Here is a 72,089-nt window from a genome sequence, read left to right on the forward strand (position 1 = left end):
CAAACTCTCCATATCTTTCAGAAGTTTGACATTGTCTGATCTAGATTTATCACATTTTGAGCACACTGGTTCAGAACTTGAAGTTTCATTTTTCTCGGATTCTTCATTCTTTGTAATTGACTCTGTCTCTGTCTTGAATGTACCTGCAGAAAAATTTTTAATAAAATCAAGAGGATTCAAATTTTTATCTATATGATAACCTCTCTTAATATCATATTTCATAACATTTTTTGCTGCAAGACATATATTGACTCTTCTGCTTATTTCAAGAATCACATCCAAACTTATTTTATCTAGATTCTTTTCTATTTCGTTTATCAAATTTTTCTTTTTCTTATTAATTTCATAATTGTGTATTTTAAGCTCTTTGATGAATTCTCTTGGATAAAAGTTTGAAAATCTAGAATCCTTTTTTAGTTTAATCAAAAATTCATCCCAATCTGAAGGTAACGCGTCTGCAAATTTTGATATCTTTTCGGCATTTGACAACCTTATATCGTACCTTTTTAAACTGTTAAGTAATTTATCATACCGGTCTTCCAACTCATTCACCGTCTCATGTTTCTTACACAAAAAACATTCAAGTCTTTTAACCCAAACATTCTCTTTCTCATCTTCTTTCCTATTATCCCAATTCACATCAAACCAATCATTTAATCTTTCAAGTTTATCGTTTTCCTTTTCATCAAACATTTTAACCACAATTTCTTTGTTAAATGACATGGTTCAAAAATTGTTTTTAGTTCAAAGCTCTACAAAATTTCAACTTTAACAAAGCCCGTTTGTATCACACAACCTGGACCACTTCGCACGACGTGGATCACTTCGTGCGAACTGGTATGATGTCAAACCGTGCTAACTAGAATTCAAACCTCTCAAACAACCTGATTAAACCAAACGACCTAAACAGATTTCACACTTCGTGCGAACTGGTTTGACACGACCTGGTAGCTTATTACTCACTTCGCATGACCTGATGTGTCAAACCATGCGAACTGATGAACCTCAACTGACCCGAATGATCTTAACCCTCCTCGTACGGCTTGAAGATCTTATAACTCACCTCGCATGATCTGGACCCACTTTCAAACGACCTGGACCCAAATCTCAAACGATCTGGAGCAAAGTTTCAACTCGTGCGTCTTGGAATTTGAACAATCTAATACAACAAATTCAAAACGACCTGGTCGACAAATTCTGTTCATATAATTCTCCTATTGGTCCTCAATTTGAATCACATGCAAACATTTAAGGCTTTCACTTTCATTTAAACAATGGCCGACAACTGTTGATTTTAAGCAAAATCTGATTGGACCACACAATAAGTGGACTGTCAAATCCAATTAAAGAATTATGTGATACAAATACTTGACAGATTACTTGTAATATGGGCGGCCGTCACATGCAATCTTGATAAAACAAATGTATTGGGCTATTCAATTAAGAGTTTAAGAGATCATGTAACAATGAAACTTGATTGGGCCGTTAATATGAGTTCACATGGGCTGACACTGCAAATCACATGTATCCATTAAATGACTTGGCCGACTTGATCACGTGGACTGACACAGGTTTATTAATGAAACAAAGAACAGTTGACAAACGACCTGATAAGTTTCACACGACCTGATGATGTGTTAACCAGTCCGTACGACCAGAACAACTCAATCCGTGCGAGCTGGGTTACTTTCGTGCGAACTGGACTCAATCCATGCGAACTGAGACAAATTCAAACGACCTGGACTTCAGTTCGTGCGAACTGGAGTCAATTTCACACGATCTGGGCCATATCCGAACGAACTGATGTGTTTTTGTCAAATTTTATCAGGTTTTAGGTCGATTTTAGTTCTGATTCTTTCAAGGATTTATTATATGTGAAAATCAGCCCATTTTAACCGTAAAATCTCAGTTAATTTGATGAAAAGTGTAGAAAGATGAGTAGAAGTGAGAAGAAAACAGATTTTATCCTTGAAAACAAGCTGGAATGGTAAGAACTCTTCCTCCTGAGCTCTGATGCCACTTGTAGGATCATTGTTCGACCTAAACGAGTCGATCAGAAGAGTTCTAATCGAAACCAAAGGCGGAATTCAATGATTCGGACTTGATTACAGCTTGTCTAACACATAGATTCACTTTAATTGTCTTGTATATTGAATTGAAAGCTTTACAGACCACTTGACACTTCGGCAGCACCTCTGCTCCGGAATCAGCAACGTTACAAATGAAGACATGAGCTCTCATATTTATAGGCAGGCCAGTCCCCATGAACCAGACATCACCAGTTCATGAGAAGTGGCCACTTCGTATGAACTGGCTCTGCCAGTTCATGAGAACTGGTCCAACAACCCTAAAATCCTATTTTCTTGACTACCGAGCTCTGGTTTATCATATCTAGACACCAGACTCGATACAAGACGAAGTCGACAGATATATGCACCAACACCTATAGATCGAGTTCGTTGGAACTCATGTCGTGGCCCGGGGGTTTACTTGGGAACGGGCCCCAGATGATGTGCACGTATCCCCAGTCGTTTAAGAAACAAACTCCCAGCTATTACTTTAGAGCAACGTTATTTGAATTTTCGGGACGAAAATTTTTTCAACAAGGGGATGATGTGACACCCAGTCTTCGCATGGTGAATTACAAACCCCGTTAACATAGACATTCACTTGGACATTGCGTCAAATATTTCACAAACACTCACAAAGCCGTATTGTTGAACGAATAAATATTTAAATTATATGAAATACTATGCTATGAGAAATAAGTAAGCTCTGTGAATTTTTCATGTTATGTGGATTTATATGCAACGTGACTTTCCGTGCTATGTACCTTGTGTGCCATGTGACTTCATTGTTCGTTTTGTGGACTTTCGTGAAACTAAGTGTACTTACGTGTAACAATAAGGTCATTAACGAATCTATAAATAAGAACGTATTGTATGTCTTCGCTTAAATTTCAAGGACGAAATTCCTGTAACATGGGGAGAATGTGACAACCCGTACTCTCAGGCTCAATCATCGAGAGAAGGGTATTTCAGTATTATTATTTTTATTATTATCTATTTATTTATTAAATAATAATCCGTGGCGAGAGAATATATTTAAATTAACACACACACACATATATATATTAAACGACATATTTATTTGATAAATAAAACGAGCAGCAGGCTTAACTAAACACATAAGATTACGGGACCGTGCTCTTGGGCCTGGCCCAACCCAACTCTCTAAATCAAAACCCTAGCCTATTTAAACCCCTTATAAACCTCACCCCACTTTTTAAAACAAAACCCTAAATAATCTCATCATCAGCCGCACAATTCACTCCTTTCCCTTTCCCCTGTCCGACCAGAACACCGGCGACCGGAGAATTGGATATCTGGCGCCCTTCCATTTTGTCTGACAACCACATTGATTCCCTCCCTCCTCCTTCTCCATGTATCGCACACCACGACCCCTTCCTCCTACCTTTTCCCTCTTGTTCTTCCTGTCTCACACTCTATCTCTCTGGTGAGCTAGTAGCAGACGGTTGTCTGCTGATGAATGATGAGCGATGATAAGAATAATGTCGATGCTGTGGACGATGACCGACAAGAAGGGGATGTTCGTTGGTGTCTATTAGTGCTAGAATCGGAGAAGATAGTGGCAGTGATGGTGGCTGTAAACGATGACGGCAACTGAGGAAGTGGTGGTGCTACGTTTTTCCGATGATTATCCGGTAAACACCTCCCCGTCTATTTTCTTTAACTCCCTGTATTAATGTTGAGTTTGTGTCGACGATGAAGATGATGGGTTGTGTTTCTAACGACAGTGGTATGGCGACGAATAAAAGCGACAGTGGTGGTTCGGTTCGAATAGTGGCGGCAAATTGAAGTTGAGTTATGGCAGTAAAGATTGTGGTGGTAGTGGCTGAACGGCGGCCGCGGATGTCGGTAGTCTTCGTGACAGCAGCTGATGATGGTATCGAGACTAAGATGAAAATGGACACGATTGACCAAAGTGTTTTAATAAGTAAATTACCAACCGAGCAAACCAAGGTGAGTTCACACACACTAAAAGCATGCGTCCCGGGGGGGGGGGGGGATGAACTACTATCCTTGAAGAGGATACTTATAAACTACTATTCCCGGGGGGAATACGACTAAATACTTTTAAACTACTATTCCCGGGGGGAATACGAGTGATACTTTGAAACTACCATTCCCGGGGGGAATGCGTTTGGATATTGTTTATAAATCACAAATAGCAAACTAAACGAAACTGTATCATGGAAAGTCCCCACTTACAATACCGATTAATCGCCGGGAGCGAACGGGATATTAGTTGATAGCGCTATTAGGTTTGACAAACCTCACACCGTGACCGGGGGGATCGGGCGTGAACTAGTAGGCCTTGCAACTTGGTCAATGATGATAGACATTGACAAACGAGGCACAACAACTTGACAGTCACCAGTTTCGGTATCTACAGTTTAGTGAGCTTACAAATGGGGTAGCTACCCATAACGTGATTATAAATGTTTTATCTAAACAACTTACGTTTTCGAAATTAAAATCAGATAACTCGTAAACTCGCCAACTTTATGTTGACACCCTACTGCATGCTTTGCAGGTTGCTTGTTACAGCTTGGACAGACATTGCAAACGGATAGAGTGTGTAAGTCGTACATTTTGTATATTTATCTAAATTGTGGTTTCTAATTGTCAAAAGTTTTAAGTTACATTTCCGCGGCATATTATATATTTGAAAATTTTAAATTAAGTCGCTAATTGTATTATTATTTGAAATAACCTACATTTTTCGCAAACGGTTCAAAATAATTAGTGGCTGGATCATGGGCAGTCGCACGCCTCGCGGTAATACTCCGCACGTGGAATTTGAGGGTGTGACATGTATAGCCGAAGAGTGAAGGAGAAGGGCCCAAAGGTCCACTAGATGGGCCTAGGACCTGACTGACAAGGCGTAGCCTTTTGTAGGTGTGTCAGGAGCGCAGGTCACGGGAGCCACTATCCGAGATAATAGAAATAGGCACTCCATGTTGTGCCACTATCTCCCTAAGATACAATTCTGCTAACTTCTATGTATATCTTTTTTCGTGAATCGATAGGAAGTGAGTGGACTTTTTAAGTGATCTACTATTACCCGAATCATATCATTTCCCCTAGATGTCATTGGCAACTTGGTAAAGATATGCATAGATATTTGTTCCCATTTCCAAACAGGGATTTCCGGTTGTTATAATAAACCAGATGACTTTTGGTACTCTGCCTTAACCATTGCACATGCTAGACACTTTCCAACGTAGGTCCCGATATCACCCATAAGGTTATGTCACACCCCAACCGATGGCGGAAACATCGGGATGAGACGAACAAATCGCTCAAAGCATCATAACACTAAATGTGACAATATAATTAAATCAAAATTCATAAATACGAAAATGTCATAAGAGATTCGGACATAATCAAAACATTGTATCAAACATCACCAAATATTGTTTATTTCTAAGATAAGTTTCTAAGTTCATCCTAACTTGATTTCTTGATCACTTCGACTATCAACCTGCAACATGTATTAAAACAACATCAACAAAAATGTTGGCGAGTATACAAGTTTGATACGTAGCATAAATAGAATAAAAGTTTAAATACTCATATCCAACATGAATAACATGATACAGGTTACTAACATGCTAAGCTAATGTAAACTATATGTCAAACCCAAGTTTCCAACACAAAGTGCCTTTCCTACATCGTCGCAATGAAGAGGAGGTTAACATGATAAACTTAACAATACCCCACGTCTCAAGGGCGGTGCATAAATCCTATAGCGCTATAATTGTCAAGGTAGGCTAACAAAGTTAATGAGCATATAGATATAACATACACATAACATATAGACTAACAAGCATCACATGTTTTCATGATTAAACGTGGATAGAGTGTGATTATAAACTTGTTTCAAGTGTTGTATGTTTTTGTATATTGTACATGTTGCACCCAAAGTGTTTGAAATGAAAATGGGATCGAGTATACTCACAGTGCGTGTTTTACAGTAAACACGATCTGATATGGATTGAAGGGAGCGCCGGATCAGCCTGCGTAAGGGAACAGAAGTGTAAGTCCTCAAAAGTGCTGAAACGGTCGAAATCGGAGTGTCGGTGGGAAAACAAAAGGCTTAGTACGAAGGCATGCCTTCGTACGAAGGTGGGTCTTCGCATAGGTGTGGCTTCTGTTGTTCCAAAATCAAGTGTCTTCGCGTCTGTCTTCGGGAAAATCGAGTATGCATCTCTCCATCCTTAAGCTACTGATTAAACGTAGAGTCAGAAAGGTCTTTATTTAAGTTACGGGTGAGAGTTAGGCTAGTATGTGCGAAGTCAGTGCCTTCGTACGAAGCTTGGCTTCACACACAACAGTCCAGCTCGCATTCGTGGTTGTTCTTGGCGTTCGGAGCTGTGTTTTCGCCTGAAACGGATGTATTTTCGAGTCCAATTCGAGACGGTTTTGACACTACCTCGTTCCACTAATCACTGAACGAAATAAATGCTGTTTTAGGTCCGTTTTAGTGTGAAAATCAAGTTTAAGAGAGTTTTTACTTAGATCTAACACTTGGTGAGTATGAGATCCTCAGATCTACAACTTGGGAAGCCGAAGCTAGGCCCAATATACTCTGTTAAGTGTAGATCCGTGATAAAATAAGAAGATTTGATGAAAAAGATGAAGATTTGCCATGAAAAGGACTGAATTTTAGGTGAAAAAGATGAGGTTTTAGTAAAAATATGAAGTTTAGTCGAAAACAAAAGAGTTTTGATGAAATCGAAGTGAATCTTGTGGAAAATCGTAGTGGAAAACGTTGTGAAATGTTGTAAAAATGATAAATCTTACTTGAAAACAATCGGACAACAATTCGGCAACGTTTCCGATCAAAAGGCAGCAAGTTGAATGAAATGGAGAAAGGCTTGGGTATTTATAGAGATGGTGGGTTCGCACCAGAGGTTTCGTTCGAAGCTGGTTTTCCTGTGTGAAGGCCCTGCCTTTGTACGAAGCTAGTGGCTTCGTACGAAGCCGGGTGTCTTCGTACGAGGGGACCAGTTCAGCCTCAAAGGTTTTCGTTTCGCGTGTAGAATGCTCGTTAGGTGTGTTTCGCTGTGTTAGTTAGTTTGAGTACTTTAAGTATTTTAGCGAGATAATAAGTATCGGATCGCGTTGCATTTTAGAGTGATGAATCGAATTGCGAGAGTAAGTGTTTGAGCGTATAACAACACACATAACATGATTAAACAAGTACACACACAATAGCACAATAATATAAGTAAATCCGTGTTTCAATTTTAAGTTAGTTTCTCGTGCATTAAGTATCGAGGCATAACAAAGAGTCAAGAATCTAGGATAAATATGTCGTTCTCATTTAAAAAGTTTCCTTTTGTATAATAGTTTGCACATAGATTAACACAATAATGATTAAAATAGTCTCATTTTCATTATGATCAGTGGTCTTGAGTTACAATGGAATCGAAAGTAGGATACAACGAGAGTACAAGAGTCAGCAGATAGGAAGTACGAGAAGACTTGCTGAAAATAAGAAAGTATCAAAACACACGGGGCGTTACAGGTTAGGCCACCAATAAAATTCCTTTAAGTTGTGGTACATTTTATCCGCTCTTGGATGGATCGAGTACTTTGACTTATGTGCTTCGTCTAGTACAAGATCTCGCAACCCACCAAATAATGGAACCCAAATGCGACCCATAAAATATAACGTTCCATCTTCCATTCGGCTCCTTTTGTTGTTCCATACCACGTAATGATTCCGCTTAAATAAATCCTGGTTTAAGGGCTTCTTTTTGTGCATCGTGAATCCGAGTTGTGAGGTTTGTTTGAACTGTTCGTTCCAACGCACATACACGTAACGTCTTAACTAGTTATTTCTGACTCAAGGCATCCACAACGGCGTTCGCCTAGCATGAATGGTACTTGATTTCACAATCATAGTAGTTCAACAATTCTACCCAACGTCGTTGGTGCATATTTAAGTCCTTTTGATTAAAAATATGTTGAAAAATTTTATGATCCGTGAATATGGTACATCGTGTACCATATAGATAGTGTTGCCAAATCTTTAGAGCGAATACCACTGCACTGCGCTCAAATCGTGGGTGGTATAATTTTTTCGTGAACCTTAAGTTGGCGAGATGCGTACGCGATGACTTTCTCCCGTTGCATCAAAACGCAACCTAATCCTTAATATGATGCATCGCAATAACTACAATGTCGTCTGTACCAACAAGGGGTGATACATAGCTTATCCTTAAGCAGTTGGAAAGCCGCTTCTTGTTTGTCTCCCTAGTCGAACTTTTTATCCTTTTGAGTGAGTGAGGTTAGGGGTTGAGCTATCTTAGAGAAGTTCTCAATGAATCATCTATAATAACCCGCTAAGCCTAAAAATTGTCGCACTTCGGTCGGGATCTTTGGCGCTTCCCAATTCTTGATTGCCTCGATCTTAGATAGGCCGACATGAACGTTTTTCTCGTTCACACGTAACCGAAAATTGAACTACATGAATCCAAAATTCGCACTTTGAAAATTTCGCATGTAATTTCTCCTTTTTCAACAATTCAAGATTGGTTGTTAAATGTCGCTCGTGCTCCTTTTTAGTTTGCAAGTATATTAATATATTGTCAATACATACGATCACGAACTTTTCAAAATATGGCTTGCGCACGCGATTCATCAAGTCCAAAAATATCGTCGGTGCATTTGTTAAGCCGAAAGGCATAAAAAGAAACTCGTAACATCCATAACAAGTTCAGAATGTCGTCTTTGGAATGCTTTCTTCTTGGATCCGTAGTTGATGATAACCTGACAATTTTGACCCTCTATTTTTTTCTACTTTATAACTTCACACATCATCTTCTCCAACATTTCAATTCTTTTGTTTAAATTACTTTTTCGACTTCATACCGCAACGTGCAAGACATTATACTCTTATTTATCTATGCCTAACCATGTTAATGTCACGAATGTAATGTGTGTGACAAGTAAAAAACGAGTCACGCCATGCGCAGGCATCACACGTTAATGTCATCATCGTAACACGTGTAATGAAGTCGAAGCATGGACAATGTCGCCGCAACCCGCGACACAAGTCAAAAATCTAGTATGGAATGAAGTTGTATCATACAAATGTAAACTTGTTTGTTAACTAGTTTAAGAAACTTTGAGGTATTTTTTAAGGCTTGTTGGATTTTATCATTTGTAACTATTAAATATCACTTTGATATCCATCACTTCCAATTTAACATTTGTGTGTTGTGTTACTCAGCATGTAAACATTTCTTAGTGTTTGACTTGTGTTATTGGTGATATTGGAGTAACACTTTGTGAATTACTAGAAACAAAAGGGGAGCCAAAAACCACTCAACCATTGTGACACAACACACAAAGAATTGAGTTGAGAGTGTTGGAGTCAAAGTGATAGTTAAGAGAGGTAGCAGTCAATAGCCAATAGTTAAGAGTGGTAAAATCCAACAATCCATTTCTTAATGGGCAAATAAAATACTCTCCCTAAAAAACCTCTTAACTGTTTTGTTTTGAGGTTCTATTTTTTTCAACAAATTGCCACTTCTATAAAATCTAAGGCCTTTAATAATAGCATTCACATTGAAGCCTCGATGCTCATGTATATAGTTTAATAAAAACACTTTTTTCTTGGAAATATGTTTAGTTTTTAAAAAGCTCTCACTACTACAAAACAGAGCTTTAGACGGGGTGATATGGGTTTTAAGACGGTGTTTTCAACACCGTCTTAAACTACACTTGTTTAAAATCATGTCTTATTAGACGGTGTTCAATTTGAACACCGGCTTAAAATCATATCTTATTAGACGGTGTTCAATTTGAACACCGGCTTAAACTTGGTGAACCCAATCTTTTAATATCTGGAAAAAAAAAACATTTACAATGGAATACCTGTTTTCCAGAAATACATTTGCTGGAAAAAAAACATTTAAAAGGTTTTCCAGAAATACATCAAAACCAATGGAACATTTTCAAATCAAACCAAAACAATACACATTCAAATCAAAAATTAGACATCCAATTCGGAGATAAACCCGTCAAATTAGAATCATTTGTGAATGCATAACAAACTACGTTAAATTGTATAAATAAACTACATAAGCTAATCTAAGGAAATACCTAACTCGCTAAAAAACTTCGGCATCAACGTCATCAACAAAACATCTATTTCATTATCCGTAGCCTCTCTCGTGTCGTGCCACATCTAAAATAAAAGTAGATAGAAAGAGTTATTACAAATATTATAGACTAAATCTAAAGGCAAAGAGAAAAATCGGTAACAACATCAGCAATAAAGCTATGTATATATTTACATGTTATATACATCTAAACCTTCTAAGTTTTTAAAAAAAATAAACAGTTAAGTAATAAATTGATAAACAAGTATATTTGACTTACTTCATCGGGAAATTGGTTTTGATACAAATTGACAAAGTCAAACATATGTTGGAGAACCATGTAGCCGCATTCCCATCCACCCTTTTGTTGCTTACACTGTAATAAATTAACAAATTATTATTTAAAAGTAAAGAAAATCAAACAACTCAGACGTAGCAAACACACATACATCAACCATTGTGTAGTTGAACTCGGATCCTAAGGCGGTAGGAATTATGCTTGAAAGATGATAGTTAGAAGCATTCTTTTCGCCTTTTTATCTTTGTTGAATCCAAAATATATACATGTCCTATGTGTTGGGCAATGATGATAAAAGACCAATGGTCACTACAAAATTAGCGTTATAGAATAGTTAGGTGAATCATAGTAATAAAATAAAAGTAAGTTAACTAAAAAAAACTTACTCGGCCAAATGCGGTGCAAGAATGAAATGTATACATATCCTAACTCCCCAAGTATACATATCCCCTTAACTCCCCAAGTATGCATAAAACCTCAAACTCGTAGGAGTAGGGGAAATACCAACCGATCTTTTCTTAAATGACGTTTCGTTAAAATGTATACATATCCTAAATGAGATAGAATATTCAAAAAGCAGTCCCAAAACGGGCCAATCCAAAATTTATCTCTATTAGATAAATTTTAGACGGATAATTCTAAAGGGTTATCTAAATCTATATGTATACACCTGTATGTAAATGTAAATATAAATAACATCTATATGTTAATAAAAAGATATAAAATTTTATATTTCACTAAAAACATATTACAACAAGGTTAAAACTTAAACATACTTTATTACTATATATAAACTAATTTTTATACACAATGTACTAGTGATTTATAAAAACAAAGCAAGAAAAAATAAAATTTAAATTTTTTTAACAAGAAAACATATAATTCAACAGCATTCTCTACAGGAATACCTGTGGATAGATAATATAAAATAATTAAGAACTATTACTTCTTTGGAGAGTATAACTAAGAGTATGACATTAGCCTCTTCACTATTTGGTTTTGACAAGAATTGTGGGTCAAACCGTTAATTACAACTTTAAAATTGTTTCGTCAGTTATTCCAGTGTTAGTGTTAATGGTTTGATTTTAGCGGTTTAAAATTGTTTTTTTTTTCTTTTGTATGAGAGATAGTTGATACGTGCAAAATGCAACAAATAAATTATATCAATTGTGGCATAAAACTAACCCTTTTTTAGTACTAATGTTGGAAAAAGTGTGCTTTTGTCTTCCTTTTGTATTTTCAGGATTAAATGAGCTCAAATTAACAAAAGAAGCAAAAAGACAGCAAAATCTAACATAAATACAAGAAAAGGGACAAAAGTGGATTGCCCGACCCCTCGACAGCATCTTCCCAAGCAAAACAAAGAAGACAGAAGACTGAACATGCCCCGTGCTCAGCGAGCACGGGGCCGTGCCCAGGAAGCAGCAGAAAAGACAAACTAATAGAAGCTTCTATTGCCCACCATGGGGCCGTGCTCAGCGGACACGGGGGCGTGGTCAGAGTACTGCAGGCGCATTTATTGTAATTGCGAATTACAATTAATGAAGAGAGAGTGTGTCAGACGGACAGGGGGCCGTGCCTAGCGGGCACGGGGCCGTGCCCAGCGGGCACGGGGCCGTGCCCAGGCTTCTGTTCAGCCTATAAATAGGTGTGCTTGGAGCCATTTCAACTCATCCCTTTGCACACCACCTCTCTCACACTTCACCCACCACCCACCACCATCACAACACCATCATCCACCATCATCCACCACCATCATCCATTGTCCATCATAGAGAGTGTGAGTCGTCTCGGGATCCAAGATTGATCGTAAGAGTTCTTGACAATCAAAGGCCATGTTTGCCTAAGTCTCTTACATCACTTGGTGAAGACAAGTGTCTAGTGTAATACTTTTTATTTTTAATCTTTTGCACTTTTTATTTGGTTTTGTATTAATGACTTTAATAACTAGTTTCTTATGTTGAAGGTGATTCTTCCGTATCGTTTGTCCGTGGTGTCTTGACATTATTTTACTGTCTATATAAAATAAAAGATTTTCACCATTCATATCTCCACGGTCTATATGGAGGTATGTTGGCTACCTGGTCGGGGGTTAAGGGAACGGTTTGGTAAGAGTCTTGCCCTTGTTCAGCGTTTAGAGGTCCTGCAAGGGACCTGGGTCAAATTTAGTAGGGTCTCCTTCAATACCCAAAGGTATTGGATGGCGGGGATCCAAACTCTTTGACCCCCTCATAAGTTAAACTACTATTAATACTATAACCCGGCTACTTAGGACTGTATCCCTGCTGACTCAGACTACTTAGTCGAGGGTAACGTCACCTTCAAAAGAGGGGCCTACCATAATTTGCATTAATAACTTAATTAATTATCTTTCAATAATCCGACCCTTTAGGATTGTATCATTGCTGACTCAAACTACTGGGTTGAGGGTAACGTCACCTTCAAAAGAGGGGCCTACTACAATAACTAAGATAATCTCTTAAACAAGTGCAAAAGTGCGAAAATAATCAAAGGTTACACTATACACGAGTCGGATCCAAGTGATTCATCTTGTCTATCTGTTTTATTTTTATTTTTATTTTTCAGCATTTAGTTAGTTTTATTTTCTTAGTTTTAAAATCTTTTCTAACATTTTGATTTGATTAGACGTTGAGGATAAACCGGTACTAAAAGCTCTTGTGTCCTTGGACGACCTCGGTATCTTACCAACACTATACTACGTCCACGATGGGTGCACTTGCCCATATGTGTGTGTAGTGTTAGTAAATATCGTGTTTTATAGATTTAAAACTTGGCTAAAAAGTGTAAAAAGGGCTTAAAATATATACCTAAAACATATACACACTAACACGCATCATGTTTTTGGCGCCGTTGCCGGGGACACAAGGATTTTAAGAAAGTTAGGAATCAACGGCCTAATCATTTTCTTTTTATTTTTTTTAGGATTCTTCTAGTTTTTCAGCTTCTGCAGAGCTCAGCACGGGCCGTGCCCGCTGAACACGCCCCCGTGCCCAAGATTCAGTTACTTACTGAAAACAGAACCGTTAGATCCAGGCGGTTGGTAATTTCTGACACAAACATGAGTGATGGTAATACTTTTTACTTTCGGCACTCTTATGGTACGTGGTGTCGATTATGTGGCGGCAACCATAAAGAATTAGAATGTTATTTTCTAAATTATAAGCCCCACTATTTAGACCCATCGTCTCCCTATAACCTTAAGAGGGGCAAAAGTAAAAATAATCACTATCTCTCCCTCGAATGCGCCCAACCGGATATTCTAGGAGAAATGCTCCTTGACGAGTTAATTCAATTAGAAAATCTAATTCTTAATTGGTTAAAAGAGCTTAGGAAGGATTTCATTGATTCATCCCAAGACGATAACCAAGAAGAAGTGTTGGGATCGCATGAAAATAACCTCGTTGTTTCCAATCTTACCTTCATATCTAGCAAAGACGTGGACGATAGTCGTCCCTGTGCCGATTGTGCCGTGAAGGACTCTCCATCGACTTCGTTTGGTGCATACATAGACCTGAGCGATTCGACATATACCTTCTTTAACGAGAGCCCAGAAAAGGGTTGGACTTGTCCACCTAAAATAAACATAGGAATTACCCTCACCGACAACCTCTTGCGTTCTCGTCTTAGTCTAGAGCAATTAAGGTATCTTAGACACTTTGGGGTTGTTCCAACCAGTAAGGAACCACCCGATGTAAATAAGTTCCTTAGAAAATGGAGAAACTCCATAAGACAGCTTCCAGACACGGGGGCGTGTCCAGGTCAGCACGCCCCCGTGTCCACCTAAAAGATTCCCTTCTAATTTTGTCAGAATACGAACAAAATGTGTCAGGATTTTAACTGCACACGGGGCCGTGTCCAACCAACACGGGGCCGTGTCCAACGCGCTGTCGTTTTCTTTAAATGCAGCCTGATTCCTGCTCATTTTTTACCACTTCAAAAGACAGAGATTCCTGGGATCTTCACTTATACTATCCTAGGTAAGTTCTAAAAGAAGGTTCCCAAGAACCATCTTGTCTTTTCCACTTTTATTCATTGCCTTTGTGACACCTGTGTCACCGCGACCATCAAACAAATACCAAGCCGATGAAATATTGTATTTCATACTTGGGATCTTGTATAAATATGTGTATCTTTTGCACATATCAATTCTTGTTCAATTTCAAACCTTATATCGCTTTCTGGAGAATTATACGCAAACTGGTGCGTAAACATACTCAGTTTAAATGCGACAAATACTCCGGAACACCATCATATACTTAACATACCTTAAATAACTTTACATAACTTAGAAATAAGTTTTGAAGGCTTTGGTATGGCAAAAACAAGTTAATTCGCTTACAGGGACTAAACTTGACAAACTGCGAAAGTATGCCAATTTGAACTGTAACGAACATTCCGGAACATGTCCATAAGTTAAACATACCATAAATATCCTTTACATAGCTTAGAAATAGGCTTTGAGGGGTTTGGTATGCTAAAATAAACTTTTGGATCATTCAGGGACTAAAAGTGTCAAAAAGTGCACAAGTTTGCACTTTCGCGCATAACTTACGTTCTGAATACATCCGGACATCCAAAAATTTATGTAAGCATCCTCATATTATGCCTTAGTGTTAGGCATGAGAAAAATCCATTCGTCGCGCCATTTGGATCGTTTTTCGCGCTTATGCGCATTCCGTCGTAATTAACCGAACATCGCGATCGTACGGCCAAACGAACCAACATCCGACATATTTTTGAGCATGTTTCATGTCCACAATGTTTAGGCATCATTTTAGGGCCTTATAGTTGGCTTTACGGGCCTTAGAAGTGTCGGAAATGGCTTAAACATGCAACATGGACCAAAACTGCCATTTCTGAAAGTATGTGCAGATCAGACATGCCCAGGCGGCCCGCCTGAGTTTTGTCTAATCCTGATGCCTGCCGCATGGCCCCTACAGTTGCAGAAACTTTGTTTTCTTGCAAAACTTGGCCTTTCAAACACTCCAAAGGGCAATGCCCTTTCACAATCTCAGGAGTTAAGGGTCATTTTGAGCCACCACAACATCTTGACAAGTGTACGCATGAGATCGTGGCACGATATTCAAGAAACGATCCTAACGGGTTTGCTTTTCCTATAAATACCCCCCCCATTTGGTGTAAAACCCACAAAACTGATCAAAGAGCTCTAAGTTGATGCTATTGCTTCATACCTGAGCTCCTGGATCAAGTTTAGCTTTCGGGGACCCTTCGTAAGTGTTCTTTCATTCTTTTGTTCACTTTTCGAGTCCGAAAGTCAACATTTTGTTTGACTTTCTGCGTTGACCAGCCTATGGTCAACACGAAGTTCAATGGAACTTCATAACGTGAGCGTGATCACGATGGTTATAGTCCGTAGTGACTATACCTACTGATTACCACGTTATCTAGGCTCAGTGACGAGTCGTAGTTTCGGCCAAAATGCGCATTCTTGCGTATTTTGTAACCAAACTACTCGTGAGCATCAAAGCCGTTTGTTTTGATGCCAAACCTGTTTTCTAAACTTAGTTAAGCATGTTTTAACATGCTTAGCTCGTCACTTTTAGTTTAGTGCTTATATAGGGTCGTAAGGTAAGCGATCTAAACCATCGTTTATACTTTCGAACCCGACCCATTTGGTCGATCATTAGGATCCAACTAAACACATTAGGTGACCGTAGCTGTAACCTTCCGAGGTTATACCTTGTGGTCACGATGTTAGGCGTTCCAAACGTGTTCTACGCGAACGACGCGTTAAGGTAGCATAAGCTACCTAAACGGGTCGTAATGGGCCGTAAGCACTTAGGTTAGGTTTCATTTTAGTATGTAGGCTTTGTTAAACCATATTACACGAGTCTTCATACTCGTTTGGTTTACGAACCCGCATACTATCCGATCCTTCCGATTTTGGTCCGGTATATTAATATAGCTACCAATTAGGTGTCGTTTGATATTCCGTGATCTCTAGCATTTTTCGTTGTGATACAAGGACGTCAAAGCAATCTCAGGTGAGTACATTGAACCCCTCTTTTACTGTTTTCCAAACTGTTTTGGGTTGAAACGCATGTGCCTACTTGTTACTTTCATGCTTTCCGGTTTTCACATCATATACTTGCTATGTTCGATAGTACATATATAGTACATTGCTTTACATTACATGCTATGTATGCCCATTGTGTGCGTACTTAGTACATTGCTTTACATTACATGCTATGTATGCCCATTGTGTGCGTACTTAGTACATTGCTTTACATTACATGTTATGTATGTCCATTGTGTGCGTACTTAGTACATTGCTTTACATTACATGCTATGTATGCCCATTGTGTGCGTACTTAGTACATTGCTTTACATTACATGCTATGTATGCCCATTGTGTGCGTACTTAGTACATTGCTTTACATTGCATTTTTGTTGCATATGCTCATCCAGCATATGAACACATTATACTACATTTCGAACCGTTGTAACCATTTGACTATGTGAACCGTCTTAACCCTTTGATTATATGAACCGTTTGTAACCATTGAACCGTGTGAACCAGTTGTATCTGTTGACATGATTTACATTTGACAATAGATATTTGACTATACATAAACATTTCTACCGTTGTTAAATATTTCATCTTGATGGTTTGGTTTGAGCAAGTGATCTAAGTAACGAGGCATGTGTAATATGATACAAGCATGGTGGATACGCCGCTGGTACTTCCTATATATAAGTGTTTGTATGGTATTGCATATCGTAGCGTTACTTGAATCATTTCAATTTGAGACATATAACATTTTATACAAATAACACACTTTTCACGAGACATTGATTTACAAACGACTTATCTTATACAAACTCATTTTACATGGTTATCCGTTTAACCATACAGTGTTCTCTTATTTATACATATCATCTGATCTTATCGTTTTTCAAATGATTTACAAGACAAAGCAAATTACAAGGTTCATGACTAAACATTTTCTCAAACATAAGTCATGAATTCCGTTTTCACAAAACCAATGTATCTCACAGGCATTTTTATGCTGACGTACCTATTTTCACATGTGTTTTCAGGAGATGATGCATAGGACTTATCAAGACATACTTAGGCGGATCTGTGCCTTAGTGACTTAAAACGAGACAAGAACTAGTTAAATTATGTTATGTACTCTTTGGTTCTTGTATAAAACAATGTAAACTTTCATGTTTGATTAATAAAACGAAGCTTCAATTGCCATGGATTTGAAACAATTGATTCTGTTACAACACTCCCCGACGTTTCCGCCACGTTTTGTATGTTCTACGTGGTCGGGGTGTGACAGAAAAGTTTGTATCAGAGCCAATGGTTATAGGGAATTAGGTTATTAGTAATGCTTTGACCTAGTCTATAACCTTCCTAGGACCCTAACGCGAGTTTACTTGCGTTTAGTCATAAAACAATACCGTCACCTATCCTTAGGCGACGACCACAACAAGAACATGAATTTCAAAACCGCTTTGAAAACAAATCATCTGTTCTAGGATGATTGATTACTAGGTTTTGGACCCTCTGTTATAAGGTTTTGAACCCCTTTGAATTTTTAAAACTCTCGTCAAAGTTTTGGGCCCGAAATAGTGTGAACACGTGCAAACTGGAAGAGTGAATGCCTGTACCCTGGGTTTTCTGTCTAAGGCTAGAGTGTTCGTACAAATCCACATAATCGGACCAGTCGCTCTTACCTGGGAACTCTTGGGGTGAGTGTCCACTTATAGGCGAGCATGTCTTCGCGATACACTATGAGGATCTATTTGCTTTGACTCAGCCTTGGTGTTGTTTGTTTGCTTCGTGGTTCAAACAAATGACCATCACCCATGATTTTTGGTTGGTAATTGCAACATCCTATTCTTACCCCATGCCATTTCATTTGTTTTCTCTCTTGTTTCCCCTTTTTAGAATGCCTCCACAACACGAAAATCCGGTATCTATTGAAGACCTGGCAGCTATCATTACACAGCAAATAACTGCTGCAATCCCGAACATCGTTGCCCAATGTAACCAAGCCCTCAACAACAATAATGCCCCCTGCAGCTTCAAGACGTTCAACTCGGCTAAGCCATCAAAGTTTTCTGGGTCTCAAGGAGCGACTACACTTCTACAATGGTTCGAGAGTTTAGAGAGCACCTTCAGACATGTTCAATGTCCAAACGAGCGAAAGGTAGATTTTGCATCTAGTGTCTTTGAGAAACGAGCTTTGACATGGTGGAACGGTGTGATGAGAGATAGGGGTGCCGAAGTGGCACTGGCTCAAACGTGGGAAGAACTTCGAGCACTGATGATGAAGGAATTCTGTCCTCGTCATGAGATCAGGGCCTTAGAAAGGGAATTCGACGATCTTAAGCAAGACAGCGGCGAGCATCGAGCATACACTGATCGATATGAGGAGCTGAGCCTGCTGTGTCCTTCCATGGTTACGCCTTTGGATAAGGCGATCGAAAAATACATTGATGGCCCCCCTGACTCAGTTCAGGACATTGTTACTGGTAGTAACCCTACTACGGTTAGGCAGGCTATTGAGCTATCTGCAACCTTGACTGAATCTCAGATCAGGAAACGTAAGCTTTGCCGAAAGGGAGACAAGAAACCGGTCGAGGAATCGAAACCAATCGAGGAATCAAAGACCATGGATGAACAGACTGGATCCCCTAAGAAGTCAAAGAAGCGAAAGGCTTCTCAGAACTTCGCCATGGTTACTCACAATGATCAAGCTGTCCCCAACCAACCAGCTCAACCCCCTGCTAGGAAGCCATACAATGGAACTTCACCCTTGTGCAACCAATGTAACCTTCATCATCATGCTAGGGTGAAGTGCCGTGAATGCCAAATTTGTGGACTTTAAGGTCACACAGCAAAGGTTTGTCGAGCTGCAGTTGCACCAAATCAAGCTGACAACAATCCTGCTCAAGCTCGCTTTCCACCAGGTTCTTGCTACAATTGTGGCGAGATGGGTCATTTCCGAAGAAATTGCCCAAAGCTTGCTAATGATAATCCAACACCGTGATGAGCATCTGACCGACTAGAAGACAACACCCTTTAGAAATAATCATGTCTTGTGTATTATTTTCTTTTGTTGTCAAGGTCCACGAAACAGTTGTTATCATTGTTTATAAATAAATCTTTTATTTACATTGCAATGTATTTATGAGATTGTATGTATAAAGAACATATCCCTTACAATACCGACAATTAAGGAATCGTATTCCTTGAAAAGCAAACTACCACCCAAATTTTTTTTCCATTTTATGATATCTTGCGTTTCCATGAAGTTCCTAAGTACTCGTTTCTTCTAAGGAAAACGAAGTACAAGGCGCAAGTTACAACACTGGACGAATACCCAAAGTACCACTATAAATCATTAATAGGGTACCTAAGGTATTTCCATAAATCCAAAAAAAAAAAATTTTTTTTGATGTGTTCCTAAATTCGAATATTACGTTTCTTTGGAAACAAAAATCGAATTTTTGGAAGATCTTCCTATCTTTTTAGATAGATCCCAGGGGACATTGAAGTCCATCTACTGGTTTCCATATCCATTTTCAATCGATAACAAGTTAATAACAAATTAATAACCAAGTTGAACAACTATGTGATTATGTGCTTATGTGTTCCCTTTTATGTTTTTGGTGTAATCCAAGTTTTTGTTATCCAAATCCTCGTAGAATCTTCCATATCATTCGTATAAGGGATTCATAGTAGGATATCCAAAGGTACTATATTAAATCCTCAATGGGCTTTTACGTGATAGTAAAGACCCTTGGATTATATTGTACTATTCCATAATTAGACCCCTTGAGTGGTCTAGTTAAACAGATTGATCCAAAAATCTAGTTAGGAATATCATGTGGTGATATAGCTGAAAGGACTCCTTGGTGGCCTAGTTAAAAATCTGTCGATCTAATTAAAAGGACCCTATGGTAGTCTAATCACCCTCATCACAAGTTTAATATTCTTCCCAAAACATTATAAAACAAACTGTGCGGACTGTGCAAGGAATTACGTAATTATGGATGCATACATAATTATGGAATTTAGTGCACAGAAACCACAGCAAGTTTTGTCCTGTATCAAGAGTTAACCCTATTCATTTTCGTTTCTGAAGAAATTGTGGAAAATGACTCATTCCGTTCATTTTCGTTTCTGAAGAAATTGTGGAAAATAACTCATTCCGTTTATTTTCGTTACTGAAGAAATTATGGAAAATGACTCATTCCGTTCATTTTCGTTTCTGAAGAAATCATGGAAAATAACTCATTCCGTTCATTTTCGTTACTGGAGAAATTATGGAAAATGACTCATTCTGTTCATTTTCGTTTCTAAAGAATACCCACTAAGGAAAATGACTCATTCCGTTCATTTTCGTTTCTAAAGAATACCCACTAAGGGAAAATGACTCATTCCGTTCATTTTCGTTTCTAAAGAATACCCACTAAGGAAAATGACTCATTCCATTCATTTTCGTTTCTAAAGAATACCCACTAAGGAAAATGACTCATTCCGTGTATTTTCGTTTCTAAAGAATACCAACTAAGGAAAATGACTCATTCCGTGCATTTTCGTTTCTAAAGGATACCCATTAAGGAAAATGACTCATTCTATGCATTTTTCGTTTCTGAAAATTTTCCATCAAAGGGAAATGAATATCCCTGATTTTTCCTTCATTTCCATTTCTGAAGAGTCTCCGTTAAGGAAATGACAGGATATCGCCTTGCATATCGCTGATGGTTATTTGGCAGAGTCGAAAATAGACTCCTACGAATAAATTTCAGGACGAAATTTCCTAAAGTAGGGGAGACTGTGACACCTGTGTCACCGCGACCATCAAACAAATACCAAGCCAATGAAATATTGTATTTCATACTTGGGATCTTGTATAAATATGTGTATCTTTTGCACATATCAATTCTTGTTCAATTTCAAACCTTATATCGCTTTCTGGAGAATTATACGCAAACTGGTGCGTAAACATACTCAGGTTAAATGCGACAAATACTCCGGAACACCATCATATACTTAACATACCTTAAATAACCTTTACATAACTTAGAAATAAGTTTTGAAGGATTTGGTATGGCAAAAACAAGTTAATTCGCTTACAGGGACTAAACTTGACAAACTACGAAAGTATGCCAATTTGAACTGTAACGAACATTCCGGAACATGTCCATAAGTTAAACATACCATAAATATCCTTTACATAGCTTAGAAATAGGCTTTGAGGGGTTTGGTATGCTAAAATAAACTTTTGGATCATTCAGGGACTAAAAGTGTCAAAAAGTGCACAAGTTTGCACTTTCGCGCATAACTTACGTTCTGAATACATCCGGACATCCAAAAATTTATGTAAGCATCCTTATATTATGCCTTAGTGTTTGGCATGAGAAAAATCCATTCATCACGCCATTTGGATTGTTTTTCGCGCTTATGCGCATTCCGTCGTAATTAACCGAACATCGCGATCGTACGGCCAAACGAACCAACATCCGACATATTTTTGAGCATGTTTCATGTCCACAATGTTTAGGCATCATTTTAGGGCCTTAAAGTTGGCTTTACGGGCCTTAGAAGTGTTGGAAATGGCTTAAACATGCAGCAGGGACCAAAACTGCCATTTCTGAAAGTATGTGCAGATCAGACATGCCCAAGCGGCCCGCCTGAGTTTTGTCTAATCCTGATGCGGGCCGCATGGCCCCTACAGTTGCAGAAACTTTGTTTTCTTGCAAAACTTGGCCTTTCAAACACTCCAAAGGGCAATGCCCTTTCACAATCTCAGGAGTTAAGGGTCATTTTGAGCCACCACAACATCTTGACAAGTGTACGCATGAGATCGTGGCACGATATTCAAGAAACGATCCTAACGGTTTTGCTTTTCCTATAAATACCCCCCCATTTGGTGTAAAACCCACAAAACTGATCAAAGAGCTCTAAGTTGATGCTATTGCTTCATACCTGAGCTCCTGGATCAAGTTTAGCTTTCGGGGACCCTTCGTAAGTGTTCTTTCGTTCTTTTGTTCACTTTTCGAGTCCGAAAGTCAACATTTTGTTTGACTTTCCGCGTTGACCAGCCTATGGTCAACACGAAGTTCAATGGAACTTCATAACGTGAGCGTGATCACGATGGTTATAGTCCGTAGTGACTATACCTACTGATTACCACGTTATCTAGGCTCAGTGACGAGTCGTAGTTTCGGCCAAAATGCGCATTCTTGCGTATTTTGTAACCAAACTACTCGTGAGCATCAAAGCCGTTTGTTTTGATGCCAAACCTGTTTTCTAAACTTAGTTAAGCATGTTTTAACATGCTTAGCTCGTCACTTTTTGTTTAGTGCTTATATAGGGTCGTAAGGTAAGCGATCTAAACCATCGCTTATACTTTCGAACCCGACCCATTTGGTCGATCATTAGGATCCAACTAAACACATTAGGTGACCGTAGCTGTAACCTTCCGAGGTTATACCTTGTGGTCACGATGTTAGGCGTTCCAAACGTGTTCTACGCGAACGACGCGTTAAGGTAGCATAAGCTACCTAAACGGGTCGTAATGGGCCGTAAGCACTTAGGTTAGGTTTCATTTTTGTATGTAGGCTTTGTTAAACCATATTACACGAGTCTTCATACTCGTTTGGTTTACGAACCCGCATACTATCCGATCCTTCCGATTTTGGTCCGGTATATTAATATAGCTACCTATTAGGTGCCGTTTGATATTCCGTGATCTCTAGCATTTTTCGTTGCGATACAAGGACGTCAAAGCAATCTCAGGTGAGTACATTGAACCCCTCTTTTACTGTTTTCCAAACTGTTTTGGGGTGAAACGCATGTGCCTACTTGTTACTTTCATGCTTTCCGGTTTTCACATCATATACTTGCTATGTTCGATAGTACATATATAGTACATTGCTTTGCATTACATGCTATGTATGCCCATTGTGTGCGTACTTAGTACATTGCGTTACATTACATGCTATGTATGCCCATTGTGTGCGTACTTAGTACATTGCTTTACATTACATGCTATGTATGCCCATTGTGTGCGTACTTAGTACATTGCTTTACATTACATGCTATGTATGCCCATTGTGTGCGTACTTAGTACATTGCTTTACATTACATGCTATGTATGCCCATTGTGTGCGTACTTAGTACATTGCTTTACATTACATGCTATGTATGCCCATTGTGTGCGTACTTAGTACATTGCTTTACATTACATGCTATGTATGCCCATTGTGTGCGTACTTAGTACATTGCTTTACATTGCATTTCTGTTGCATATGCTCATCCAGCATATGAACACATTATACTACATTTCGAACCGTTGTAACCATTTGACTATGTGAACCGTCTTAACCCTTTGATTATATGAACCGTTTGTAACCATTGAACCGTGTGAACCAGTTGTATCTGTTGACATGATTTACATTTGACAATAGACATTTGACTATACATAAACATTTCTACCGTTGTTAAATATTTCATCTTGATGGTTTGGTTTGAGCAAGTGATCTAAGTAACGATGCATGTGTAATATGATACAAGCATGGTGGATACGCCGCTGGTACTTCCTATATATAAGTGTTTGTATGGTATTACATATCGTAGCGTTACTTGAATCATTTCAATTTGAGACATATAACATTTTATACAAATAACACACTTTTCACGAGACATTGATTTACAAACGACTTATCTTATACAAACTCATTTTACATGGTTATCCGTTTAACCATACAGTGTTCTCTTATTTATACATATCATCTGATCTTATCGTTTTTCAAATGATTTACAAGACAAAGCAAATTACAAGGTTCATGACTAAACATTTTCTCAAACATAAGTCATGAATTCCGTTTTCACAAAACCAATGTATCTCACAGGCATTTTTATGCTGACGTACCTATTTTCACATGTGTTTTCAGGAGATGATGCATAGGACTTATCAAGACATACTTAGGCGGATCTGTGCCTTAGTGACTTAAAACGAGACAAGAACTAGTTAAATTATGTTATGTACTCTTTGGTTCTTGTATAAAACAATGTAAACTTTCATGTTTGATTAATAAAACGAAACTTCAATTGCCATGGATTTGGAACAATTGATTCTATTACAACACTCCCCGACGTTTCCGCCACGTTTTGTATGTTCTACGTGGTCGGGGTGCGATAGCCTTCTCTTTCAATTTTTCAACCATTGCCTCCATTAAAGCTTGGAAACTCCATGATTCCAACCTTTAGTGTGAAGTTGGTAAGGTTATTATCCAAGGGATCTTACTCAAAGTAAGTTGTGTAACTTTGTTTTAAATTATATGTGCTTAAAACTCGACTAAAAACCATGAAAATAATTTAAAACTCCAAGATTCCTTAATCTAAAAACCTGCAGACAACTGGACACGGGGCCGTGCTCAGCGAGCACGGGGCTGTGTCCGAGGTACTGTTTCGTAAAAATTGAACCCTTTTCGGTCTATTTCCCCAGAAATGGCGAGCAGGACAAGCGGAACGTCTTCATCAAGAAATAACCGACAGGGGAGGAGATCATCAACGGCGGAAGACTCTCTTATAAACTATGTTTACGCCCTAAGAGAGGCTATTGATGAAATGACAGGGGTGGAAGAAGCATTGGTTGACCGTAGCAACCATCTAACGGTGGGACTGGAAGGGTGTCTCCGAGAAGTAAACCTCTTGCACCAGAGGTTAAACCTTCTCGCCTCTCCTCCTTTGGTACCTATAATAACCCAAAAGGCATGGAACGTGGTTCCCGAAGTCATCATACCCGCCGAATGGTACGCCATACACCCGGAGCCTCCGCAAGGGATAGTACAAGGAGTCCCGGTAGGTGTTCCCCCTCCTCTGCGAGATGTTGAGGAAAATGAAGCCGCCTTCTTCCTCCCAAGGGAAATAGAAGAATGGCTTTAACAACATCTAGGAAGAAAAAAACATCGGCCAAGAGTCCTACTACATCGGGAAACTATTCCCGAAATTTTCTCAACAAAGAAGTAGAACTCTTTATGATAACTTTGTGTACCTCCTGACCTATTTAGTTAAGATTTTTTGCTTTTATTTCTTTTTACTTTTCTAGGAACATTGTGTAGTTCTCTCTATGAATGAAATGATGGTTTTAAGGTTTGGATGGTGTTGTAATGAGTAAAACACACTCGGGATGGTCAAGGATAACAAGAGAAACGAGAAACATGGCCCCATGCACGAAAACAGGGTCATCCGACAACAATTTCTTCATTACAGTAAGCTCAGCACGGGCCGTGTCCAGCCAACACGGCCCCATGCTGAACATCCTGCAAAAAATTGCCCAGTTCAGGTAACTGGACACGGGCCGTGTTCACTGAACACGCCCCCGTGTCCAGGCTTCTGTTTCTTTTCTTTTATTTTTGTTACTGGCACCTGAACACGGGGCCGTGCCCGGTCACCACGGGACCGTGTCCAGACTGCAGTAACATAAAATTTTGCTTTTAACACCATTTTACACATTCAATCAACCTAAAAACTTATTTTTGGGACACATTGAGGAAAATGTGTAATTTAAGTGTGGGGGGATGCTAAAACCTTGAATTTTGCAAGTCCTAATAACAAGCCTTACACAAAACTCTATTGGAACCGCTAATCACCCCAAATTTTTTCAAAAATTTTCAATTTTTCTTTTTTTTTTACTTGTCTAAGTTTAAGTTGGGAATTCTAATTCTAACAAGGTTATATTTTTACAAATTTACAACCGATAGCGTCGTGATAAAAAGAACCAACATAACAAAATTAAGAAACGGCATGACAAGCTTAGTTAAAATTTGATTATATATACTTGATCACGTAAAAACCCATTCCCACAAAAGAGAGTTTTGAGCCTTTATAGAGCATACAAATATACATCTTTACACTAAATGCTCATTTTTCATTTCTTGTGTGAATAGCCGCTTGGTTCTTACGACTCTATAACTTGCCACGATAATTCATTCCCGGTCCTTACCAACTTAAACCCAATTAAGTAAATGATGGAGGCATTAGGACTAACCCTTTTTCTTTCAACACCATTATTTTCATTTTTCTTTTCACCTACCCAAAAATTCCCCCTAGTTAACCCCATTGAGCCTAAACCTTTTCATTTCTTAACCCAAAACCCTTTTACCCACCAAAACCCCTTTTTCATTTTTTACCCCTTATTTTAGTAACAAAGCTTGGTTTTCGTGTGACTCTTGAAAAAAAAATGAATGATGATGAAGTTGGAAATAAACAAACAAAGCTCCTCAAACAAAAGCTTGTTTGAATAAATACTTCATTAAAAATAAAAAATCACAAAAAACAAAATGTTTTACGAAACCAACGCTTTTTACGCCTTTCGCCCTTTTCAACTAACCACTAACCCAACCACCCACTTTTAGCCCAAGCCTAACCCTTCACCCAAAAAGACCTCTTGATATTTACAAATGTATAAAGTTAAAAAGGAGGAGGATTGATTGCTTGGCAAGTCTATGGTAGAAATAAGTTCAATGCCGCTCTCGAGTGATTCACTAAAAATACACCTTTGGCCGAGTGTGAGTGATTTCCCCCGTGAGGTATCTGAACTTGTATATAAATGGAATTTTAAAAAGGCATGTTATGCCTTAATAAATAATTTATCTTATGAAATGTTTTTAATAAATCATGACGAATAGGATTGTAAATAAATAAAAATAAAACCTAAACGATCTTGGAAAATCCCGACACTCTATGACAAGCTCAAAAACCTTCTCTTCTACCCATTCCATTTGGGAGTGAATAAAGCCACATTTTAAAGAGTTTTGCTTGAGGACAAGCAAAGATTCAAGTGTGGGGGTATTTGATACACGCAAAATGCAACATATAAATTATATCAATTGTGGCATAAAACTAACCATTTTTTAGTACTAATGTTGGAAAAAGTGTGCTTTTGTCTTCCTTTTGTATTTTCAGGATTAAATGAGCTCAAATTAACAAAAGAAGCAAAAAGACAGCAAAAATCTAACATAAATACAAGAAAAGGGACAAAAGTGGATTGCCCGACCCCTCGACAGCATCCTCCCAAGCAAAACAAAGAAGACAGAAGACTGAACACGCCCCGTACTCAGTGAGCATGGGGCCGTGCCCAAGAAGCAGCAGAAAAGACAAACTAATAGAAGCTTCTATTGCCCACCATGGGGCCGTGCTCAGCTGACACGGGGGCGTGGTCAGAGTAGTGCAGGCGCATTTATTGTAATTGCGAATTACAATTAATGAAGAGAGAGAGTGTCAGACGGACACGGGGTCGTGCCCAGCGAGCACGGGGCCGTGCCCAGGCTTCTGTTCAGCCTATAAATAGGTGTGCTTGGAGCCATTTCAACTCATCTCTTGGCACAGCACCTCTCTCACATTCACCCACCACCCACCACCATCACAACACCATCATCCACCATCATCCATTGTCCATCATAGAGTGTGTGAGTCGTCTCGAGATCCAAGATTCACTACAAAAAAATGCCATCTAGTGGCATGCTAAAAGTGCCACGGAAAAACAAGAAAGTGCCACTAAAAAACCTTTTAAGAATGGGTGGCACACAAAAAAAGTGCCACAAGAAGCGCTGACGCTAAAGCCTTTTAGTGGCATTTTTTCAATGTGTCGCACAAAGTTTTTAGGCTTTTAGTGGCACTTTTTTATCTGCCAGTACAAATTTTGAGCTTTTAGTGGCACATATTTTTTGCCACAAAAATCACATCAAAATAAATGCCATTGACGTTTATCATATTACTTTTAATTAATTACAATTATCATTTATTTACATTAAAAAATAAAAACAAAATTTTAAAATGTAGAAATCATAAAATAATCACTTCAATTAAAAGTTCAATCAATCTTCCAAAGATTCCAAATGTCTAATAAGTATCGATCTAAGTTTAATGATCAAACATATAACCCAAATAAACTACCAAGTGTATGAATAAAAACTCAAAACTTAATTGTGTTCATGAATCTCTTTCACAATCTTCATGCGAGTTAAATAATCATCTTCAACAATTTTCTTGGCAACAAGTTCAAATGCAGCGCCATTCTGCATGGAATGCTTAGTGATGCCAACGATTGAACCAAGATTTCGCTCAATATATGGATGTCTCGATTTCAACAAGTGTCGCAATTTTTCAGTTGTCACCGGCATTTGCTTTGCTTTGCTTTAGAAATAGAACAGATAAAAATAATAAGTTAATATCAAAATTTAAAAAAAAAAAAAAGAGGAATGAAATTATGAAAGATCTACTGCATTACCAATTTCAATAAGACCAATTTCAATAAGAACTTTGTTTGGCAATATATAACCGGTACTTTCATCTTCTGAACGAGCAATAACATCTCTCCACTCACAAAGTCCCTGAATTCCATATGAAAAAGACCTCGAATATATTATTTACTATATATCTTTAACAGAGAAAATAAAAAGCAGTGACTTACTGCAACAATCGCAAGTTGCTGGCCGTTGAGATCAGCATCATACAACTTGAATCAGCAAAAATAAGTGACGTCGTAAAACAATTTCAAAATTGGAATCTCAGAACGTATCACAATCACAAACACAAACAGAATTTACCCATATATGTTTAGATATGAGTTCTCAGTCAGAATCTTTCTGCTAGAGCTGCATACATAGATCATAACTGCGTTGGTATACCTGAAACCAACAGTTTTGAATGAAACTATAAGACAAAAATATTTTTCAAATATTATACAGAAAAAAAAGAACCATTAATTTATTACCTCAACAAGAGATGCTTCTGGGCAATTTGGATCTGTTGATGATGAAAGCAGCTTTCTTTTCATAAGATCGTATATGTACAGAAGATAATGTGTCTTCTCTAGCATATCTATCGAAGATAAAAGTAAAAGGCACACATAAGCATGAAGAAACATGTAATAAAAAGGGATTAAAACCGGGTTAGTAGTTATTATGCTAGTATTACCAAGTTAGTATTAAAACCCCCTTGCCTGGACTTGAACCCAGGACCTCCAAGAGAAGCAAAGCTTCTCACCTCCCCTTTAACCACTAGGCCAAAAGATCATTGATAGTTGCTGTTGCTATTAATGTACAACCTACAACAAACAAATATAATAGAGTGAGTACTTATAAGCCACTGTATGGGAATAAAAGCGCGCGCGCGCGCACACACACATATATATATAATAAACCTCGGTGTTCTTCAAGAAAGCAAGGGCAATACCAGCTCTAAAAAGCAAGAAATCCCCGGCCAATATTGAAATCTGCATCGGGAAGGAGAGAATTGTGGATGAAATTAGGGTTGTGCAAATAGTTTACAACTCAACTAGCTCCAAAAAAGCTATTTCAGCTCGTAAATAAACAAGCCAAGCTGGCCTGTTTACTTTATGATAGATATAATTTATGTTTCTCTTGATTTCTGGGCTTTCTGTGTCATTTAGAAGAACATAAAATTCACATGGGCCTTTCATTAACAAAATAAAAAGATGCCAAAACAAAAATATGATTCCTGTCCATATTTAGTGAATGGCTTCAATACAATCCTACAGTTTGTTAGTCATACCATTGAAGCAAACAATTATGAAAAAGTTACATTGTTGCCACCCGTGAGCCGTTCTAAAGCCTCGGCTGCAGCATCTTTTTCTGCCTGTTTCTTGTTGTGGCAAGGGTGCCCCATAATCTGCATCCCATTGAATTCACAAATGGACCGAAACTGGTTGTCCGACAGTTGGGTGGTTCGGTAGGTTGGGGCAGGGCACCCGGCTCTCATAAGTAATGTTTGTAGCTGACCTTTGGGATTGTCACCGCCTGGTCCACTTTCTAATCTCGAAGCTGGTGGTGCTGGCGCTGGTACGGATGCGATATAAGGTTTTGAGTCTTTATACAACACCTGACGGTCGAATACGAATTTGCCATTACATTTATCTTCAGGTAGAAGCAACCGTATGGCGGATAAAAGCTCGTGGTGTGTATGTATGTCCATTCTGGGATTCGTTAACTGATGCATACAAGTTAAGCTCATGAGTATAAAATAAAAACAAAATGATAATAAAAAATAACCGATTAAAAAACAAAGTGACACACGTACCTTACACTGAATTAACTTGTCAAGCTCCCGTCTTAAACTTTGATACATTTTGGCTAATCCCGGGTCCATAAAGAACTCCAAGTATGCTCCCATCATTCTCAAGTGCCCATCCTGTTTTATAAAAAAAATGTTAATGAATAATTATAAAAACATGCTATAAGAGAAGAAATGAGTGGACAAGAAAAAAATTTACCAAAATGCATGCTGCATTCATATTAAGAACAAAGCATAGAAATATTTGCATACCCAATACAGTTAGATTTTCACTCTCATCTAAAGCACCGCTAACCTTGAGATACTCGATAGCGTTTTGGACCTATGAACGAGCAATTGAGGAAAGTAAATATGATGTATTATTTAAGATATAGACAATTTATCGAAATTTGAGTTGACCATCACCGCTAATAACTTGGGTGACTGTAGAGCCTTAGATAAGAATTCGGATATACTTCCAAGCTTTAAACTTTTGATTTGAAGACATAGCGACTGCAAGGGTGTCCTTAGTATTTCGGGCAACTGATACTCTGCGAAAGCGTTATAGACGCATCGAGGATATAGATGGTAACACTCTCCGGGTTGAACACGACCCGCCCGTCCTCGCCTCTGCATATTAAAATTTTTATGGTTCTTCAGAAAGTAAAATGTAAATGTTATTCGTGGAACCAGTAACAATATAAGTCCCATAACTATTTTTCATTATACTCACCCAAAATTTTCCAACTTGCACTCACTACCAACATTCATGACAAAGAGCCCAAAAATTAACTTCTCAGTTACATCTTTCAAATCTGCAATCACAAAAAAAAAAAGACTCAACACCGTCAATGGGCCAATGAAAATTCATCTTTTCATATGGCATAAAATTTGGAACTAAAGCCAACTATGCTAATATATTATTTAAAAAACGGATCAACACCATCTAACGTCCTTCAAACTCGCCCTTTTTCATCCCGCTCCTCTGCCATAACAACCACATTCCTGTTCAGAACTAACAAGGGATAATAAACACTTACAATCATTTGCAAGGAGAATTAAGACACGAGTGTCACTTTAATTTTGAGGCTTTTGTAGATAGGGTCAACTAGTGAAACCACGTGTTTTCCATTAGATTCATAATTCCCACTTATGACCAATCAGGTTCACTTTTAGTTTATTAGCAATCTTTATTAAAAACTATATATGTATGTTACGTCATTAATTATCACACCATTATATGACGAATTGAGAGGTAATATTACAAGGGAAATGGGCCAGGAGTGTGAGGGACCAAAATTAGAAGTTTTACCCGGTACCAACGGGTCCATCAATGCCAATGGTAACAAGCGGCGATGCTCGACGGCTGAAGAATCACGGCGAGTAAACGAGATTGTTCCAATACATCATGGCTATAGTATATCTTTCAATCTTTCCCCGCAAATGACGACCTAATTCGTACAAAACAACCCAAATTAAGAACGTGAATAAATCTACAAATCAGGTAATTTGCTTACCGGTGTCATGATGGTGCTGGTCGTCGTCATGGTGGAGATCTAATCTCAAAGTCGAATCGGCAGGGAAGTTTGAGAATGAGAGTTACGATTTGCTTAAAGATTATTTGGGATGTTCAGTTTGGTTTTGAGAATGATGGGGAATTTGGGTTTTGGGGAAAAAGTGGGCGGGGAAGTTTCTTTATTTTAGATGATTAAATTAAATTTTTGGGAAAATAATTTTAGGGGGTAAAATTAGGAGGGAACTTCAATAATTTTCAATGAAAGCATCAATTAGAATTAGGAGTAAAATCCACTCAGGTTTGGTGAAATTTCACTTTTAATTTCTAACTTTTTAAAATTACATTCTTAGTCCATGTGGTTTGGTAAGTTGTTACTTGGATAGTCCCTAAAGTAGATGGAGGTTAGTTTTTTTGGTTAAGTGGGTGTGAAATGACAAGGACTATCCGAGTAACAACTTGTCAAACCACAGGAACTATCCGACTAACAACTTGTCAAACCACAGGGACTATCCGAGTAACAACTTGTCAAACCACAGGGACTAGGGACTATCTGAGTAACAACTTGTCAAACCACGTGGACTATCCGAGTAACCTTCATCCGCTTTAGGGACTATCTGAGTAACAATTTGTCAAACCACAGGGACTAAGAGTGTAATTCTGAAAATTTGGGAATTAAAGGTGAAATTTCACCAAACCACAGGGACTATCCGTACTTTTTACTCTAGAATTAGGGAAAAGAGTTATGAATTTACAACTAATTTCTTTTAACATATAACATAATTTAATATTATAATCTACTTTTTTTTTAATGACTGGATTTTATTAAACACCCAAAATCATATACATAGTGTACGACATCTAGCAAATTACTAGAGCACCTTCCCCCACAATTTGCCCATCTTACAACAGTAATTGTTTAAACCCAAAAACTTACTCACTTACACCCCACACCCTAACAGTAGACAAGATAAAAACATTTAGGGTAGAGAATTATGATGGGAAAAGAAATTTAGGGGTGAAAATAATTACTGATACAGGAGAGAAACCAAAATTTTTCAAAGGGTTTCAAGTTTTAAGGTGGGAAAATTTTAATGGCATATATAAAATATATAAAGTGCCGTTAAAAACTTAAAACAGTGGCTTAATAGCTAAATGCCACTAAAAGTGTGTGCTAACAAAGTATGACATACCTAAAGTGCCACTAAAAGCTAAAATTAGTGACACAAAAGTTAAGTGCCATTAAAAGTGTGTGCCACTAAATGGCATTTTTTTTTGTAGTGATTGATCGTAAGAGTTCTTGACAATCAAAGGCCATGTTTGCCTAAGTCTCTTACATCACTTGGTGAAGACAAGTGTCTAGTGTAATACTTTTTATTTTTAATCTTTTGCACTTTTTATTTGGTTTTGTATTAATGACTTTAATAACTAGTTTCTTATGTTAAAGGTGATTCTTCCTTATCATTTGTCCGTGGTGTCTTAACATTATTTTACTGTCTATATAAAATAAAAGATTTTCACCATTCATATCTCCACGGTCTATATGGAGGTATGATGGCTACCTGGTCGGAGGTTAAGGGAACGGTTTGGTAAGAGTCTTGCCCTTGTTGAGCGTTTAGAGGTCCTGCAAGGGACCTGGGTCAAATTTAGTAGGGTCTCCTTCAATACCCAAAGGTATTGGATGACGGGGATCCAAACTCTTTGACCCCCTCATAAGTTAAACTACTATTAATACTATAACCCGGCTACTTAGGACTGTATCCCTGCTGACTCAGACTACTTAGTCGAGGGTAACTTCACCTTCAAAAGATGGGCCTACCATAATTTGCATTAATAACTTAATTAATTATCTTTCAATAATCCGACCCTTTAGGATTGTATCCCTGCTAACTCAAACTACTGGGTTGAGGGTAACGTCACCTTCAAAAGAGGGGCCTACTACAATAACTAAGATAATCTCTTAAACAAGTGCAAAAGTGCGAAAATAATCAAAGGTTACACTATACACGAGTCGGATCCAAGTGATTCATCTTGTCTATCTGTTTTATTTTTATTTTTATTTTTCAGCATTTAGTTAGTTTTATTTTCTTAGTTTTAAAATCTTTTCTAACATTTTGATTTGATTAGACGTTGAGGATAAACCGGTACTAAAAGCTCTTGTGTCCTTGGACGACCTCGGTATCTTACCAACACTATACTACGTCCACGATGGGTGCACTTGCCCATATGTGTGTGTAGTGTTAGTAAATATCGTGTTTTATAAATTTAAAACTTGGCTAAAAAGTTTAAAAAGGGTTTAAAATATATACCTAAAAATATACACACTAACACGCATCAATAGTTCATATGCATAAGTAGGCATTAAAAAAAAGACTAAACGTACATTAGTAATTATTACGGAAAAATTAAGAATCTAAGTGGTTTAAATTGTTCCCAAACCTTCCGGGTCGTAACACTGCTTGATCCATCACCTCTGGCCTAGAATAATTATGCCAACAAGATCAATAACTACAAATTATCTATCATACATTAGTAATTATTACGGAAAAATTAAGTGTTTCATGTACCTGTTGGTAGAACCGATTATGTAAACGCCCTTGCGTTGATCAGCTCCGGTCTAGCTCTATCAATAACTTCAAAAATATAAAGAATCTTCATATATCGGATACAAAAAGATGATGGTCATAAAAACTTTAAAAATATTAAACTATTGATTCACATTACCTGATTCAAAAGCCGTTCCACAACCCAGCCTCCTTCCCTTCCACGCTTGGTTTTGACAAAAATTGTGGGTCAAACCCAGCCTTGTAGTAAAAAGTTTTGGTCGCATTTGATCCTCTCAACAGCTTCATTAAAAGTAGTCCAGTGCAAGACCCAATCACCAAATTCTCTGAAGCAAACATCAGCATATGCAATGTAGTCTTTCCTGCATATGCAAAATAGTAACCCATTACGTGACTTTATCATATTTCATAGTAGTTATGAAACAAAAGTTTTTGTTATAACTGATATTAGACAATTATGGTAAAATACTTGGGATCAGTCTGGACCAAGAGATGGAAAATCTAAAAGCTTCTAAACCTGTGTCTGCCATAATTTCAATGTCGTCCTGCATATTTTAAGTTAGACTCGAGCAAAATATATTGAAGTTTGGATGCACTCTAGTAAACTAGCAGTTATTCAAACTTATTGCGTATATTGAAGTTGGGATGTTCTAAAAATAGCTCAAGCCGAGTCAAGTCAAGCCGAGTTTGAGCTTTGGGTTTTACTCGCGAGCCGAGCTCGAGCTCGAGCCTAGTCAAGCTCGGGCTCGGACGACTCGTCAACATTAGATGTGATAGATTGTAATAACAGGACAGCGTGAATGGCACTCTTTTTTACCATTTGATGTAACAACCTTTGACTTAGTCACCATTGACCTGCAAATCCAGTGTACATATCATAAAGCATAAAGTACTACCCGGTATAAAATCTAAAACAGTCAAGACACATGTCTTTTTGTAATGCTCTAAGGTCGTTAAACTTACAGCAAACAATTATACAAATTCAAGAGATTAAGCCACTTACAAAAACACTAAATTTGAGTGAAAATTAGAGTGAATGTCGCCAAAGTTTAGCCTTTTGAAGTCTTCTACAAATAACTGATCATCGCCTTGATGTCACCCAACATAGATTGGAACAAACCTGGAGATATCTAACAAGGTTTGATCCGAAATGGTAATGACTAGTTTGAAAAAAGTTAAGTACTTATAGTTGGTGTTGTATCTTGCACAATTCAGGCATCCATATCAATGCAAATAAAAAAATACAGTTAAATATAAAATCACTGACATAATGTATATGTGACAGATTCAACTCATTGGCTAATCGACTCATAACACTAAGCTAGTGATTTTTTTTTTTGTAGATCATGTTTGTCAAACTAATTAATATGTAATGAAGTCATTACATATTGCTATGATGTTTACCATGAAAGGGTTGAAATTAGGGGTTTACACGAGCCGAGCTATTCGCGAGCAACTAGAGCTCAGCTCGGGACACGCTTAAACGAGCTCAAGTCCGAGCCCAAGCTTAAAATCAAACTCATTTAGTAAACGAGCCTCAGCCCAGCTTTCGCTTATCCAGCTTGATCCGGCTCGCAAGCTTAAACAAGCTCACTGTTTATATAACTTTTAATTAATATATTAAACATATATTTTAAATAATAATAACTAATATTTAAAAATTATGAAAAAAATAACTAAATTATATATAATAATAATTATAATTAATATAAATTAACTAATAGGTAATACAAATAAACAAGCCAAGCCTGAGTCGCGCGTGCTCGAGCTTGAAACACTACCTAAGAGCTGAGCTCAAGCTCGAGTTTTCATAAGTTAAACGAGATCGAGCTTAATCGAGTTAGGGCTAGGCTCATTTGCACCCCTAGTTGAAACTGTGGAAAAAAGAAATCTTTATAAAAAGTAGTAATAAGCAAGATTTATTTGAACACAACATATTACTCACACTAATTTGTTGATATTAAATTGAAAATCTGTTAATAAAAATCCACATATAATACATACAAATCTGAGTATGATTATAAACACGTTAGCCATTCTAAAACAACGTAGGCATTAGAGATTCAGGGTAATATCTCACTTAGAAATTTTATCATACATTGTGGCGTGCATTGGTCAACCAAGCAAACAAATAAACTAATCCCTGTTAGTTCAGCCCCAAATAACAATCAATAAACAAAGTTCAAAAGAAAAAAAAAATCAAATCTACAAAAAAATTCCAAAAAAGGTCACCTAGATTTAGTGATTGGCTCGTGATGGAAGCTGTTGCTCTACTAGGTTTGGTTGCCTTTGCTCAAATGTACCTAATATATAATTTAGATAAAATGGAATAAGTTAAGAACACTTAAGATGTTTTTGAACTCCTTCAAATCAAATTACCTGTAGACTAAGCAGGTTTAGCATAACCGATGGTTTGAGTGGGTGAGGCAGCGTTGAACTTGAATGAAGAAGAAGTTGAATGAGGAAGAAGGGGGAATTGAATGAGTAAGATGAAAGTAATTGAAAGAGATAAGGTTTTGGTGGTTGTTATGTGCAGCGATTCTTGAAAGTTTATAAGATGGTGTTCACAGACAACACCGTCTAAAGGATGCAGAAATTAGTATAAGACGGTGTTTAAGCATTAGACGGGGTTTTTTTGAATTTTATTGAATATTTATAAGACGGTGTTCAGAGACAACACCGTCTAAAGGTTGGAGAAATAAGTATAAGACGTTGTTTAAGCATTAGACGGTGTTCTTCTGAATTTTATAGAATATTTTACTTAAAAGAGCTTAACGTTTTTATTGGTATTGGTTTTAAGACGGTGTTATTACTTTAACACCGTCTAAAACAAATCCTTGACACCGTCTGTCTAATGCTACATTTTGTAGTAGTGTCTTACGCGAAACTCTTTATCTTACCATAAACACTTATTTATTATTATTATTATTTATTCTTCCTACACACTTACATTAAAAATAGAAGGTTGGATATGAGTCTCTAAATATAGACGTGTACTTTAGTATCTATTAAATTTTCTCTATTATAAAGATTTAAATATAGTGATGTTTTTGTTGTTTTCTCGAGTGAATTGCAAGAATTGTCCTTTATCTTTATGCCTCTTTGCAGGCGGTGTCCTTTATGTTTAAAATTGACGAGTTTTGTCCTTTATGTTTAAAAATCAAGCACGTTTTACCCTTTGGGCCTAACCCAGTTAGTTTTTTTCGTTAAATCTTGTCATGTGCCTTGCACATAAGGGCAATTTTGTCATTTTAACGAAGCAGGGACTAACTATGTAAATAACTTAAAAAAAGTTTAGCAAAAAAAAGTTATATATATAAACATACAAAAAAAAAAAAAAAAAAAAAAAAACTCTGTTCTTTCATTCTCCCTCTTCTCACCTCTCCTTCTCTCCCACTACATCCATAACCACCGGATTCACCGGCGACCCCCACAACCACCGCCACCTGAAAGCCCAACTTTATCGGATCTAACCATCTTCCGGATCTCGGATCTTACCTTTAAAAGAACACTCTTCCAGCTGCCGCCATTGCTACCGTTGCTAGAGCTTTTATTAAACTCCAGATCTGGTCCAAACACGGGTTTTCTAGGAAGTATCCACCCCCATCCCCAGTCCCACCAGTTTCGAATCGAAGTGGATGCGGATTCACCCATTGTGAGCACTAGTGCAATAACTCTAGCTGCAGAGTGTGTCAGGATGATTTTGAAGATTGATGACATTGTTACAGTGAGGTAGATCGATACACGATCATCAATTGTTTGGAGATTTTTGGTATGTTTATCTATCATGGTTTTGTTTCGGTTCAATTTTGTTTCGATGTCTTTTTCAAGGATCTATGTTATCTTACATTTTGGATTGGAAACTTTTTGGATTAATAATTCTGAATCTTTAAATCTTTTTTATTGTTTTATTGTTGACAGTTAATGTATTAAATCACTAAGGTATGATATAAATAGATTAACAGGTCGAATTTAACATGATTTAATTTAATGACTTAATGGTAGTGAGGTACTACACTTACCGATTTAATGGATTTAATGGATTTAATGGGTTTTCGTTCAAGGTGGTGGTGGTGGTGGTGGAAGGTGGTGGTAAACAGGGGAGAGAGAATAGTATTATATATATATTACATAATTAGTCCCTGTAAAGGTGAAATGACAAAAATATCCTCATATGCAAGGCACATGATCAGATTTAGCAAAAAAAATTAACTGAGTTAGGCTCAAAGGATAAAACGTGCTTGATTTTTAAACATAAAGGACAAAACTCGTCAATTCTAAACATAAAGGACACCGCCTGCAAAGAGGCATAAAAATAAAGGACAATTCTTGCAATTCACTCTTGTTTTCTCTATTTATTACTTTATGTTATATAAAAAATGTATTAATATAGCGACTCTAATTTAAATGTTACAAAAATGTATATAGACGCTTAACTTAAAGTTATTTTAAAACTAGAGCATATACTCAAAACATATTGCTGAGCTTATTTTATAAGAAAAATAGAGAGTTTAAGATAAAAAATAATATCATTTTAAAATTTTAAAGAATGAGAGTGGAATGGGAAGTGAAAATGACCCGGTTCAAAGGGGCCATGGTCCTTATTTAACCCTCGTTGATGTCATCTAGGGTAGGGTTTTTAGTTTACTTACAGCACCCAAAATCCAAATGCTCTGATTCATGGGTTCATAACTGCTGAAAGCCAAAAGATACCATGGCGTTTGATTTCTACATCAACACAATCTTCGTCTGTGTTCACGACGTTTTCCTAAGCTTTAGATTCGAAAATACTTTACAAAGCAGTTTATGCCGGAAATCGAGAAAGCAATCACATGATTTCAACACTGCGATTGTTTCTGGTACGTGGTATCTGTCCCTTTTGTTAATTTGATTAAGCAGTGTATACTAATCTTAATTGCATCGTAATTTTGGCTTAGTATGTAAATTAGATTCGATTCATGCCTTAATTAGCTTAAAATCACGTACTGTATTTCAGTAGTTATAGAACAGGATTAGTCCAAAAATCCCAAATTTCAAGTGTGAGCAAAAACCAAAGGTTGACTATAAATAGTTAAATTCTCAGATTTGAAAGTTTCACAAAGTTCAAATCAGGAAATCCAAACAGGTTTTAAACTTTTTCAATGTATGTCTTTCTGTTTAGAAAAAAACTAAGAGGGTGTTTGGCTTGATGAATTATTTACAGAATTGGAATTTGATATCTGAGGGAGATGAAATTGAATTTTGAATTCAAGAATTCTTTAAGCTATTGTTCATCGTTCTTGACATTAGCTGGCTGCATCGGTTAATGTTCTTGTTATGTTGTTTATGAGAGTCAAAACCTATCGATAGGTGTTCCCTGCCCCTCAATTTTCTTCATTTGTTCTTCCATCTCTTAATGGAAACTTTATCTTTTAGTATTGATCACGAAACGTCACAAACTCTTATGTTTTGGATGTTTGACGCACAATATTTCTGTTGTTTCGAAAAGAGCAAACCGACATATGTAAATTTCTAGATTGTTTTCACTGCCGCACTTTTCAGTCTGCTCTAATTGTGGGTTTATTCTTCTGTCCACAGAAAACTCTGGTTAATCTGTAAGACAAGGCATATTCTAGATGTGTGGAACTAAGAAAAAGAAATTTCTAATCTCGGCTTATGTTTCTCTTGGTTTAAAAAAGCGGGAAGCGCACAAAAGCGATGAGGCCTAAAACCGATTTTTAAAAAGCGAAGCGCAAAAGCGGTGAGCTTTTCGTACGCGAAGCGCAAAGTGATTATATAATTTATTTTATATATCACATAAGTGTTTAGCATCAAATACCTATGATTTAGCTATAATTAAGCTTTATATATGTTTTAAAATGAAAAAACATAAATGTACAACATAAAAAGCCTGGTGTACAACACTCAGAAGCATAGAAACAACCCATGTACAAAAAGCGCGCGCCTCAGCTGCGCTTTATGTCGATTTTCCCCCTAAAAAGCACGCCTCAGCTGCGCTTCTTGTACACTCTACGCCTTATGTCACACAAGGCGATCTACTTTGCGCCTAGGTGCGCTTCGCGCTTAATCGCGCTAAGGCGCGCTTTTTTAAACCAAGATGTTTCTGAGATTAGTTTAAAATGGGTCATGGATTTCGATTCATTATTAGCGTATGTAGACACTAGTAGGTATGTACCTACCACACGTTATTTTATTGCATCCAAATTGTTAAATTTATATACTATCTATTTTTTCATTAGACAAGTTTTAACTCTTCTTGACCCATATTTTAAGTACACATGATTGATTGTTGGAATAAATTACATTTTTTTGCCAAAAGTTACATGTTTTAGTCGGAAATATGGTCGGAATTGTCTATTTCCATCCATCTATGCCCAATTTCTGGCCAACTAGGGCTGATTATGGCCGACTAGTCATTCACCTGTGACTACCGGCAAATTTGAAATTCCAAGTCAATATCCATATTGTTTTTAGACATGCTTTCGATACGTTATTCCATGTTAGACTTAATTTTCATAAATTAGTTAGTTTTTTAAGTCTAGCAAAGCTCCTTATTAAGTGTGTGTTATACATTTGGTAGTCTTCTTTTTAGAAATTATAGCGCACTGATAGATACTAGAAAATAAAGGGTTGTTTTATTGAAATAATAAGATAGTTGGCCCAATTCGAGAAGGCTAATCTTCGATACAAAACACTAATAATCAAAGCAAACAAGACATGAAAATTAGAACAGGAAATGTAATACTTAAATACAAAATAGAAGAGTTCCTATTCCTAAATTCTCAGCTCCTACAATAAGCATTTTGCCTTTCCTCTTAACTTTGACTGCCCTAACCTTTAGCCTCCCACTAATTCTGCCCCAAACTTTTGCTTCTGATTGACTAGCTCAATGAAACTAAACTGAGATCTGTTGGACCCAGATGGGTCGACCCACTGATACGGTAGAGTCTTATCAATACTTTCAGCCTGGAGAAACGACTTGTCCTCAAGTCGAAAAGGTGGAAACTTCCTTGGTAGCTTGTGTGTGTTTCCTAAATGGTTTTACCGCGAGATGGTGGAAGGTGGCAAAATTTTGAAGATTCTGTGGCAGTCCTTGCAACTTGTAATCTTTACCGTTGATGGTGAATGCCAGTGACATCTTGTTCTAATTGTCTTAAACCGTGTTTAGTGTGGCCAACCATTTAATACCAAGAACTACATTGGCTCCCCTAATGCAAACGGGTAAAACTTTTGGATTATTTGAAGATTCGAGAGTTGCAGTGGGATATCCTTGCAAACCTGATTGCATCGGATTATCTCACTGTTCCTGATTTGCACATCCAAAGGAGTGACAAATTGGGTAATGAGTTTTACCTCGCTAACTAACTTTTTTGAAATGAATATATGTGTTGAACCACTATCAACCAAAATTAAAACTTCAGTTTTATTCAAAATACCATGAAGTTTCATAGTCGATGTAAGTGATTGTGACAACCATGACGAAACTAGGTACACCCTAACTGTGCCAAAACCCTAAGTGTGCTCAAAAACCCTAATTTTGTTTAAACCCAAAATTACACGTACAACTTACACGATTCACGAAACGATACTAATCACGACTTGGATGAATCCGAGGGTACGTTATGAGTAACACATGATCAATAATGGCAAACAGTGCGATACGGGTGCCTAAGAGTATAGAAAACAGGTTAAACGCAAGCTTACTTTTTAATAGTGCGTAAACCGGATAAGTATGATTTAAACACCAACGAAAGTGTCGTAAGTGATTCTAGGGAGACAAGATTACTTAGACATAAGATTTAGACCTAACATAAGATTTGAAGCCTTAACAGATAGGTGACACGTTATACAAAGCAGCTCCTAGTTAGCGAAACGCCTTTGATTTTAACGCAACCGGAAACAACCAAACATGCATTGTACAGGCAGTCAAGTCTAAAAACACTTATATAACACTAATATAATGTATTTTAAGTCAAAATATCAAAGCCTTCATGTTTTCGTTGTCGGTGGGTTCGTTTTTCAAAAACATAAAAAACTGCGCGAAAAACGCGCGGAAAAGATTCTACCGAACCCGGGGCGCGTTTAAGACTCGAAAACTGGGCAGTTAATATCGGCGCTATCTCGGTGATATAGTGGTGCTATATCGGTTATCGGTCTTGGCACATAATATCGGTTCAGAATATCGGTAGAAATCGAGAATATCGGCGATATTTACCGAGATATCGCCGATATTTTGATATTCTTATCTCGGTCATCTCGGTGAGAAAATCGGTAGGCCAGATTTTATGTTTTTCTTTATGGGCTGCCAACAAAATACAAAGCCCAGTTCTTTTATGCTTTTTTGGCCCATATATTATAACCTCTATCACACTTCGAACACTTAACACGACAACATGATGATGTCTTCTGAACCCTAATCGTCCCTCCCAAGCTCCTGTGCTTCAATCGGATTTTAGTGTTTTAAGTTATGAACTTATGATGAACAAATGAAGAATCGGGTGCCTTGGTTGATCTTGATGAACACTTCTTTATTTTGCTATTAATATTATATAGGTTCTAGACTTCTAGACATGAATAAGCATGATATTATAAATTACCGATATCCCACCGATATCTCACCGCGATAAACGATATCTCAGATATCAGTCCTTGACCGATAACCGATATGTTTCTGCATTAACTGCATAGCTCAAAAATGAACCTAAACGTTAAACGCCGCTTACATTCATCCACAACCACCCTGAACCGCCTTTGACCAAGTCAAAGGGGGCCCTAGAAGGTTCCGATCGGACAACATGATATGTATACACATATATATATATATATACACATATATGTATATATATCGATCTTTCATTTTTATGTAACTTTCACTTAATTTTACACCTTTTTTACACACACAACCTAATTCCAGCAGAATTTCACCCATTTCAAGCTCTAATTTGAAGGTATAGCATGGATTCACAAGTGTTTTCATATCCTTTAATGATTAAAAGTGTAAATTTCATGATTTGAAGGTATAGCATGAATTTCACTCATTTCAAGCTCTAATTTGAAGGTTGGTACACATTACTACTGGATTGAAATACACAAGGAGAATTTCGAGAAAGCAGTAGAAAAGGTGTTGGCAAGCTTCCCAGAAAGGGAGGAAGTAAAAATTTTTGTAGAAAGTTACAAGGAAAAGCTCAAAAAGCTTTTCAATAAAAAAGAAGATGAAACAACACCGCCAACACCACAAACAACAACAAATGATCAACCTCTTGAAATAGCTGTACCAAAAGAAACTGAAGCTCAAACACCTATGCAAAAGGTTGATGTCGATGGAACAAGAGACAAAAGCAAGTCAAATCAGATAGTATCGAGTCAACCGAGTTTCAATTTAGGAATAAGCCCTATACAAGTTCCATTTGAAGAAGTGGATGCTGAAAAGCAAAATGCGGAGGATGTAAAGGAAAGACTGCATAGAATCAAACATCCAACATATGCATCCAAATCTCCGTATTTAGTAAGAGTAGTTGATATTTGCAAACCATTAACCAAAGATGAGTTGAAGATCTGGGATTATTTGATGGAAGGTTCAGAAAAACAATTCTCAGCATTTTATCAGTTCTAAAATACGCCAGATTGAATATTTTATATCAAGTTTTAACATCACATTGTGAAACTTTGGATATTGGATTCAAGAAGACAACCCTAAAAAGGAATGTGATGGTGATATGAAAAAAGATGCATGCACATTATGTCTGGAAACAATGGAGATTGAAACTGATTTTGGGTATGCATAATCAATTTTAGTCAATTTTGATTATTTGAATATGTGATTATATTAGTTTACATTAAAGCTATATGTATACTTTTTTGATGTATATGTTATGGCAGGGATGATGTGTTCAAGTGTGCTTCTGGAATTGTAACAAAAAAAGTTTTTGTTAAGATCTTTAGTACCAGGTCAGACATTGCTAAGCAATGTCATAGACTGCTGGACTGCAGTTTTGAATCATGATGAAGAATTTCGAAGCCCAGGTTCAGATAAGAGACTTTTTTGTGATACAAATGTAATGGTAAGTTAAACGTTTTTACTCGTTTTGTATAACATTAGCTTAAACAAAGAAAAATAGTTAGAGAGTAATTACCATCAAGTATGTATCATGTGAATGTAGTTGTTGTATAGCATATACTCCATGCGTAACTGAGAATTTACACATGTGTAAAATAGAATGTTGACTGAGAATTTACACATGTAAAATAGAATTTTTATTCGTTTATAGTCTACTTGGTATTTCTCTGAATTCAACGTGTATTTCTGTGAATAAAACGAGTTACGAGTTTTTCTGTGAATCGAACGAGTTTATCTAAAATATGTGATTTGAAGTTGTGAATCTGATAACATGCATACTATTTGGATTTGATTGTAGCTATTTATGAACATGCATACTATTAGGATTTGATTGTAGCTATTTATGATAAATATCTTGTTTCAAATTTATGATTAATATTTAAGTTCAATATATTTGAACGATACTCATTTGTGTTTTATCTCTAATAATGAATACAGATTCCTGTCATGTAGTTTTTGTTTGATGAAAGAAGTAGTTAGGGCTTTAATTGAATTAGTTTATGATTTTTCCGAATACTCAATGTTAGATCTTTGGTTCAGATGCGTTTCTGATTTGTTTTTGTGAATCGAACGGATATTTATGTGAACAGAATTACTTTTTTCTGATTTGTCAAAGATATAAATAATAAAACTTACAAATTCTCTTTGTTGAAACAGAAACACATGTTTGTAGCCTACCTAAAAGCAATGGGTAAAGCAAAATGGAAATAAATGAAATCTGTGAAACCTCAAAAACTGAAGCTGGATTGGGCAACAAAGAAAAACAACATTGACTGTGGAGTATTTGTTATGAGACATATGGAGACATACAAGGAAAGCAGCGTCAAGAACTGGGAATGTGGATTCAAAACAGAAAAAAAGCAAGAAACAAGACGCACAAATTAAAATTAGCTTGCTTAGACAAAAATACGCTGCAAAGATTTTGCTTTCGAAAGCAAATCTTCACAGAGAATTTGTGATCCAGAAAACATGTTGATATTTTGAAGCGTTTGTTTTTAGGTTATGAGTCATACCAAACCACTTTCTTTGGCTATGTTGATTTTTTTAGGTTTCTAAACCGTAGGAATCCAGTACCCCCTATACTAGTTGAACCGATAGTTTTGAAGATTTAGTGACTTGTTGATGATTTGTAAGTGTACTTGAACTGATAATTTTGAGGATTTTGTTGAACTGATAGTTTTGAAGATTAGTGACTTGATGATTAGGAAGGTCTTTGTTATACAGTCTTTTAATGTCGGTGCCAGTTTGTACCCAGTTTAGATAACAACAAAGGGATGTATTTTTTATTTATAAAAAATCAGAAGCTAAAACCCCTGGTGGGCTTTTGGCCCGACCTGTTTTAACAGGTTACTACAAAAGCTCCCATTATAAAGAAAGACCATACGACCCGTATACAAATTACACTAGCCCGAATGAAACCATTCTATGCCCTGATTCATATCAAAGCATGTACTTATAAATGCTTTATGGGTTGTACCTTAACAAAGAGGTTCTTCGGGTCGGGGCAGTTTTCGCTTTCGGGTTCATTCGGGCTATTCGGTTTTTAGAAAAGCATTGGAGTCTTTTGAGCCGGGATATCCGGACCGGTAGTTTGAATCCGGTTGTTACCGACCCGTCTGTGAAAGAATCCGTGATGAAGATGTTGAAACCCGACCCGAATCTTGTGGATTATATCGAGCTCAAGTGCTCGAAGAAATCGTGGCAAGGGATTATTACTAGATTATGGCCAAATACAAAGTATGTTGATGTTATTGTGATTGGGTCAATGGCTCAGTATATACCAATTCTTGATTATTATAGTAATGGGCTCCCTCTTGTGTACACAATGTATGCATCTTTCGAGTGTTATTTTGGGGTCAATTTGAACCCACTTTGTAGCCCTAGTGAGGTTGCTTACACAATTATACCCACCATGGCTTACTTTGAGTTCCTTCACCGCCAGCGGTGCCACCATGGAAAGTGAAAAGGGAAATTCGCAACTGGTCAATCTTGCAGACGTTAAACCCGGTGAAGAATATGAGCTTGTGGTCACAACTTATGCTGGTTCATTTCTGTTAGCCGAGTTTATTATCTACTATATTTGATATTATTATTATTATTATTATTATTATCATTAGTTCGAATATTATGAAAGTTATTGACGTTTTATTATTATTTAAATTGTAGATCTTTATAGATGTAGAGTTGGTCACTTTCTTAAAGTTGTTGGATTCAAGAACAAAGCTCCTCAATTCAGTTTCATTTGTAGAAAGAATGTGGCATTAAGTATGGATTCTGACAAAACCGACGAAGTCGAGCTACATAAAGCAGTCGAGAATGCGGTTAACCACTTGGTCCCGTTTAGTGCACCGGACCTGACGTTCGGTTTAACTCGATAATCGCATTTGATATGAACTCGGGAAACGTTGTTTGGTCTCAACAACTTGGTAGTTATGATATATTCTATGTTGCATGTTTGGTTCCCAATAATCCTGATTGTGCACCTGGACCTAACCTAGATGCTGACTTTGGGGAGGCGCCAATGCTGCTAACGATCACATCAAACAGAAGGTTGCGTGATATTTTCGTGGCTGTACAAAGAGTGGCTTTGCGTGGGCACTTGATCGTAATAATGGTGAAATTGTTTGGTTCAAAGTAAGGAAAATAACTTCAAAGTTTACCTTTGCGACCAATTATTTAGCGGGTTATGCTAAACGTATTTTTTTTGTTGTAGCTAGCGGGACCGGGAAGTAATGAAGGAGGAGGGATATGGGGTGCAACTATAGATGGAAAGAGGGTATACACCAACATAGCCAATGGTGCGCATATGCCGTTCACGCTCGCACCATCTAACCGGACCACAAACCGCAGGTGGTTGGGTGGCTTTTGATGCAAACACTGGTCAGATTCTGTGGACCACAGCTGGCCCAAGCAACGACTCGGCTGAAGGACCAGTGTCGGTAACTAGGGGTGTCGTGTTTGCGGGCCATGTGGGCGGACAACCGGAAATATTGCAGGCAGGTTGTAGCCGCCACTTGAACCATTGCTCATTGCGAAGTAGGGATTGGATTCCGTCATTCTTGGTCTCTTTGAGCCGATCCCGTACCCATCTCATAACCCCCCGCTCCCATACATCCCCCCTCCCCTATATAACCCAACTTTACAACCACCAAGGTTGTGACTTTTGTGTGCCTTCTGTTTTGTGTTGTAGGCACTGTATGAACTAGTATTTGTAAAAAGAAACTTACACATATGTAAAACCCCTTAACATATGTAAATCATAAACAAAAAAAGTCAAACTAAACACTTACACATGTGTATAACAGAAACTTACACATGTGTGTATTAAAATACTGAAATATAAAAATATAAAAACTCTAAAATCCAACATCAAAACTAAAAGAAAATAAAACAAAAACTTCATTCACCATCACTATCTTCGTGGCTATCTTCATCGCTATCTTCATTCATATCTTCATCGATATCTTCATCATTATCTTCGTCACTGTGACTTTGTTTACGTTTTTGATTTTTTTGTAGGACAGTTACGAGAATCATGGTAGGCACGTTTTCCACACAATTTGCAATTCCTTTTTGTAGGATCGTGTGATGACCCGAACGAGTCGTTCAGAGGCTTTCTCCTTGGTTTCAGGTGCGGAATAACAAGAAACTAAGGTAGAAACAGCAGGCAAATCACTTTTAACTACTTGTTTATTGATTTCAAACGTTTACAGCTCAAATCTTGCACCGGCAGAACCTCGGCACGATTTCTCTCCAACGTTACAACTGAATTCGCTCATAGGGCTATATATAGGCATCTGGAATCGCTAATTGGGCTCTGGAACCGCTTATTGGACAGGCCCAATAAGCGGCCCATGCATATGTCATAAAAGCGGTCCTACTTATTGTCCCAAAAGCGATCCAACCATGCTTTGCCGTTCGAGCGGTCCAAACATGTTCGCTCGAGCGGTCCGAATCCTAATGGTCCTAAGAGCGATCCAACTTATCTAATTTGACTCTAAAAGCGGTCCAATCATCTTAAACCTATACAATTCACTATTTCTCGTATTTCGAGCCCAGATCTAACGTTCTAAGACAATGACTCGATACAAGACGTAATCAGCAGATGTAGTGCACCAACAGACTCCCCCTCAGATGTTGATGGAGTCGACTATCGAGTCACAACAATGCTGTCTTCAGTTCTTCAGTCTTGATCAGTCTTCGGGCTTCTCTCTCTTTATCAAACTATCTTCAGGAATTCCTTCCTGGAATCATATGCCTGGATCTTTCTCTGGCTCTAACTTTCGTCAGACTCCCCCTATCATCATGCTGGGATCTCTGTCTGGAAATCGTTATCACCATTGAAATCAACTCCTGGCTTTCTCTGTTTAAGCTCTCCTCTGGTTCTGATGTGTCTCCTGGCTATTCGTAGCAACAGGATCAGAAACCTGCAAAACTCAACCATACTATTACAAACTAATACAATTTGCAATTCAACTTAATGAATCAACAAATCATATAAGAAAAATTATGAAGATCAAACTGTAGGTTACCATTCAACTTATTCATCAAGTTAATGAACCAATTTTGGATTTCAAATCTTCACAATTTAACGCTCTCTCTCAAACCACAAGTTCAACATGTTTAGCACTTGAAATGTCAAATATCAGTTCTTCACACTCTGTTGTCGAAAATCTTTTTGTAGTTTTCAAATATCAAACAAAAATACAATATTTTTGGATTTTTGAATTTATAGAAAAACAGAAATGAACACTATTTTTGAGAGATTGTGCAAGAGGATCATATCGGTTTTTTGAGACATATCACCAACACCGTTGATCTTGATTAATCAGCAAATGTTAAAAACAAATTTACTTCTGATTATCAGTATTGTTGTCCACTTAAACCTCTACACAAATTTTCAATTGATTCAAGATACGTATTTAATGTTTTAGAACTTAGACTTATTTGAGTGTCCCACCTCTTGAATATACTCCCGTATCCAGATCCCAATATTCTGATTTACAGGTAAGTATAACTACAAATGATATCTGTATATAAATTAGGGGATAAATGCGAGAACTGAGGGATCTCAGGTCAGAACTTCCGTTCAGCAGAGAGATATCAGCTTCGACTTAGCAGTGGGTCCCCTTTAGAGGATCTTTTCAGCTACAACAACTGATCATCAATTTTATTGTCTAATCAGCTGAGGGCTTTATGCTATGTTTCAAGCATATGAAGAAAGTATTAGCCAGGGACTAGGTCAGAACTACCGTTCAGCAGAAGTCCCGGAATAATACCCCAGACATCAATTGAGTACAAGAACCTAGTATTCCAGAATAAGAAACCTTTCAAACGAGATTTCAGGGGTTACCTATATATCCAAGTAGTGTTCCCCACAAAATAAGTAAGTTTTGATTTTATGTTTATATCTCGAATACAATTTACTAACTGTGTGAAGCCTACTGACACATCATTAGTAAGACTTGTTTAAAACCAATTTTGTCTTTACAAATCTCTAGCATGCTGTGATAGTCCACCAATGTACTATCATCTCCTCTTTTTGCAACAAAACTCATTTTCATTTTTCAATTTTTAAATTTTTCAAAATTTTCTTACTCCCCCTAAAATCAAAATATGTTTCAATTTTGATTTTCTGAGGAAAAAAAATTGAAAACAAACTATACAAGAAACTTGACAACATTATGTGAATTTCCTCAATTCACCATTCTCGTGCAAAAACAATCAGAACTCCCCCTCACAACAAACTATTTTCCCATAATGATTTCAAAACACTTAAGTTTGTTTCAATCAAAATGGTTTTTCCGGAAAAATTAGTTTGTGTTCAAACCATTTGTAGGTTCGGGGTTATCTCATCATCTTGTTTTCTTCAAACATTTTAAAGATTTATCATTTCCAGTTTGATCATAAACCATCAGTAGAAAATCAAGTACAAATTAATGTCCCTGATTTACCACGTACGAGGCGAAAAATCACCAAAGTGAAATTTCTCAAGAAATGTGCCGATTCATGATCCACGATACCATCTTGGGATCTCCAGCAAGTCAGGTTTTTCTATTTAAACAATTTCACCCAAGCCTGACTGCCCTTGGGTGATTTTGAATTCTTGCTCAACAATGGTGGAAAGTTTTTCTCATCCATTGTTAAACTAGAATTCTCAACTTTTACCTTAACCAATGGCTCCTCTGGTTTTACCATACCAGAATCATTGCCTGCAGGTGGCTTGTCCGACTTTGATCTGTCAGATTCATCGCCGACCTTCTCCTTCTCCTTCTCCTCTTTTGTCCTCAGATTTGTATCTGATGAATTCTTTTTGCTCAACTTTGCAGATGAAGAAGTAGATTCATCAGAACTATTAATCTGTTTGTCCCGTGAACCCGAGGACAAAATCTTCTCGAGATATTCTCTCGCTTTCTTCCTCTTCTTCCTCAGTCGGTCTTTCTGCCCCTGAGAAAGTTTAACTTTCGTCTCTAGAACTTTCGGTTGTTGAACTTTTGGTTCTCGAACTTTTAGTTCTTCGGGCTTGACCTTGACTGGAATTCTTGCCACTTTCTGAGACATAACCCTTGATCTTCCCATTGATCTCCTCGGGCAATCTCGGGCAATATGACCTTTGATATTGCAGTTATAGCACCTCCTGGTCTCATATCTCCAGTACTGGCAATTAACAGCAATGTGTCCATGATAGCCGCAGCTGTAACACATTTTGTTATCGTACCAGTTATCACCGTTATACCAAACACTCAAGTCGTAACACTGTTTGGCCTGGTGATATTCCTTCCTCAACTTTGATGGATTTGACGTTTTAGCACTGTGGTCTGACCTGCACCACTTATTACCAACATTTTTTGAGTTTACATTTTTTATTTTTTGTAAATTTTGTTTTTGATTGGATGATCGATCCGATGAACTTTTATTATCTTTTTGTTTCTGTTCTGCTTTCTTCTTCAAAGGCTTTTGCTTAGAACATTCACCTTTTTCGGTCAATTGCAAAACAGTTTTCTGAAATTTTTCTTTCAAATTTAAAAACAATTTTTGTTTTTCTTTTTTAACATTTTCATCATCGGATGCATCATCACAATCTTCAACTTTGACAGAGTCAAAGTTTGTGACACAGTCACTTATTGGAACTGAATTGATCGGTTTTGGACAAGGAATATTCAACTTGTCAGATTTAGTCGCAAAACTGAACAATTTCTTTTCAAGTTCATCAATCTTGATCCTTGAACTCTTAGCTTCGTCTTCAAGCTTAGATATTCTTTCAAGATGAGACTTGATTGAATTTTCATTATCATTTTTCAAATTTTCAAGAACCGATTTTTCATTTTCCAAAACATTTATCTGTTCTTGAAGTTTCACTTCATTAGCTTTAAGATTTTTGTTCTCCAATTTTATCCAGAAATCTTCATTTTCAGATGATTTCTGTTTGCTTTCAAAGACCTTTTCATTTTCTTTCAAACCTTTGTTCTCTAATGTCAAACTGTTCACACTACCCAACAGTTTGCCATTTTCGACTTTCAACTTCTCACAAATACCCTGTAAGTCTAGAATCTGTTTTTCATCAGCTTTCTTCTTATTGTTCAACTTCTTGATCTCCAATGCTAAACTTTCTGCATCCTTCACAAGTTTGGCATTGACTGTCTTGAAGTTGTGACAATTTGAGCATACTGATGCAGACCTTGACGATTCATTCTTCACAGACTCTTTGACTTTTACCGCTTTTTCTTTCCTTTTCTCATCCTTGATCACCATCTGTTCTTCAATCCTTTTAATGAGTGGAGAGATTGTCAGTTGAGAAAATTCTCTAGAACATTTCAAGTTCAAGACATAATCTTCCCATTCTTCTTTCGGTAAAGCATTGATAAATTTTTCAACCCACTCTTCTGGTGCTTTTGTAATACCTAAATCAGACATTGAACTAACAAGATGTTTGTATCTCTTAATGACACCTCTTGTGCTTTCTCCTGGAAAACCTGAAAATGAATCAAATTCATTCTTCAATATTTTTATTCTATCAAGTGTTTCTTGAGTCCTGTTAACGATATTGAAATCCATGATTCGATAACACGTTTTTCAAACACTGTGACGAATAAGCGAACCAGGTGTGACGGAAAAGCGAACTAATCAGCAATCTGACACAAAAGCGGATCAGATGGGCTAAAAGAGCGGACCAGAGAATACTGTGTCAAATAAGCGATCCAGAAATGATCCGACCGAATGAGCGATCCTCGATTGATCGAATAAGCGGTTCAGAAATTGGTCCAAATAAGCGATTCAAGAAGTTGTCCGGATGAGCGATCCAACCGACCGAATGAGCGATCCTGATTCGTCCGGATAAGCGGTTCCTGATCTTTCGATTTGATCTTTCGAATGAGCGATCCTCAATCCGTCCGGATGAGCGGTTCCCACTTGTCCGAAAAAGCGGTCCAGAACTGTTCGGTCGAATGGTTCAGGCTATGTTCAAACGAGCGGTCCTCATTCAAATCCAATTTTGATCCACTTAGACTTCGAATTTTGATTTGAAACTTTCCAGGGTTTGTCACGGTATTATTTTGCACAATCTCTGAGATTTTGAACGAATTCCGACCGTGAAATCTTCCCGAATCATAAAAAGAAGGTGTAGAAGTAAGAAAAAGTGACTAAATCCAGCTGATTTCTGCAGAGAACCTCCACCTGAGCTCTGATACCAATTGTAGGATCGTGTGATGACCCGAACGAGTCGTTCAGAGGCTTTCTCCTTGGTTTCAGGTGCGGAATAACAAGAAACTAAGGTAGAAACAGCAGGCAAATCACTTTTAACTACTTGTTTATTGATTTCAAACGTTTACAGCTCAAATCTTGCACCGGCAGAACCTCGGCACGATTTCTCTCCAACGTTACAACTGAATTCGCTCATAGGGCTATATATAGGCATCTGGAATCGCTAATTGGGCTCTGGAACCGCTTATTGGACAGGCTCAATAAGCGGCCCATGCATATGTCATAAAAGCGGTCCTACTTATTGTCCCAAAAGCGATCCAACCATGCTTTGCCGTTCGAGCGGTCCAAACATGTTCGCTCGAGCGGTCCGAATCCTAATGGTCCTAAGAGCGATCCAACTTATCTAATTTGACTCTAAAAGCGGTCCAACCATCTTAAACCTATACAATTCACTATTTCTCGTATTTCGAGCCCAGATCTAACGTTCTAAGACAATGACTCGATACAAGACGTAATCAGCAGATGTAGTGCACCAACACTTTTTTTCTTCTTGCTCTTAACCTTGGCTTTCTCTCCTGGGCCAATCAAACAACGAGATTTCCCACATCCTTTATTCCTAATACCTTGGGGAACCACAAAATAAAAACTAGCAGGTTGTGATTCTCCAACCAATTCTTCAAAGACACCAACCCTATTCTTAGAACTTGGATCACTTGAGACCTCTTCAAAAATTTTGTTCTTAATAGCCTTGATTTGTTCCACAAACCAAGCAAGCTTTACTGAATCACCTTGTAATCAATCACCACATTGCTAAGCTAAATTCAGCGCCTCTGACCTAAGCTTAAAGCTTTTTGAGTTGTCAACACCATAACGGAATTCAATGTTGAACACTTTCTTAGGCAACGCATCTTTTTTCCACCTTAGTGCTATATACTTGTCAGGAATTTTGTTTATGCCTTGAAATCGGTATGCAGAAAAAACATGACGACATGGATATCCAATGCGTGTAAATGACATACATGAGCATGTAACTGAATTATCACTCAGATTGATCTTAACCTGCAAATATAATAACTTTCTCTATTATAACACATCGATAATGGTATATATCTATACAAATGAAGGATAAAGCAGAAATAAAAATATGAATTAAACAAAATTACCGTGTAATCACCAATAACGGTCCCTTTTTCAAAGGGAGAACCTGTATAATGTTCATAACCATCAACAAAATCAGGTCTACCACTCATACATGATAATAAGGCTTTAGATATCTCCTTTTGGACCTCATTAAAAATGCTTCTGGTGTATACAAGTGTTGCATGTGCTTCTATATGTAACAGAGTGGATAAGACGGGAGATGTTGAATCGGTTTTATGCTCAAAAACCCGTTGCCGATAGCGTTGACCATCAATTGCCATGTCAAAACACAACATAAACTGAACCAAAGTATTCGATGCGCTAGAGTATACCTTAAAAAGTGCGTTTGAACTTTCGCATCTAGACGTTTTCATTAAACAAAACATCAGTATGTCCCTAAAATAACATGGGACCCACTGATCTCTAATAGAAAACATATCACACAACCACTTGTGATGCTGCAAGTTGCAATCATTCATCGATAACTCCCATCGCTTCTCAAACGTGGCAGGAATGACAAAAACATTCCAGACCAACTTATGTATACGTACCCTCAAGTTGCTATTCTGTAACACATCACCATCAATCTGTAGACACAATTATTAAAAATAAAATACCATTATTACACACGTTTAATAAAAATGTAGAAACTAGAAAAACATAAATACACATGTGTAAAACTGACAAGATTAATTATTTTTAAATTAAATCTACATTTTGAGGAAGTTTATCCATAATATGCCACATACATAAACGATGGACAAATTCATTGAAAACTTTAGCTATGGCTTGCTTCATTGCCGGGTCTTGGTCGGTTAACACTAGCCTCGGTTGTTTACCTGAGAATTTAAAAAACAAAGTTACGCTATTCTTATGATGTAAAACATACACTTTGTGAAACAAAGTTACACATGTGTAAAATAGAAACACTTACCATGTGCTTCAAGAAATTGTTCCAACATCCATGTGAATGATTCAATAGTTTCATCATAAAGAAGAGTAGCCGCAAATGTTACGCAATTCTTATGGTGATCAACCCCCGTAAAAGGAACAAAAATCATATTATACCTACAACAATGATAAATAAAATATCAAAAAACTACACAAGTGAAAATGAAAAAAAAAAAACAAATTTTTACTGGTTAGTACTGTAGGTGACATCAAAAGCTAACACTTCGCCAAAAACTCTGTAATTGCACTTCATAACCTCATCTGCCCAAAATAAGGACCTAAGCTCACCACGACGAATTATGTAATGGCAATAGAAATTTTCTAAATTAACTTTACGTTTATCCATCATATTTACAACCATTTGAGCATCTCTTTTACCAATGAAAGCTCTTAAATCTTTGCTGAAATTTTATATTCTATCCTGGTACCACGGACGTTGTGTTGTCCCCCTTTCAAAACAGTTTGCATCTTAAAGGTACCTGACGGACCAACTTTAGCTAAACTTAGTCTATGAATGAAATCTTGGTCGCTAAATTCTAGTTGCCAGCCTCTTGTGTGTCAAATCCATGTTCTCAATTGAAACTGACGGGTGATTATGAGACTTAACATATTCATATAACCGTAAACCAGGATAACCCTTGAAAACTTTAGCCATTATTTTAGTTTTACAGTCTGAAACCTTGTAATTAGTGCTACGAGGCAACTTAGAAGATGAATTCAAAACCATTGAATCAACATTTTGGCAATTGGGCTTTCCTGATCTACTACAAACAATATACCTAAGTGTAACAGTGCCATCTGTTGATTTCTTACTTGTCGACAACCTAATATCAAATACAGCTTTCTCAGCATATGACTGATACATGGAAGCTGCATCTTCCTCTTTAGCAAATACCGTACCCAAAACAGGTCTATACGCTTCCATTACATTGGGTATCCAATATCTAGTGCCATTCGGTGAATCATAAAAAGTACTACGAACCGATTCCTGAAAATCCTGTATATATGGCTCTACAATAACATGAAGTAGAATATATGAAACATCGAATTATGATACGATAAAGACTTGGCATCAATAACACAAAGAATAGCACAAACAGTTACATGTGTGTAAATATGAACAAGATGAAAAGAAAGCCATCAGCAGTTACACATGTGTAAATCTGAACAGGATGCTTTTACACATGTCTGCTTTCAAGATCTTAAACAACCACACAAGCTATGACAACTCGTATTTTACAGCTTTTTGTTGTGTTCGATGTGACTTATATGTGCACTGCATGAATAATATATGTGTAGATTTCTATTGAATGTTTATGGATTGTTTACATTTATGTGTTACGTGAATGTTATGTATGATATAAAACCTAGTCGCAGAAGATGTCCGAGTCACATACCCAACCACAACCGCTCAATCCTAGTAATTGCTCTCAGCCCAAATCAGATTCATTTGGGCCGAGGTATCCAGCTCAAATGCAGCCCAAGGTGGGCTCGACCCCTACCCTTCTCGCATAAACACCAAGGGTTTGATGTGCACTCTCATTATTCTCAAAACACCAAACCCTAAACACTTTCCTCCTCCCTCTCCCTCTTGACGGCAGCCTGCTGGTCGAAGTTCTCCTCCTCGCACGAAGTGTTCTACATCTCGTTCTGGCACCCCTCTACGGTTTCGTGGTTAGTATAAACATACTAGTTAAATTTCTGTTGTATGATCTCATCTATGTGTGAACTTGTCAATAGAGTTGTATGAATAATCATGAATTTTGTGTAACCTAAGATTATTGATGAATGAATTTGTTATGATGTTGATGAATGTCTTGATGGTTAGCCGATTGGGATTGATTCGGAGGATGTGTATGATGTTAACTTATATGTTTGAGAAACTGATAGTGCATGATTAATCAAATATAGGACAAATGATTACAGATGAATTGGCTTAGTTAAATGAAAACTGGAAGTTCATGTTGATGTTCATGGTTATCGCATAATTAGTATTCATGTTGCTGTTTGGTTCGATCCACATGAGCATGAATCAAAGTGGAATAATTGTGTTATTGCTTTGATTGAATGATTGGTTAATATTATAGTAACTGCCATTTATGATTAACCGAAAATATGGAATGCAAATTGAATTGGCCTTGACTTATGGAAAAATGTAACTGCCAAGACTAGGATCGCACAAATTAATATGAATCGCACAACGGATTCATAGTCGCACAACTCTAGACTTGGGCCGACCCATAATGGGCCTGTAGTGTTGGATCGCACAACTCACCCACACTATCGATCACACAAGTGCTGTGGTCGCACAAGAACTTCAATCGCACAAGAAGGTCCTGATCGCACAAGTGGGGCCTGGTCGCACAAGAACGTTGGCTTGACTTGTAGTTGGGCGCACAAGCTGTTAACGGACCATAGGCACGCACCGATCGCACAAGCCCAGTTCAATCGCACAAGTTGGGGATTGGACTCCACATGTTGGGCCGAACCTTCATGTTGGACTACACATACACACTTTAATTTGATCACACATTTTGTTGGACTGTAAATTGTTTGGGCCGTATGAATTCATGATATGATTTAACACTTGAATGTTTATGATCTAAAATGCTAAGTTGTTACATGGTTGTGAACTTGCATATCCACTTGATTGGGAAACGGAACTATCGATATGTGCTATTGTGAAATATGAACATGTGATGTGAGCCTTGCATGAGACTCAATTACTTGAACATGCTGTTAGAAATTGTTATGTTACGTGAACTCTTGTTACAACTTGTATAACGATGTGTGACTATGTGAACGCTACTTATGTAATGTGAATGTGGAATATATGAGTTATGTGCATATAATCTGATTATCATTGGTAACCATGTTAGGAATTGGTTGACCAACTGTAAACGTAAACAAGTAACTAGTCTTACCGAGTAAACCTAAGGTGAGTTCACTTCTCTCAAAACAAGCATGCGTCCAGTGGGGACAATCAAACAAACAAAACAGTTAAACGGGTTTTCATAAACCCACATCCTTGCAGGGGATGTGAGGCAGTTTTCAATAACCCATATCCTCGTAGGGAATATGAGGCCGTTTTCTCAAACCCATATTCTTGTAGGGAATATGAGGCAGTTTTCAGTAAAGGTTAATGTTGGACAATACACTCACTTTCTATCACTTAAGTCCCATCCTACCATTGATAAGTTGCTTGTAGGGCAACGGGTTATTAGTTGATAGCGCTATTAGGTTTGGCACCCTCATGACGTACCTGGAGAGGACGGGCGTGAACTAATAACTTAAAACTGACCAATGTTTGATAGAGCATTGGAGAAGGGCAACAAGGGCCGTCTGAGGTATTGAGTTATTATCAACATAACACAGCATAACATAACATGAATCAATAATTGGTAACGAACGGTTTAACAAATCTGTGAACTCACCAGCATTGTCTGATACACGTTTTTCTGCATGCTTGCAGACCTTTAGGTACATGTTGTTGGAACTTGCTGTCTGGGATGCTGGAGTGGTCATGGGTCAAATTACAAGGAATCAAAAGACAAGTTTAATGGCTTTTATACATATGAGTTACGAAACTTAATGACGTTTGTATTATGCTTCCGCTGATTATATGTAATGTAACACTATATACTAATAAATGAAAGTTTATTGGAAATGTTAATATGAGTTCAATGTGATTGGTGGCTAGATCCTGGTACGTCACACGCCTCACGGGGGATTCCGCATGTGGTATTTGGGGGGTGTGACAGTTTGGTATCAGAGCCACTGGTTATAGTGAACTTGGTTTTAAAAACGTTTTTATAAAACCAGACTATAACCGAACAGTTCTGAATACGTGACTACGACCATGACACTCAGCTCCAGATTGCAAGGTTCGTCTTTCTCACTTGTAGCATACATTATGTCACACCCCCAAAATCCACTTGCGGAGTACCACCACTTGGAGGCGTGACTGACTAGGATCGAGCCACCAATCATATTGAACATGTAAGTAATAACTAAAAGTAAATGTAATTCAACCAAACCAATATGAAAGGTGATCAAAACATAAGTGTAATATCAATGTTTAGCGGAAGCATATAAGTAAAAGCCCAACATAAGTATGAATATGTAATATCAAAAATTGTTTTATCAAAGCATTCACGATCCTTGTCCACAACGACCGCGCCTCCCAGTGCAAGCTCCATGTATACCTAACGACCTGCAAGGCATGTAACAGAGAGTCAACAACTAGTTGAGCGAGTTCACAGTAGGTTGTTTAGTAATAGTATTCCTTTCGTAAAACATTTGTTTGTTTAGTAACCCATGTATCGTTTATAATTACATCGCGGCCCTCCAGGCATGTTTGCGAAGATTAGTGGGGGTTTCCCATGTATTGTAGACTAGTTTTATTTGTATCGCGGCCCTCCAGGCATGTATGCGAAGTTTAGTATCAGTATTGCGGCCATTCCAGGCATGTGTGCGAAGATCAGTATCAGTATCGCGACCATTACAGGCATGTGTGCGAAGAGTAGTGGGGGCTTCCCCATGTGTCACTAGTCTAGTAGTATCTATAAGTGACCTATCCCAACCGAGGTCAGTATTTCATAATTCCCAACAACAACGTAAATACATATAATCATCCAATCCCATTCCCTACCCCGGGAATCCCATGCCTTGGTAAGAGTGTGAACTCACCTTGGTTTGCTCGGTTTGTTATTGTGCTTCTAGTGTTAATTAATGGTTAGGTCCGTTACACACGACCTAAGGTACATTGCACATAAACTCAATGTAAGTGTTTACGTTCAATTAAGGTTTACAATTCCTTGGTGTCCAAACAACTGTGTTCCGTGTACGGTAACATACAGTAACATGTAGTAACATACAGTAACATGCAGTAACATGCAGTAACATGCAGTGGCATACAGTAATATACAGTAACACTTATGAACCAAACAACAAACTCGGACCCCTTTAATGTTTGAAAACTCAGACCATGTGTTTTGTTTACAAAACTCGGACCCTTCAAGCATCATAAAAGTCGGACCATGTATTCATCATAAAAGTCGGACCATGTATTAAATCAGAAAGTCGGACCATACATTACTTATAATAGTCGGACCAAACACCCCCCACAAAAGCTCGGACCAAACACCCCCTCTTAAAAACTCGGACCATGTATCTCCTACAAAAGTCGGACCTATCATCATCATAAAGTTCGGACCATGCATCATCCTAAAACTCGGACCATACTTCATTACCAAAAATTCGGACCATGCATCACATGTAAAACTCGGACCATGTTTCATTTACAAAACTCGGATTTTGTGACTTCACTAAACCCTGACACAAATCTTCGGACTAACAATCATGCAAAATATTCAAAACTAAATCACAGTTTTCAATGGAACAGTTACAGGTTATGATCAAACCCTACTTTTCATTCATTGGCAAATGTTGTAACCTAATCAACAATCAACCATTTCTAACATATCATGCATCTCATTGCCAGGCATTTGATTACACAATTATTCACAAAACATTTCACAATAATCAGGATGATCAATAAACACAGAACCATTATTTGGAGAACTAGGGTTTGCAAGAATCAAATAACCAATGATTAACAACAAATAATCATTGAACATTTACCTTAGATTGATTCTAGATGAAGAGAGAGATCAAAAGTGATGACTGAGAGCTTGTGCCACCAAGAATGATGAAAAAGATGATTGTAGGAGATGATTGTAGAGGAAGATTGAAATACGTATAATGATTTTGTGAGAGAGATTAGGGTTAGGGGTTATTAAGGTTTCACTAACTACTCTACTCACTGATGTGTGTAAAATGCAACATATAAATTACATCAAATGAGGCATAAAACTAACCCTTTTTAAGTACTAATGTTGGAAAAAGAGTGTTTTTGTCTTCCTTTTGTATTTTCAGGATGAAATGAGCTCAAATTCACAAAAGAAGCAAAAAGACAGCTAAATCTAACATAAATACAAGAAAAGGAACAAAAGTGGATTGCCCGACCCCTCAACGGCATCCTCCCAAGCAAGAATAGAGAAGTCAGAAGACTGAACACGCCCCGTGCTCAGCCAGCACGGGGCCGTGCCCAAGAAGCAGCAGAAAAGACAAACCTTTAGAAGCTTCTATTGCCCACCATGGGGCCGTGTCCAGTGAGCACGGGGGCGTGGCGAAAGTACAGCAGGCGCATTAATTGTAATTGCGAATTACAATTAATGAAGAGAGATAGTGTCAGACGGGCACGGGGGCGTGTCCAGCGGAAGTGTTTAGTATAATACTTTTTATAATACTTTTTATTTTTAATCTTTTGCACTTTTTATTTGGTTTTGTATTAATGACTTTAATAACTAGTTACTTATGTTGAAGGTGATATTTCCTTATCGTTTGTCCGTGGTGTCTTGGCATTATTTTACTGTCTATATAAAATAAAAGATTTTCACCATTCATATCTCCACGGTCTATATGGAGGTATGTTGGCTACCTGGTCGGGGGTTAAGGGAACGGTTTGGTAAGGGACTTGCCCTTGTTCAGCGTTTAGAGGTCCTGCAAGGGACCTGGGTCAAATTTAGTAGGATCTCCTTCAATGCCCATAGGTATTGGATGGCGGGGATCCAAACTCTTTGACCCCCTCATAAGTTAACTACTATTAATACTATAACCCGGCTATTTAGGACTGTATCCCTGCTGACTCAGACTACTTAGTCGAGGGTAACGTCACCGCCAAAAGCGGGGCCTACCATAATTTGCGTTAATAACTTAATTCATTATCTTCCAATAATCCAACCCTTTAGGATTGTATCCTTGCTGACTCAAACTACTGGGTTGAGTGTAACGTCGCCTTCAAAAGAGGGGCCTACTACAATAACTAAGATAATCTCTTAAACAAGTGCAAAAGTGCGAAAATAATCAAAGGTTATACTAATACATGAGTCGGATCTAAGTGATTCATCTTGTCTATCTGTTTTTATTTTTATTTTATTTTTCAGCATTTAGTTAGTTTTTGTTTTCATAGTTTAAAAACCTTTTCTAACTTTTTGATTTGATTAGACGTTGAGGATAAACAGGTACTAAAAGCTCTTGTGTCCTTGGACGACCTCGGTATCTTACCAACACTATACTACGTCCACGATGGGTGCACTTGCCCATATGTGTGTTTAGTGTTAGTAAATATCGTGTTTTATAAATTTAAAACTTGGCTAAAAGTGTAAAAAGGGCTTAAATATACATCTAAATTATATTACACTACACGCACATCAAGTTTTTGGCGCCGTTGCTGGGGACACAAGGATTTTAAGAAAGCTTAAATCGACGGCCTAATCAGTTTTTCAAAACCTTTTCAAAACGCGCGCACATTTTTCTGCATTTTAGTTTAGTTTGCATTTATAGTAGCCTGAACACGGGGCCGTGCTCGCTGAACACGCCCCCGTGCTGCATATTTTTAGTTAGATACCCAGATACAGAGTCTGAACACGGGGCGTGCTCATTGAACACGCCCCCGTGCTCAACGTGACCAGTAACCTTAATTAAAACGCCCAGATACAGACCCTGAACACGGGGCCGTGTTCACCAGACACGGGGCCGTGTCCAGCTTCTGTTTCCGTCTTTATTTTTGTTTTCTGGTTCCGATACTCAGTTGTGGTCTGTTGAGTGATTCTTATGGATCAATACTCAGGAGGTTACAACTACACCTATGATGAGGATGATTATAGGGGTAATTATTGCACTAATTGTCGTAACACACACTCGGTTCAATATAGTAACTCATATCAACCATCCAATTCATACAACCATTATGAGGAGCCCAGGTACGAACCATCAACTTCATACACATCATATGAAGACCAAAGGTATGAACCTCCTCCCTCATACTCATATTTTGATGAACCAAGGTATGAACCTTCATACTCATACTTTGAAGATTCAAGATATGAGCCACCACCTTCATACACTTATTATGAGGAACCATGGTGTGAGCAACCCACCTCATATGAGTACTATGAAGAACAAAGTTTCGACCCTTATCCATCATATACTTACAATGAAGAACAATGGTGTGAACCATCTACTTCATATGAGTACTATGAGGAGCCAAGGATCGAACAACCGGATTCAAGCTTTGAGGATCCCAATTCTTTTTCTCTCACTGAAGTGACCAATAGGATATTAGAACACATTAAAACTATTGAACGTTGCATAAAAGAATCTCGCGCAAGGGAAGAAGAATCCCGCGCAAGAGAAGAACTAAATTGTAACAATAACGTAGAGATAGTTGAAAATGTAAAAATGGAAGAACAAGAAAGTGAAAAACCGACACATGAGTTAAACAACGAAAAAGGTGAGGCCGATAATGTTAAAATACAAGAAGAGTCTAATTTTGAAGAATTTAATCTCTTGTCACCTACTTTCGAAAATCATTGTTTAGTAACTCCTCATGCTAAGTTTTCAAAAGAGTTAAACACTAGTGCTAAAATCAAAGAAATGGTAAGTGTTAAGTTAACTAATGATCAAACCTCGCTAATAAAAGAAGATCCTTTTGAAATTCACATTACACCGGTTCCATGTTTCTTTCAAAATTCATTTATTAGTAATATCACCATTGATAAAGATCTTTGTGTTAACATAATGCCTAACTACATTTTTGAAAAATTAAGTATTAGTGATTTTTCTCCACTTCAAATACCCATTTTTCTATCCGATCGGAAAGTGATAAAATCAATCGGTGTAGTTGAGGATGTTTTGGTTCAAACAAATCAAATGGTAATCCCAACCGACTTTGTCATCCTTGATGACGCCCCTCTAGTCTTGGGAAAACCTTTTGTACAAACTCATAAAGCTTTGAAAAACCGGAAATTCAACAATCTACCTCTTCAATTAGGGGCATTCAAAAGGAGCATAGATCTTGAGCGTTCAATGAAATATCCTTTTGGCAATAATGACCCCCTAATTGAAGATGAAGATGAACCACCCGATACGATTGAAGAGGATGACCACTTTGTTGAAGAAGAGATCGCCATAGAACAAACCTTTAAGGTTCTTGATCTAGATGAGCCACAAAATAAGGTGTCTTCTAAAGACCCACCCATTGAGCTCAAAGAACTTCCTAAAGGTTTGGAATATGCTTTTCTAGATAAAAATGGTAGTTTACCTGTAATTATTTCTTTTAAATTAAGTAGCATAGAAAAAGAGAAATTAGTTAATCTTCTTAAAAAACACAAAAATGCGATCGCTTGGAAGCTTGTAGATATTAAGGGAATAAGTCCTTCCATGTGCACGCACAAAATTTTAATGAATGATGATTACAAAACAGTAATTCAACCACAACGAAGAGTAAATCCCAATGTACAAGAAGTGGTTAAAAACGAAGTCATCAAGCTACTTGACGCCGGACTAATCTATCCTATCTCCGATAGTCCATGGGTAAGTCCCGTCTAAGTAGCCCCAAAGAAAGGAGGTATGACGGTAATAACTAACGAGAAAAATGAATTAATACCGACAAGAACCGTCACAGGATGGAGAGTTTGTATAGACTATAGGCGGTTAAATGAAGAAACAAGGAAAGACCACTTTCCTTTGCCCTTCATTGATCAAATGTTAGAACGACTATCCGGTCATAAATTTTATTGTTTCTTGGATGGTTTTTTAGGTTACTTTCAAATACCGATAGCACCAGAAGACCAAGAGAAAACAACTTTCACATGCCCCTACGGAACTTTCGCATATCGACGCATGCCATTCGGTCTATGTAATGCACCTGCAACATTCCAACGTTGTATGGTAGCCATTTTCCATGACATGATAGAAAAGACAATGGAAGTCTTCATGGACGACTTTTCTATCTTTGGAGACTCATATGACCAATGCCTTGATAACCTCGAACGAATGCTATCCCGATGTGAGGAAACTAACCTCGCCCTTAACTGAGAAAAATGCCATTTCATGGTAACGGAGGGAATAGTACTCGGTCACAAAATCTCAAGCGAAGGTATGGAAGTTGATCGAGCAAAAATAGAAACTATTTCTCGATTACCTCCACCATCCTCCGTTAGAGCAAGCAGAAGTTTCTTAGGGCATGCCGGATTTTATAGAAGGTTTATCAAAGACTTTTCAAAAATTTCAAGACCTCTAACAAAATTACTTGAAAAAGATGCGCCTTTCATCTTTGACAAGGAATGCAATCAAGCATTTCTAACCCTCAAGGAAATGCTAGTCAATGCACCTATCATGATAGCGCCCGATTGGAAATTTCCTTTCGAAATCATGTGTGATGCAAGTGACTTTGCCATTGGAGCAGTCTTGGGGCAAAGAAAAGAAAAGCATTTCCGCCCAATTTATTACGCTAGTAAAACGCTTAACGATGCACAAGAAAATTACACAACTACAGAAAAAGAATTACTAGCTGTGGTATTTGCTTTTGATAAATTCCGTTCTTACCTTGTTCTTTCTAAAACTGTAGTCTATACAGATCATGCAGCTATCAGATACCTCTTCAAGAAACAAGATGCAAAACCCCGTTTGATCAGATGGATTCTACTCCTCCAAGAATTCGACATCGAAATCAAGGATAAACGAGGAGCAGAAAACACTGCTGCAGATCACCTTTCACGCCTAGAAGACCCAGCTTTGGAGGCGACCAGGGACGAGCAAATCAACGAAAAAATTCCCACAGAATCCTTGGAAATGATGGAGAGTAGACAAGAACCATGGTATGCCGACTATGCTAATTATCTAGCTAGCGGTATAGTCACCAAAGGATGGCCGCATCACCAAAGAAAGAAATTCTTTGCTGATGTAAAGCATTACTTTTGGGAAGACCCCTATCTTTTCAAAATATGTGCTGACCAACTCATCTGAAGGTGCGTCCATGGTAATGAAGCACGAAGAATTCTCTGTCATTGTCATGAAGGTCCATACGGAGGACATCATGGTGCCGCTAGTACCGCACGAAAGGTATTTGATTCAGGATTTTATTGGCCAACTATTTACAAGGATGCACAAAACCTTGTAAAGGCATGTGATGCTTGCCAAAGATCATGTAATATTTCTTCCAAAAACGAAATGCCTCAAAACGGCATTCTCGTTTGTGAAATTTTTGATGTGTGGGGACTCGATTTTATGGGACCTTTCCCACCATCAAAAGGAAACAAATATATACTTGTGGCAGGCGATTACTTGTCTAAATGGGCGGAGGACGAAGCTCTTCCAACAAATGATGGAAGAGTAGTGGTAAAATTTCTGAAAAAATTATTTACTCGTTTTGGAACACCAAAAGCTTTGATAAGTGATAGAGGTACCCATTTTTGCAATCATCAACTCGAAAAAATATTAACAAGGTATGGGGTCTATCACCGGGTGTCAACAGCGTATCACCCTCAAACAAATGGGCAAGCCGAAGTGACTAACCGAGGTTTAAAACGAATACTTGAAAAAACCGTAGGATTAAATAAAAAGGAATGGGCTGACAAATTGGACGATGCTTTATGGGCCTTTCGAACTGCTTATAAAACCACTATAGGCACAACCCCGTATAAGCTCGTCTATGGAAAAAGCTGTCACTTGCAGGTAGAAATAGCTCACAGAGCCTACTGGGCAATAAAAAATGTAAACTTAGACTTAGAAACTGCGGGTAAAAATCGATTTTGTCAAATAAATGAATTAGACGAATTAAGGAACTATGCATATTCTAACTCCGAAATTTATAAAGAAAGAATGAAAAATTTACATGATAAATATATTAAGTCTAATGAATTTCGGGTAGGAGATCAAGTTCTGTTGTTTAATTCACGACTTTGATTATTTCCTGGTAAACTAAAATCTAGGTGGTCAGGACCTTTTTCCGTCACCCATGTTTTTCCTCACGGTGCAGTAGAAATTAAAGCTCGAAATGGGATACCATTTAAAGTCAATGGCCAACGGCTGAAACTCGACCGAGGATCCATTGAGGATGAAGAAGAGGAGATCTCGCTTCAAACAGTTAACGAATGAAAAGCATCCACATCATACCCGACATGTTACAAACAAGCGAGTGTACATCAAAAACCGGTAAGTCTTCTAACCATTTTTCGGAAAAAGGGGCATGCACACGAGCACAAAAAAAAAATTTTTAAATTTGCTCGGCACGAGGCCGTGTCCGCTGGACACGGGGCCGTGTCGAGGCAACTGTCGGGATAAAACCCTCTTTTCATAACAGTTACCTCATTCCACACGCCCCGTTTTGCCGAAAACACTCTGGTTCCAGGCGATTTTCCGCAGATTTTCGACGTCACCTCCACGTTTAACAACATCAAGGTATGATTCTATCATCATTAGTAGTTAGATTAGTCACTTGCATGTAGTTAAACATCAAAAATTTGGGGAAAAATCTAGGGATCTTCAAGTTCATCCGGATCGAACTTCAAATTTTTGATGCAATCTGTTAGTAGTAGTTTAGATTAGTATAATAGGTAGTAAATACACTTGAATTGTTGATAGATTTGTCCGATTTCTCACTAAAAACTCAAAACCTTGTTTTTGAACCGAAAAAGATGAAATTGGAAGGGTAAACGGGTTGTTTTGGGAAAAACCACACTTAGGGTTTCATTTTCGGGGGAAACCGCAACTACTTGGCTAAAAATTTTCAGGTTTTCGGGACCGGGACGAAAAATGAAGTTTTTGGGTTACAGACGCCTGGACACGGGGCCGTGCCCGCTGCGTGTCCAGCCTACTGTTTGCAGTTTCTTTAAAAATCTCATTGTTTCGTGCTAATTTTGGGTGTATTCTTTCAGATGGCTAAGTTCACAAGGTTCAACGCAAGCGAGCTCGATGCTAGGGCAAGATACGAAATACTTCAAACAAGACCCGAGGAGTACCCTAGGCGAGCATGCACGGACCTGTTAACCATGGTGAACCAGCTGGACCGATTCAACAACATCGTTACAGGGCCACTAGCAGTTGCATTGAACACTCGGCTTCGGTCGGTGCATCAATGCACCATGGAGTTCTACAATACTTTCACCTTTACTTCGAGGTGTGACCCGTTCAACAATGAAGGGGTTGCATTTCGGTGTGGCGGGACAAAGTACTCGATCTCCATGGCACAGTTTGGATCTATAATAGGACTGTACGGGGAAGAGGAATCGGGAAATGAAGAAAATACCGGGGGATTACGAGACTTGGATGAAAATGAACGTCAAGCCGAATGGACTCAAATTGGTGAAGGAATATACAACCCTAGCAGCACCAAGAGTACTAAGCTGAGGGACCCGCTCTACCGCTACATTCACAGGCTCCTCACCTACTCTCTTAACCAACGTCACGACAGTAGTGGCGTTGTAGGGTTGAAAGATTTGGTTGTCCTTCACTGTATCCACAACCGGAAGCCTCTCGATGTTCCGTATCTCCTGTTACGAAACATGCATCTCAATCGCCTTGCTCGCGCTCCAACACCTATCTTCTTCGGGGGGTGGGTGTACCGTCTTTTCAAGCATTTCACGAGAATTCCGAGGTCCTTTGAAAGAAGTCCATGGTCGGGACGAGTTGACTACCACATTTGCCGAGCCATGAACTTACTTTATGAGGCGGAAGACGGGACGGTGAGCTTCCAAAGAGCACAAGGCTATGCATGGAATCCACAGGAGGCCCTAGTTCTTCACGCACCACCTCCCCACTACCAGTACCAACCCCATGGCGATCCGGGTCAATCCTCCTCACAAGGAGGCGGTTTTCCTAACTTCCAAAGCTTACATGATCTTTTGCAGGAAAACCTCATGTGTACCAGGAACACCTACAACCTCGCCAACAACACATACCACCGGGTTGGAGCTGTTGAACGCAACATCAATGATATACAAGACGATATCAGCAGCATCCGGGAGTATATGGCAGGGCATGGGGATGGAGGTGATGATAGCGATGAGGACAGGGAGTAGGAGGTTTGGAGGAACGGAAGCGGGTTGATGGCAAGCCCACAGGTTTAAGTCCCTTTTTCTATCGAACAATTTATGGCCTGCGTGCCAAGTGTTGAACAATTTACTTTCCTTGACTACTTTTATTTTCCGTTTTATTTTTCTTTTACTTTATGCTTGAGGACAATTAACTATGGTAATGTAGGATGTTTGTGTTGCTTGGTGTGGTATTAAGTGATGAAACAGGTACAAACCAAGGCTTGGAGTGCTAAACCTTAGCACTTATAGGCCAAAAATGGAGAAATCGGGGGAAGAAACCTGTTTTTCAGGCTTACAGACTGTCCACACAGGGACGTGTCCAGCCGACACGCCCCCGTGTTCACCTCCCAAACCTGCTGTTTGGTTTCTGTCCTGCAAATTTTTGCCAGACACGGGGCCGTGTCTAACCAGCACGCCCCCGTGTTCGCCTTCTGTAAGTTTTCGTTACTGGCAGTTCACCACGGGGTCGTGTGCAGCGGACACGGGGCCGTGTCCAGACTGCCAGTAACATAAATCTTTGCTTTTTAACACCACATTACACATCCAATCAACCTAAAAATTTATTTTTGGGACACATTGAGGACAATGTGTAATTTAAGTGTGGGGGGGAAGCTAAGACCTTGAAATTTTTGCAAGTCCTATTAACAAGCCTTACACAAAACTCTATTGGAACCGCTAAACACCCCAAATTTTTTCAAAAATTTTCATTTTTTTTACTTGTCTAAAGTTTAAGTTTGGAATCCTAGGATTAAAAAGGTTATATTTTTACAAATTTACAACCGATAGCGTCGTGATAATAAGAACCAACATAAGAAAATTATGAAACGGCATGACAAGCTTAGTTAAAAATTTGATTATATATACTTGATCACATAAAAAAACCCCATCCCCACAAAAGTGAGTTTTGAGCCTTTATTGAGCATAAAAATTTACATCTTTAAGACTAAATGCTCATTTTTCGTTTCTTGTGTGAATAGCTGCTTGGTTCTTACGACTCTAGAACTTGCCACGACGATTCATTCCCGGTCCTTACCAACTTAAACCCAAGTAAGTAAATGATGGAGGCATTAGGACTAACCAATTTTTTTTTCTACACCATTATTTTTCAATTTTTTTACCACCTACCCAAAATCCCCCTAGTTAACCCCTTTGAGCCTAAACCTTTCATTTCTTTACCCTAAAACCCTTTTTACCCACCAAAAACCCTTTTTATTTTCACCCTTTATTTTAGTTACAAGCTCGGTTTTTCGTGAAGACAAAAAAAAAATGATGAAGTTAGAAATAAACAAACAAAGCTATTAAAACAAAAAAACTTGCTTGGAGAAATACTTCAAAATAAAAAGTCAATAAAACAAAGTGTTTCACGAAAACCGACGCTTTTTACGCTTTTCGCCCTTTTACTAACCACTAACCCAACCACCCACCTTTAGCCCAAGCCTAACCCTTCACCCAAAAAGCCCTCTTGATATTTACAAAGGTATAAAGTTAAAAAGGAGGAGGATTGATTGCTTGGCAAGCTTATGGTAGGAATAAGTTCCATGCCGCTCTCGAGTGATTCACTAAAAATACACCTTCGGCCGAGTGTTGAGTGATTTCTCCCGTGAGGTATGTGAACTTGTATATAAATGAAATTTAAAAAGGCATGCTATGCCCAAATAAGTAATTTCTCTTATGAAACGTTCTAAATAAATCATAACGAATAGGATTGTAAATGAATAAAAATAAAACCAAAAAGATCTTGGATTCCCGACACTCTATGACAAGCCAAAAACCTTCCCTTCTACCCATTCCATTTGGGAGTGTAAGCCACATATTAAAGAGTTTTGCTTGAGGACAAGCAAAAATTCAAGTGTGGGGGTATTTGATGTGTGTAAAATGCAACATATAAATTACATCAAATGAGGCATAAAACTAACCTTTTTAAGTACTAATGTTGGAAAAAGAGTGTTTTTGTCTTCCTTTTGTATTTTCTGGATGAAATGAGCTCAAATTCAAAAAAGAAGCAAAAAGACAGCTAAATCTAACATAAATACAAGAAAAGGAACAAAAGTGGATTGCCCGACCCCTCAACGGCATCCTCCCAAGCAAGAATAGAGAAGTCAGAAGACTGAACACGCCCCGTGCTCAGCCAGCATGGGGCCGTGCCCAAGAAGCAGCAGAAAAGACAAACCTTTAGAAGCTTCTATTGCCCACCACGGGGCCGTGTCCAGTGAGCACGGGGGCGTGGTGAAAGTACAGCAGGCGCATTAATTGTAATTGCGAATTACAATTAATGAAGAGAGATAGTGTCAGACGGGCACGGGGGCGTGTCCAGCGGACACGGGGCCGTGCCCAGCCTTCTGTTCAGCCTATAAATAGGAGTGCTTGGCTTCATTTCAACTCATCCCTTGGCACACCACCTCTCTCACACTTCATCCACCACCCACCACCACCATAACACCATCATCCACCACCATCATCCATTGTCCATCATAGAGTGTGTGAGTCATCTCGGGATCCAAGATTGATCGTAAGAGTTCTTGAAAATCAAGGCCATGTTTGCCTAAGTCTCTTACATCACTTGGTGAAGACAAGTGTTT

The 72,089-nt window shown here is 37.9% G+C and overlaps 2 protein-coding genes, 3 long non-coding RNA genes and 1 pseudogene across 6 annotated transcripts; 2 read left to right on the forward strand and 4 right to left on the reverse strand.

Moving 5' to 3' along the window:
• Positions 1-10,273: 10,273 nt before the first annotated feature.
• On the reverse strand, positions 10,274-10,801 carry LOC110885426. The gene is made up of 3 exons (XR_002562173.2): positions 10,651-10,801; positions 10,482-10,577; positions 10,274-10,287 (listed from the first exon to the last, which is right to left on the reverse strand). It is a non-coding gene; the product is annotated as an uncharacterized LOC110885426 (long non-coding RNA).
• Positions 10,802-28,371: 17,570 nt separating this feature from the next.
• On the reverse strand, positions 28,372-31,588 carry LOC110882180 (DExH-box ATP-dependent RNA helicase DExH5, mitochondrial-like). The gene is made up of 13 exons (XM_022130262.2): positions 31,537-31,588; positions 31,351-31,400; positions 31,012-31,215; positions 30,806-30,928; positions 30,613-30,723; positions 30,118-30,522; positions 29,749-29,788; positions 29,491-29,620; positions 29,288-29,394; positions 29,121-29,201; positions 28,985-29,029; positions 28,802-28,904; positions 28,372-28,707 (listed from the first exon to the last, which is right to left on the reverse strand). The coding sequence occupies exons 1-8, from the start codon at positions 31,586-31,588 to the stop codon at positions 29,574-29,576; spliced, it is 1,032 nt and encodes a 343-aa protein (XP_021985954.1). The 3' UTR covers positions 28,372-28,707; positions 28,802-28,904; positions 28,985-29,029; positions 29,121-29,201; positions 29,288-29,394; positions 29,491-29,573.
• Positions 31,589-34,378: 2,790 nt separating this feature from the next.
• Positions 34,379-37,175, reverse strand: LOC110885424. Its single transcript, XR_004869519.1, has 6 exons — positions 37,042-37,175; positions 35,666-36,965; positions 35,132-35,517; positions 34,823-35,024; positions 34,666-34,731; positions 34,379-34,576 (listed from the first exon to the last, which is right to left on the reverse strand). It is a non-coding gene; the product is annotated as an uncharacterized LOC110885424 (long non-coding RNA).
• A 2,066-nt stretch (positions 37,176-39,241) lies between these two features.
• On the forward strand, positions 39,242-45,982 carry LOC110885427. 2 transcript variants are annotated; one of them, XR_004869520.1, is made up of 4 exons: positions 39,242-39,521; positions 43,680-44,437; positions 44,542-44,723; positions 45,437-45,982. It is a non-coding gene; the product is annotated as an uncharacterized LOC110885427 (long non-coding RNA). The 2 variants fall into 2 exon arrangements; XR_002562174.2 differs by having other exon boundaries at positions 43,721-44,437.
• A 4-nt stretch (positions 45,983-45,986) lies between these two features.
• LOC110882181 lies at positions 45,987-47,157 on the forward strand (annotated as a pseudogene).
• A 7,132-nt stretch (positions 47,158-54,289) lies between these two features.
• LOC110882182 (protein FAR1-RELATED SEQUENCE 5-like) lies at positions 54,290-56,495 on the reverse strand. Its single transcript, XM_022130263.1, has 5 exons — positions 56,158-56,495; positions 55,554-55,687; positions 55,334-55,458; positions 54,643-55,206; positions 54,290-54,538 (listed from the first exon to the last, which is right to left on the reverse strand). The coding sequence occupies exons 1-5, from the start codon at positions 56,493-56,495 to the stop codon at positions 54,290-54,292; spliced, it is 1,410 nt and encodes a 469-aa protein (XP_021985955.1).
• Between the last annotated feature and the right edge of the window lie 15,594 nt (positions 56,496-72,089).

The sequence above is a fragment of the Helianthus annuus genome, chromosome 10 (assembly GCF_002127325.2).
Source record: "Helianthus annuus cultivar XRQ/B chromosome 10, HanXRQr2.0-SUNRISE, whole genome shotgun sequence".
Classification (NCBI taxonomy): domain Eukaryota; kingdom Viridiplantae; phylum Streptophyta; class Magnoliopsida; order Asterales; family Asteraceae; genus Helianthus; species Helianthus annuus.

Bases quoted from the DNA above. Each gene is read 5' to 3' on its own strand.
- LOC110882180 (XM_022130262.2), bottom strand. From the start codon at position 31,588: ATGTGGTTGTTATGGCAGAGGAGCGGGATGAAAAAGGGCGAGTTTGAA. The intron at 31,216-31,350 runs GTTGGTAGTGAG...TTTAATATGCAG, and splicing joins TTGGGCTCTTTGTCATGAAT to AGGCGAGGACGGGCGGGTCG. The intron at 29,789-30,117 runs GTAACTTTTTCA...TTCCCGATGCAG, and splicing joins GGCTCACGGGTGGCAACAAT to ATTTCAATATTGGCCGGGGA.
- LOC110882182 (XM_022130263.1), bottom strand. From the start codon at position 56,495: ATGGAAGCGTATAGACCTGTTTTGGGTACGGTATTTGCTAAAGAGGAA. The intron at 55,207-55,333 runs GTAGATTTAATT...TTGTGTCTACAG, and splicing joins TGGATAAACTTCCTCAAAAT to ATTGATGGTGATGTGTTACA. The intron at 54,539-54,642 runs GTAATTTTGTTT...TTATATTTGCAG, and splicing joins CCGTTATTGGTGATTACACG to GTTAAGATCAATCTGAGTGA.